This window comes from Pinus tabuliformis, chromosome 3_2 (assembly GCF_031772625.1).
Source record: "Pinus tabuliformis cultivar Carrire ecotype Pingquan chromosome 3_2, CPIR1, whole genome shotgun sequence".
Taxonomy (NCBI): domain Eukaryota; kingdom Viridiplantae; phylum Streptophyta; class Pinopsida; order Pinales; family Pinaceae; genus Pinus; species Pinus tabuliformis.
Window position 1 is genome coordinate 170291266 of NC_142302.1, and position 72089 is coordinate 170363354.

Sequence of the window (72089 nt, forward strand, 5' to 3'; positions counted from 1 at the left end):
CCTTGGCACTCCCTAGTTTCCATGCCCTCATAGATAGCCTTACTTTTTTTGTGACTTAGGAACCCAGCCAATTCATTAGCAAAACAATATTGTGTCCAACCCAAAGTCTCCCTTTCTTAGAAATGGTTTTGTCCACACCTTATCACAACCATAGGCTTGCCTCCTGCAAGTCCTATTCTAAACTTCTCCTAAAACACTTCATCCTTGGGACACCTGGAATTCATTGACACTTGTTGGAAAACATTCTTATTTGTTCATTTCTAAGAATTTTGACCTAGTTCTCCCTTGTGTTCCCTTGACACTCCCTAACACTCCTCAACATCCATTGACACTTTCTGCCATTTGTTATCATGCCTTTTCATTCCTTGGCATGCCTTGACACTCCTTAGCTATCATTCCCTCATAACTACCCTTATATTTTTGAGACTTGGAAACTCAACCAAGTTCTACCTTAACTACAACAACTTAACCAAGTTATAGTTACTACAACTAGACTATGCCTTTTTTACCTAAGAACTGCCTATAACACATCTTAGGCCACTCATGCCCAATCTCAACTCATCCCACTTAACAAGTTACCAAGTCAAGGCTCACATCCAACCATGTCCATAAAACAACTAAGAAACACAATTTACATCTTGACATGCCATAACACCTCGCACGTCTAACAATCCCTTAGCACCATGTGGTGTGTGTTATCATCCCCTGCATTTCTTGGCATGCTTTGCACTCCCTAGCACTCCCTGACATGCCCTTGCACTCTAGCATGCCTTGGAACTACCTAGAATATAACCTTGTCACTCCCTCCTTAGAACACTTGGAACTCATTGACACTCCCTATCACACACTCTTATATGTTCATTTCCATGCATTTTGAACTAGTTCTCCTTTGTGTTTCTATGGCACTCCCTAACATTCGCTGGCACACCCTGACACCTGGCACATATTGGCATGTTTACCTGGTACTCTAGCATTACTTGGAACTACCTAAAATATCTTGTCACTCCCTCCTTAACACACAAAAAACTCACTAACACTCCCTGTCACACACTCTTATTCATTCATTTCCATGTATTTGAAACTATTGATCCTTTTTGTTTCCTTGGCACTCTATAACACTCCCTGGCATGCATTGGCACACCCTAGCACCTGGCACATCTTGGCATGTTGCCCTGGCCTCTAGCATGCCTTAGCACTGCCTACCATACCTTGTTACTCCCTCAACACACCTGTAACTCACTAACACTTCATGTCACAAACACTTATTTGTTCATTTGCATGAATTAATTTGACCTAGTGCTCCCTTGTGTTTCCCTGGAACTCCCTAACACTTCCTAGCACATGTTGACACACCTTGGCACCTAGCACATATTGGCTACATATCGCCCTAGCAATCTAGCATGACTGAGCACAACCTAGCATACCATGTCACTGTCTCCTTAACACATTTGGAACTCACTGACACTCCCTGTCACACACTCTTATTCGTTCATTTCATTGCATTTTGACCTAGTTCTCCCTTATGTTTCCTTGACACTCCCTAACACTCCTTAGCAGGCATTGGCACACCTTGGTGCTTGGCACAACTTGGTATGCTTCCCTAGCACTCTAGCATGCCTTGGCACTGCATTGAATACCTTGTCACTCCCTCCTTAGCACACCTAGAACTCGCCGACACTTCATTTCCATGCATTTGAAACTAGTGTTCCCTTGTGTTTCCTTGACACTTAACCCTAACACTCCCTAGCATGCATTCACGCCACACCTTGACACCTGACACATCTTGGCATGCCTTAGCAGTTGGCTTGTCTTAGCATGCCTAACATGCCTTGGAATTGTCTAGCATGTGTTATTACTTCCTGGCATTCATTGACACACCTTGGCACTCCCTAATTGGCATGCCCTCATAGATAGCTTTACTATTCTTGCGACTTGGGAACCCAACCAAGTCATTGGAAAAACAATGTTGTGCCCAACTCAAAGTCTCCCTTTGTCTAAAAATGATTTGACCAACCCCTTATAATTACAACCATAGGCTTGCCTCCTACAATTCCTATTCTGACCTTCTCCTAACACACTTTGTCCTTGAGACACCTGGAATTCATTAACACTCCTTGACACACACACTTATTTGTCCATTTCCATGTATTTTGACCTAGTTCTTCCTTGTGATGCCCTAACACTCCCTAACATTCCTCAACATGCATTGGCAGTGTTTGACATGTGTTAGATGCCTTTACATTCCTTGGCACACCTTGGCACTCCTTAGCTATAATTCCCTCACAACTACCCTTACTTTTTTTGGGACTTGGGAAGCTAACCAAGTCATGCCTCGACTATAGAAACTTGACCAAGTTATAGTTACTATAACTAAACTATGCCTTATTCACCTAAGAATTGACTATAAATCATCTTAGGATACTCATGTATAATTTCAACTTATCCAACTTACTAAGTTACAAGTTACCATGTCAAGGCTCACATCCAATCGTGGCCATAAAACAACTGAGCAACATAGTTTACATCTTGACATGCCATAGCACCTGGCACATCTAACAATGCCTTGGCACTATGTTTCATGTGTTAGCACCCCCTACATTCCTTGGCATGCTTTGGCACTCCTTAGCACTCCCTGACATGCCCTAGAAATCTACCATGCTTTGGCACTCCCTAACATATAGCCTTGTCACTCCCTCCTTAACACACCTTAAATTCACTAACACTCCCTATGACACACTCTTATTCATTCATTTCCATGCATTTTGAGCTAGTTCTCCCTTGTGTTTCCATGGCACTCCCTAACACTCCCTGACACCTGGGACATCTTGCCATGTCGCACTGGCATTCTAGCATTCCTTGGCACTACCTAGCATACCTTGTCACTCACTCCTTAACACACTTAGAACTCACTAACACTCCTGTCACATACTCTTGTTCATTCATTCCCATGCTTTTGAAACTAGCGCTCCCTTGTGTTTTCATGGCACTCCCTAACACTCCCTGGCATGCATTGGCACACCTTGGCACTTGGCACATCTTGGAATATTGTTGCCCTGGCCTCTAGCATGCCTTATCACTGCAAAGAATATCTTGTCACTCCCTCAGCACACCTGGAACTCGCTGAAACTTCCTGTCACAAAGTCTTATTCATTCATTTCCATGCATTATTTTGACCTATTGGTCCCTTGTGTTTCCATGGCACTCTATAACACTTCCTAGCACACATTGGCACACCCTGGCACATGGCACATGGCACATCTTGGTTGGATCATTCCCTCACACTCTAGCATGCCTTATCACTGCCTAGCATACCATGTGACTCCCTCCTTAACACACTCAGAACTCGCTGCACTCCCTATCACACACTCTTATTCATTCATTTCCATGCATTTTGACCTGGTGCTCACTTTTTCTTCCCTAGCACTCACTAACCCTCCCGAGCACGCATTGGCACACCTTGGAACTTGGTACATCTTGGCATGCTTCCCTAGCACTGTAGCATGCCTTGGCATTGCCTAGCATACCTTGTCACTCCCTCCTTAGCACACTTGGAACTCGCTAACACTCCCTATCACACACGCTTACTCATTCATTTCCATGCAATTGAAACCAGATCCCGCTAACTAGGCTCTGGATATGCTTCTCAGGCTCACATCAACTACTATATCTTCATAATGGAGTCTATTATGTATCTCTCATATTCTCAATCACCAAGAATCCTCTTGTGTGTTGATGTTTCCATATCAACAACAATTATACCTCTGCCAGAACCAATTTCAGCACTCCACTCAAGATCTAATGCAGTTGCTAAATTTGCATCCTTTACAACTACCTTGTCCTTTGGTACAAGCCAAGGACTTCCTGATAAATTAGGTGCCTTTTGAAATCTTGTAAAGCTACCTATCCTTGATGCTCTTCTTTCAATAACTGACATCTCACGTCTCACAGTAGGACTCGGGAACCCAACCAAGTCCTTCCTCGACTACAACAACATGACCAAGTTACAGTTACTACAACTAGACTATGCCTTGTTCACATAAGAACTAACCATAACTCATCTGAGGCTACTCATGTCCAATTTCAACTTATCCCACTTAACAAGTTTCAAGTTACCAAGTTAAGGTTCACGTCATTATTCCAACCTTTGCAACTATCATCTTTCACTTATATCCCATCGAGGAAGTAGCTTTCATCGATGAATGTTTACACAACAAGAACCCTATGAGCCAATCGTTCATATCATTTATGTGGTGCCCAAACACTTTATAATGTGTTTCATAGATACCCAATTTATAACAATGAGTTGCATTCTATTGCTAAATACTGTAAGCAGTGGAAGAATTATATTCTGCCAAAGGAAATGGCCATCCACACCAGTTGTAGGCTTTTTCGTGTTGTAGATAATCCTTAGGAGTTAGTGCCCATGGATTTTATGTCATGTTTTTCATCAGCCGAGCATGGTAATGAATGTGTTTTTTTTGTTGTTGATCGCTTCCTTAGGATGGGAATTTTGACACCCTGTAAGAAGAGTGTCACAACAAAATCCACTCATAATCTCTTCTTCGATCATATTTTGGTTCAGTTTAGGTTTCCAAAGACCATATTTCCTTATAGGGATAGTTGGTTCCTCAGTATTTTCTGGTTTAACCCTTGGTCCATGATGGACATCAAGCTTGACCAAATCCACTGCCTTCCATCCCTAGATTGATAAATAAAATGTAGTCAATATGATTATTGTAGATGTCCTTAGAATATACAATTGTGAGCATCCACATAAGCGTGTTGAAATCCTTCCATATTTTAAATAGAATTTTGACATAACTCTTCATATTTATATTAGCCACAAGCCTTTGCAGGTGTGCTTAAGGTCCCAACAATTGGCACAAATTGATGTAGCTATATTCATGGAATAACACATGAAGATACCTCCCATGATTGGAATGAGGTAAGAAAAGCAACCAATTTTGAGGAATGTATCCAACAAATTCAAAAATGAGTTCATGATATTTTGTAGAAAGTTACCAACTCTAAGTACAAGTAGATATACAATCCATTGGGTTTCGCAAAAGTTTCAGGTTGGTTACAATTTATGGTTGGACTTGCATTAAGAGAAATTAACAAACTCCCATAAGAAGCTCATACCACTTTAATACGATCCTTACACTGTCACCAAGGTTATGGGTGAGAATTATTTTGAGTATAGTCATTGGACGATTTATATTACTTCAAAGCTATATGTTAGGATGATTTATGCTTGATGGGGTGCATGTCTAGAAAGAGTTCCTTTAAGAGAATGAAAAAAATTATCACACCATTACTAACATAAATATTTGTGATATTCTACTTGAATGATATCAGGTAACTACATAAGAGATTTTAAGAATGACATTTTTAGGGTTTGTTTTATATCAAGGTATGTGGATCATTATGTTTTTTCCAAAGCATTTACATATGACTAAAAATTTTAAATAGTGCATCACTCTAATATTATTTCTCTTACATGCTCCTAGGTTATAATTGAAAACATCATAGGTATTAAAACTCATGAAACTCTTATTTTTTTCTCTAAATAACTATAAATCCCAATTGTGCTACTCCTAATATTCAACTTGCACTACTATTAAAACTACTTCCTCTAATTCCTATTGTTCCTCCATAAGTGAGCTAACTACTAGGTGGACTTGAACCATTATTAACAAGCTAGTGTAGTGTTACCTAATTGTATTTAAGAAGCATAAGGGGTGGGGTTGGTACGAGGCCAACTTTGTTAATGTCTAGTTCCATTCCCACTATTATGTTCTCATCCTCCCTAAATAGATGGGATAGACATGTTTGCCTTGGATATGGTTTCCCATCAATTCATTTGATTCTTTATCTCCACAATCTCATTCTACATTGCATCCAACCTGTCACTTTCTAATCACATATCTCTCGTAACCCCACTCCAGTGTGTTCATCAGACCTGATTGAGGTTCCTTGACTACTACTCCTTATTGAGCTATATTTATCACCAAACCTTTGTTTCACAACCATTTGCTAGCTAACTCACCTTTCCCATTAAAATTCTCCAACTCTCTCATCCTCACTTCACTACTCCCTTCCTCACTAATCTCCTTTTACAACTCCTCGTAGATTTCTTCATTTGCTCACATCTAGTTCAACCACCACTAGTTAGTTATCTCTACTTCCTCAAATATTGTTCAACTTGCTCTTTAGCTTTTGTGTCCTCCATGGTAATTTGGTCCTTTGAGCTCTCATCTTTTCCAACCTCATTGTAACACATGCCTTAATGTAAGGTTTTACAACAACATGCTCAGTCGGTTAGTAGGAAACAACTTTTCCTTCACCAACAACATTTTTATCCTTGTAGGGTTTGTGTTCACCAATCTCTCTCAAAAACCCTTCTAAAATTGGTCCTTAGATTTTGAGTACAACTAGTACAATTCTACTACAAACTAGATACAATGCATCCTTCCATTGTCTACTCTCCCCAAAATTCTATTGCTTGATTAACCAAGTGATCACAATGCTCCAAATTTATTGGATTTAAGATTCGACTTACTTGTCTTCTTGTCTCCTCAATGGTGATGTGGGGCTTCATCAAGCATATGCAACCATTCACACAAACTCACTAGAAAACTCTATACATAAAATTTCAAAGATGTCTTCATACATAAATGTCTCCTTGAATTTTCCCATTCTCCAAAAAAATAGTGGGGCTTCCTCACTAGAAAATATTTCATTCTATCATCAAAACAATCTTCCACTTGTGTTGTTCCTTCATTTTTCTAAGGCCTCAAAATCATGGCGTGGTCCCAACAAAATAACCATTTATTGGTTCTAATTGGTAAACTAGGGTCCACTTAAGTGTCCAACAAACATTGTACTAGTTTAGCATTAGCATTATCAATTCTTGAAGCAAGGCCTCACTTGATGAGTGTTAACAAGGCAATGGATAGGTGGGGAGATCTACATAGTAAAGTTATCATGTTGTGATGTAGTTATTTTAAGTAACATTCCATATACATTCATTTAACACTATGCAATCCAACAACAACCATAATTTGTTGTCTGATTATGCTATGACATTAAATTAGATTGTTGTAATTGATACTATTAATGGAGAGAGATTAAAGCATTAATATAAATGTAAATCATAACAACATAACATATATATAAATCATTGTGGAGCTTATCAATCCAAAGTTGAATATAGCTACTTAGAATGTGATTTAGACTCAGCTAGTTGTTAGGATCAACAATTGGTCTTTATTTCTCTTCCCATTGGTGTCATCCTTACCGAAGTTTCACTCTAGAGCTTATAATGGTTTACAACAAACTCAAAGAAAGAGGAGAATATTTTGAGATTATTTTCATTTCTATTGACCAAGATCAAGAGGCTTTTGAAGACTACTACAAAGGTGTGCCATGGCTAGCTCTTCCATTTGGAGATAAAACTAATAAGGATCTCTCGTGGTATTTCTATGTTAGAGGCATTCCATCTTTGATCGTGGTCATTCCAAATGGGAAAACTATGACAAATGATGCCAAAAGTGCAGTTTCCACTCATGGAGCCATGGCTTATCCATTCACTAATGCACATTTTTAAAGGCTGCAAAAGGAGATGAAAGAACTTGTTGTGAATTCTCCCAAGGAAATCAAGTATAGCCAACATGAACACCAACTTTTACTAACACAAAGGCATGTGTTCGTCTGTGATGGATGCAACAAAGATAGTAGTGTGTGGTCCTATTATTATAAGAAAAAAATGTGACTATGATATTCATCTAGAATGTGGTTTGGAAGATCAACATAATCAGGGAAAATAGGAAAAGGGACAGGAAACAAATATTGTTGTGGATGAGAACTGTGAGCTAACATGAGTAATCTATGAAGGAGATGTCTCTTACAACGCTTAAGTTTGATCATGATAAAGGAACTACTCATGTCTCCTCAAAACCTTGCATACGTCTGTGACATCTGGGGAATTCCTTATATGCCAGTATCCAGGGGGTGTCCTCTACATTCTATTAAAGACTATGTATACCAATTTGACTAGAAATAAGGAAGAAACCCTCTATGCAAATTCTAGGAGCACTAAAGCAGAGCAAGGTGTACTGGTATTTTGTTAAGAGGTTAGGCAAAGGAATTTGAACTTTGAACTTTTGCATTAAAAGGTGGAGTGGAAGGACATTATGCGTTTAGGAGATGAATCCCTTATTAGTGCCGATGAAGTTTTATATTGAACTCAAGCTTAGGGCAAACATTCAATATTAAACCAATGAAAAATATCTTAGATTATGAACCAAGATAACCTTTCAGGTTTACTTCCATTTTATGCCATTTTAGTTTGCAATTATAACTTCTTGAATCTTAATGAAAACTTTTCATTGCATGGTATTTTTCTCATTAAATACAATTAATAAATTAGATTTCTCATTTTTAAGGATTGTCAAGTTAACCCAATTATAGGTGGCACGTATCAAACTTGAACTTGCTAAGTATGGCTTGTTACTTATGATAGCTCCCCTTGTCTAGATATTGGATTATGATTATTCCAAGTAGATAAATTTCTTTATGTAGGCTTTACATATGTAACTTTATTATGGTAGGACTAGCATACCTAGGTAGACCTCTAATATTCCCTTGGTTTTGTATTCCAATTGCACATGATGATAACTATAGGACTAACATACCTAGGTAGACCTCTAATATTCCCTTGGCTTTGTATTCCAATTGCACATGATGATAACTAAAATAACCATGGGGGAATACTATACATGAGGAGTAGTATACAAATTTAGGGCACTCATAACCCCCATCTTAGCCAAAGTACTAAATACTCTTCGCAAAATATGTTTGATATCTCCTCCCAATAGTAGTTATTAACTAAAAGGATCCATCAAACACTCTCTTAATTTCACGTTTTTATTCTCAATTAATCTAAATGTATAACTACCTTAAGAAGGATGATGCTAAAAGAAGAGACCACAATTATAGGAAAGACTAGTGGCCAAGTCCTTCACTTACTCTATCTTCATTGCCCATACCTAGCCAATGAGAGCACAAGAACACCTACTTCTCTAGAAGCACTTGTAATACTTGTGTGGGTTTGACTAATCACCCTTTGGTTAGTGTCTTCACACTGACCTAGATTCTAAAGTGATGTCCTTACAATCACAATCCACTAGGTGTATTTGCTCTTAAAAAACTATGCATAGATAGATGTTCCTTTTATGGTCAAGTTCCACCAAAATGGTTCCTCCTACGTACCTAGTACCTCCATTTATTTCATGACAAGACTACCCTACAAACCACCAATTTTTTATCATATCCATGAGGTCAACAACAATTTGTGGTTCAAGATATAGCTAAGTTGGAACAAACTTAGCTCTAGAGCCTATGTTATTTTTCAACCCCTAATGTTTATGGACAAAAAGATATCAATTTTCTAAAGCATGTGGGAGCTAAAATATCACCTTTCCCATGTTAACTCCTTATATTGAACATCATGAAAAATCTCCATATATTATTTATTCTTACTAAACCAAACATTTCATTGGAAATGATCATTAATCATTACCATGACATTACTACTTAGTTTCACTTTTTGACCATACAAAACTTATTTTAATTTCACCATAATTCACATTTGATATCACATGATTGGATTAAAAAATCAACCAAAATCCTTTTAAATAATGTTTAGTGACATAGAGACCCAATTTTTTTTTTTACGATTAATAATTATTTATAATAATGATAAATACTTTCCTATTAACCAAAAGAAAAGACGACTTACACATTTCATTTAATGGAAAGTTTTTTTACGATTAATAATTATTTATAATAATGATAAATACTTTCCTATTAACCAAAATAAAATATGACTTACACATTTCATTTAATGGAATGTTATTCCCCTTTAAAAACAAAGATGCATTTCATCTAATTTCCATTCATGGTTTCACAAGATTTCTGTCTTTCAAATATTAAAATTGTTCATTTCCCTCGTTTATTTCCCTCACGTTCCATTCATGGTTTCACATGATTTATGTCTTTCAAATATTAAAATTGTTAATTTCCCTTGTTTATTTCCCTCACGTTGCAAGGTTTGTCAAGGGAAGGAGGAGAAAGAAGACCACAACCATGCCGTAGAAGGTATGATCTGATACATTTGGTTAAATGCAAGAGATTGGAATCTTGGTTCCTCCAATCGTGGTTATTTCATTCTACATATGGAATTTGCACAAGGTTCCCCAAACTCCCAGGAAATTGCCCATCCCCAAGCTCTCCATCCTTCTTTGAAACTTCAAAATACTTCTAGACAAGCACAACGAGGCTATATGTTCAGGATTCCATGGAGGCTAGTTGTGCCCTAAACTCTGTGCGTTGCTTGGATTGACATTTTAGGCATGGGAGAAGTTGATAAATGATTAAATTAACTATAGTTGATGTTGTTTTTGTGATTGATGATGTCAATTTTAATGGCATGTATAGATTGAAAGATGGCATCATAGATCAAATGACAATGGGATCTCAAAAGCTAAAAGAAAAATTGATAGACTCAACCTAGAAAGTGGAGCAGTTAGGCAAGAGTGTAAGAGTTTGACCAAGATTCAATTAAAGCTATGCAAAACTGTGTTAATAGTGAATTCACCAGGGTTTTTGCTCCCAATGTAGGATCATGCTTGAGATAGAATCACTACAGGAGAGTTCTTAGGAATCCATTCTTGAAATTATCTTAACTTGCTTGTACTCACACCTTAGAGAATTCCAAGATGATGTTCCTTCCATGGAGCACTCTTTAATGCTCCATAGACATAAAATGATGCCACTATTAGGTTCTTTCCTATCCATATCGGTCAAATCTTTTTCATATTCACCCATAACAACATACTTTCCCTCAAGGCCTCAATCAATAATTTTCTTTTTGAGACCCTTGAATTGCTTGTACAACACTTATGAGATTCTTCAAAGAAACCTCAACATTATTAAACAAATATTGTTGAAACCATTTATCTCACATGAAGTAAGAAGTAAATGTTCCATAGACATAAATGAATCTACATATTCTTCATCAAATGCTCTTTCTCAACTATTTGATGTTTACTTTCTGTTCCCCATCTCTCGAGATTAGTCAGGCAAAGGCTTTCCTCCAGAAGCCCTAAAGTTTTCCCTTGTCTCCTACCCTCGCCCGAGCCACATCTCTTCCCACCTGGAAGTCCAGTTGGACGAATATACTTCTCAATGTTCTGATCCATGACCTCCAAACCCCACACCGATAGAATATCCCTAGGTTTGGGGTCTATATCAACAACATCCCATTGGTTGACCATGTTTCCTTCCGCTAATCGCAGTTTGTAAAACCCCCAGTTCCTGGAATGCATTTTTTCCTTCAGTGGGCACGTGCAAACTCTTACTATCGGCAGCGAAACGATGAACAAAACTCAAAAGACTAAACCCTGCCTCCATCCCCACAATTCCATAAAACCCTCATTCCCCTTCTCACCATTCCCAACACTTTTTGTCCTCGTGACAACTCCCCTCTAGGTGCCCTCCTTACCCTGACACTCCACTCCATGCCTCACCAACTATGGTGCGTACGGCCTCCTTGTTGTAGTTTTCGCCATCCCTAAACCTCTAGAGATAACATTTCTATTTTATATTTTAAAACTGTTTTTTTTTTTAAATTATAAAAACTCATCTCATCCATTATAAGGTAATTAGAAAAAAAAACACATTTAAAGGGCTCACATTCCAAATTTTTTTCCATTTTATTTGCAAAATTTGTGAAAAGAGATTGTTTTTCCAAATAGAAAAAGGTGCACAATAAAATTGGGCTTGAAATTAAGAGATATGTCAATTAATTAATTAATTAATGAAAATGGCAAAAAAAACAAAAAACAAAAATTTGCATGATAATGTAGAGTTTGAATTGTTATGATAGCTGGAATTTTTTTTGTGGGTGGGTGGATTCATGCTAAGAGTTATGGAGGGAAGGAAGGAGGATGGCGAAGATGGAGGGAGGGTGAAGAGGAGGAATCAAAGGGAGAAAGAGTTCGAGGTGGCTGTTTTCAGAAATTGATAATAATATTTAACAAGGTGTCTTCATTCTCATGTATTCGATCTGGCATTGTCGCACATTTCATCAATGGCATCTACTCGGAGATCCCGCCATGGTCAGACCCGATCTCACCTTTGTAAATGCAGAAATGTTTCATTGATGGCATCTATTCAGAGATCCTGCCATGGTCAGCACCGACTTATATAAATGCAGAAACACTCTTAGCTGAGGGCAATGAGAAGAATCAAAATGTTTTAGGTATATTTTATTTTTGGCTTTCAATCTCTGCTCTTTTGTGTCTCTCCAATTACCCCAATTGCTAAATATCATTCCCAAGATGGATATTCAACTAAATGTTCGATATATTAAACAAAATGTAGGCAATGAGACTTGCGATGGTTATATTTCAGGTACTATTTCCTTTGTATGTGGTCCCAACCTATATAATCATGCTATTGGATAGTCAAATCTTGGTTAGCAGCCACACATGCCCCATCCTCACCACCATTAGATCGTGACCTCATGTGGGATGCTATATGTTATGCATGTAGGACTGATTTTGGTTGGTAGGTTTCATATATTTCTACATTATCACTGACTATTATTTCTTACTGACAAAAGGCCCATGCACATGAAGTGCAAATGCATTTCCTGAACCTGGATATCGACAGAAGCCTGCTACAAGCTATAGTTATTATGATTTCAATGTTTCTCCATCAAGAATTAGACTTGGAAGGCCAGTCAAGAATGGGAGCTGTAAAACCTTCCTCTCTTCTCTCTAGGTTAAGAGGTGGAAGGGTTGCCTCTCCACTAAGAGTTGGAATTGGAAGGGATCCTTCTCCATCAAGTGTTGGAAGGAGGAGTGCTCCTCTGCAATCATCAAGAATCATATTTGGAAGGACTCCTTCTCCATCAAGGATTATTGGAAGGCTAAATGACAAGAATGCATGCTCATGTCCTGTCTCCTTAAACAATTGGCGCTTAAACCGATGTTGTTACTCAGACCTCAGAATTTCAGGATTATTCCTAATTATTCCTAATAGATTCATAATTCTTATTTATATCTAGTGGCTTGTATTTATATATGTAATTACTGAATCTTTGAAAATGAGCATAATATATAAGGGGCTTGGCTTACAAGGCATGGTTATCCATTGCTATGCTTATTGGTCTATAAAGGTTTGGACGCCAGCCAGATAGTTGGTAGAATTACACTAAAATTCATAAGGATCGCCTCTAAACATTGTCTCAACTTCACTATTAGCCAAAGCTACCAAACTAGACTCATATGATAATGAGGTTGGGTAGAAGACCAAACAGTAAGGATGGCTCATGCTTCAAACGACATTGATCCTAGGAAAAGCAGTTAAAGAAAGGCTCTATGCATGGGAAAGGCCTTGGGGTGGGAAAGGTGATGGAGATCACCTCAGGAAATTTGACACATCTAATACGAGTGTAGCATATGGTTCGAGGAATGGATATGATTGGAGGCATCATCCAATGCATGGTGCTCTAATTGATGCCTATGGAAATTACAAGGGCTAGACATCCTCGTGTGGACTACTTTCACATGTAAAACCACCTAAGGAAATTGATATAATAAGTAGTAGAATGGTGTCTCAAAATTTAGAGGAAGAAGAATACTTGTGCAAGGAAGTAGGATATGAGCCCAAGATTGGAGAATCATGGTACATGAAGTGATAACTCAAGGAAAGATGATTATTTTCCTAGTCACCTAAAGAAGTGTTCAGGCTTAGAGAAAGAAAATAATGGGTTTGGAACCTTCTCTTCCTAACCGTGATTACCAGATGCATGGACCCTTATCTCATATGGATAGACTTATGATGAGTGAGAAGGAGATATGACCTCCTAGAAGGGTAGCCTTATTTTCTCCCTATTGTCATTTTGATCTAATTAGTTCGATGACAAAGTATTACCTGTTTCCTTTTTAATTCATGATTTTTTAGTGATTTCCTTAGAATGTGAAGATGATGGATGTTTGGCATAATGATATTTTTCTTAATGTAGAAGTCTGAAGAACACTAGTCATATTCTCTTTTGCAATCAGGTGATGCCTTGAAATATCATAAATACTTCCACCAAGACATTGTCTTTGATGCAAAGTAGTCAAGGTGCATTAGGACATCGACCTGTAATGGGTCAACCTCCTCATTTGAAACATCAAAATCATAGCCCAAATTCACAAACACTTCAAGTTTATGTTCCTAGCCACAATAATTCATGTTTTGGCTTGGCATATTCATTCAATTTAACTCATTATGTTGATCACCCTGTGGCTTTAGCGAATGACTCTAGGTTAGTAGGTACAGAAATAACATTAGGAATGGTACCAAAATCTCGAGAAATTTCTATATCTTCCCTTGGATCTGATCCCCCGAGCTTTGAATTCCTATCACCTGTGACACCATCAACGAGCAGTATTCCTTTCTCACAAAGGAAACAATCACAAAGACTTGATGCTTTGTCTCCTATAACACAATCTGTACAACCTTCTATGCAAACACTACCACCTCTACCTCCATCCTCCAAAGTTTTTGAATCAGTTACCACACAATATTTCAAAAGGTAGCCAAATTCCAAAAAAGTTACCAATACCTCAAGAAGTACAAACAATACTCCTTACTCCATTTCAACTTATTACTTCATCTCAGGCATTGACACAATCCCAACCTCCACAACAATCATAGTTAAGTTATTGGCATAAAAAACAATGGGATCTATTGTGAGTAGTAGCATGACAAATCCTAATTCAGGCTTAGCATCAAGGTCTGATTTACTTCCTGTAGGGCACAATAGCTTGTCTTCCTCCTAGACCATCACCAGCTTCATTATTTGTAGCATCAACATCACCGACATCACAGTTGACAACTTCAAACACCACATTACCATCTTCGATAGGCAATGTGTCATATCTTTTAAGGTCACTAATGGCATAGGGTGAAATATGTGCAGAAAATTCAGCCGCCTCTTCTTCTAATCCATCTATACCTGTTTATTTGGATGTAATACCAAATCAATTTCAAGATAAAAATGCAACTATGCTTGCATTTTCTAATACATCATCCTTGTTTCCAACCCTATCTTTGAATGCAACACCTCCAAAGTTTGTTCCAGTTGAAGCACTGGTTGTTGCTCAAGATATCATTGGAACTCAATTCAATTCAAATATACTTAAAGTTCGTCATGAGTTTGTTCTTAGTTCATTGTATGAGGATTTTCCAATCAAATCCAATGACAAAGTAGTATGATTTTAGTATGTATATTTTCACTACTAGCCATAATTGTGTTACACTCTTTGCATATGAATTGTGTTAGAATGTAGAAACGTCCCAACATTTCAAGTGGGATACAAAGATATACCCCACTTCAAATATAAGGGAACCTTACAGGCACACAATTCCCTTAGTGAGAAGATTTTATGGTGAAAAGAGTGCCACAAATTTTAGGGAGGTTTGAGTGCCTATTCTACATAGCATACTAGAGGAAGGTACAATTTGCAATTGGTATATTATCCTATCACACACAATAATTGTTGCAGTGGGAAGGGCTAAGTATCTTACATCCGATATAGAGCCAGATTTCTATATGTCATCCTACCTCCTAGATATTATATGTGTTGTCAATCCATTCCCCAGAAAGGAATGGAAATGAGATCCAACTTATTCACTGGTCCAAGTGTATTTCCAAGATCTAAGGGAGCATAAATAGATGTTCCATTACCCCAAGATATGTGATCACTTCTTCAATCATTTTTGTTCACTCATTTTCTGGCAGCCAAGTGCCCAAGGTTTTCCAAAGAAGCTATCCAAGTCCTATAACAAGTCAGAGACTAGTATGTGGACGAGAAGTTGACTTATCATAGTGTAAAGAGAAACCAAGGATCCTCACACCCTCCCTATGAATGTGAAAAATTGACTACTTATCCTGGAATTTGCAGACCATAACACCTTTCATGGTTTTAAAGGCTAGTGTTGGAATTTTCATTGATAAGGGAATGATAAAGAATATCTATTTTTTTATAGGTCTAAGTTCTGATTTTGTAATCTCCACTAATGCAAGCATAAGCATCTACCAAAATATATTTCTTCCACATGGCTCATTACATCCCTCTATATCTTAGGCTACTCCATTATGGGAGTTGGAAAACCTTCCTCTCCGCTCTCTAGGTTAAGAGGTGGAAAGGTTGCCTCTCCACCAAGAGTTGGAATTGGAAGGGATCCTTCTCCATTAAGTGTTGGAAGGAGGAGTGCTCCTCTGCAATCATCAAGAATCAAATTTGGAAGGGCTCCTCCTCCATGAAGGATTGTTGGAAGGCTGAATGATAGGAATGCATTCTCATGCCATGTCTCCTTAAACGATTGGTGCTTAAACTGCTGATGTTACTCGGACCTCAGAATTTCAGGATTATTCTTAATTATTCTTAATCAATCCTAATAGATTCATAATTCTTATTTCTATATAGTGGCTTGTATTTATGTATGTAATTACTGAATCTTTCAAAATTAGCATAACATATAAGGGGCTTGGCTTACCAGGCAGGGGTATCCATTGCTATTCTTATTAGTCTATAAAGGTTTGGACGCCAGCCAGATAGTTGGTAGAATTGCACTAAAATTCATAAGGATTGCCTCTAAACACAGTCTCAACTTCACCATTAGCCAAAGCTACCAAACCAAACTCATAGGCTAACAAGGTTGGGTAGAAGACCAAACAATAAGGATGGCTCATGCTTCAAACGAAGTTGATCCTAGGAAAAGAAGTTAAAGAAAGGCTTTATGCATGGGAAAGGCCTTGGGGTGGGAAAGGTGATGGATATCACCTTAGGAAACTTGACACATCTAATACGAGTGTATCATATGGTTCAAGGAATGGATATGATTGGAGGCATCATCCAATGCATGGTGCTCTAATTGATGCCTATGGAAATTACAGGGGTCAGACATCCTCACGTGGACTACTTTCACATGTTCAACCACCTAAGGAAATTGATATAATAAGTAGTAGAATGGTGTCTAGAAACTAGTGAAATTTAGAGGAAGAACTATACTTGTGTGAGGAATCAGGATATGAGCCCAAGATTTGAGAATCATGGTAGATGAAGTGATAACTTAAGGAAAGATGATTATTTTCCTGGTCACCTAAAGAAGTGGTCAGGCTTAGAGAGATAAAATAATTGGTCTGGAACCTGCTCTTCCTAACTATGATTGGTATATGCATGGACTCTTGTATCATATGGATAGACCTATGATGAGTGAGAAGGAGATACAACCTCCTAGAAGGGTAGCCTTCATTTCTCCCTGCTATCTGTTTTTATCCAATTAGTTCGATGACAAATTATTCACCATTTCCTTTTTTAATTCATGCTTTTTTAGTGATTTCCTTAACATGTAAAGGTGAAGAATGTTGGGCAGAATGAAATTTTTCTTAATGTAGTGAAGAGCACTAGTCATATTCTCTTCTGCAATCAGGTATTGTGTCTTCAAATATCATAGATACTTCCCCTAAGACATTACGTTTGCTGCAAAGTAGTCAAGGTGCATTAGGACATCGACCTGTAATGGTTCGACCTCCTCACCTAAAACATCAAAATCATAGCCCAAACTCAAAAACACTTCAATTTTATGTTCCCGACCACAACAATTCATGTTTTGGCTTGGCATATTCATTCAATTTAACTCATTATGTTGGTCACCCTATGGCTTCAACGAATGACTCTAGGTTAGTAGGTGCAAAAATAACATTAGGAATGGTACCAAAATCTCAGGAAAATTATAGATCTTCCCTTGGCTCTGATCCCCCAAGATTTGAATTCCTGTCACCTGTGACACCATCATCGAGCAACATTCCTTTCTCACAAAGGAAAGAATCACAGAGACTTGCTTCTCTATCTCCTATAACACAATTTGTACAACCTTCTATGCAATGTTGCCACCTCTACCTCCATCTGCACCACCCCTTCAACATCAACAGTTTCAACCACTAAACCATCAACATTAGGCTAATTTCATGAATCCTGGTCAATTACAAGTTAAACTTCCTTCTCTCCATTCATTCCCAAGGTCATTCTTCACAGTCCTTTCAACAATCTCCACTTCAATCGCAACCTATTCAATAAATTCCTCAATAGCTACCACAGTTACAACAAGTATCACAATCTGAAGTTGGTCTAGATTTTTTGAATCAATTACTACACAATCTTTCACAAGGTAGCCAAATTACACAACAGTTACCAATACCTCAAGAAGTACAACCAATTCTCCTTACTCCATTTCAACTTATTACTTCGTCTCAGGCATTGACACAATCCAAACCTCCACAACAATCATAGTTAAGTTATGGGGGGATCCCAAACAATGGGATCTGTTGTGAGTAGTAGCATGAAAAATCCTAATTTAGGCTTAACATAAAGGTCTGCTTTACTTCCTGTAGGGACCAATAACTTGTCTTTCTCCTAGCCCACCACTAGCTTCATTATTTGTAGCATCAACATCACTGACATTATAGTTGACAACTTAAAACACCACATTACCATCTTCGATAGGCAATGTGTCGTCCCTTTTAAGGTCACGAATGGCACAGGGTGCAATATGTGAAGAAACTTCAGTCACCTCTTCTTCTAATCCATCTATACATGTTTCTTTGGATGTAATACCAAATCAATTTCCAGATAAAAATGCAACTATACTTGCATTTTCTAATACGACATCCTTGTTTCCAGCCCCATCTTTGAATGAAACACCTCCAAAGTCTATTCCAACTGCGGCACTGGTTGTTGCTCAAGATATCATTGCAACTCAATTCAATTCAAATATATTTAAAGTTCGTCATGAATTTGTTCTTAGTGCATTGTATGAGGATTTTCCAATCAAAACCAATGACAAAGTAGTATGATTTTAGTATGTATATTTTCACTGCTATCCATAATTGTGTTACACTCTCTGCATATGAACTGTGTTAGAATGTAGAATTTCCCAAACATTTCAAGTTGGATACAAAGATATACCCCACTTCAAATATAAGGGAACCTTACAGACACACAATTGCCTTTGTGAGCAGATTGTATGGTGAAAAGAGTGCCACACATTTCGGGGTGGTCTGAGTTCCTCTCTACATAGAATACTAGAGGAAGGGACAATTTTCAATTGGCATATTATCCTATCACACACAATAATTGTTGCAGTGGAAAGGGCTAAGTATCCTGCACCCGATATAGAGCCAGAGTTCTGTATGTCATCCTACCTCCTAGATATTATACGTGTTGCCAATCCATTCCCCAGAAAGGGATAGAAAGGGGATGCAACTTGTTCACTGGTCCAAGTGTATTTCCAAGATCTAAGGGAGCACAAATAGATGTGCCATTACCCCAAAATATGTGATCACTTCTTCACTCATTTTTATTCACTCATTTTTTGGCAGCCAAGTGCCCAAGGTTTTCTAAAGAAGTTATCCAAGTCCTAGAACACGTCAGAGACTAGTATGTGGATGAGAAATCGACTTATATCATAGTGTAAATAGCAACCAAGGATCCTCACACCCTCCCTATGAATGTGACAAATCGACTACTTATCCTAGAAGTTGCAAACCATAACACCCTTCATGGTTTTAAAGGCTAGTGTTGAAATTTTCATTGATAGGGGAATGATAAAGAATATCTAATTTTTTATAGGTCCAAGTTCCGATTCTGTAATCTTCACTAATGCAAACCTAGGCATCTACTAAAATCTATTTCTTCCACATGGCTCATTACAACCCTCTATATTTTAGGCTACTCCATTATCATCCTCTTAGCTATCCACATCATTTTCTCCTTAGAATGAAAAGGATAAAAGTGATAAGGCTAAATTAATAGTCAAACGTATAAAGAATATGATTCATCCATATGTATGTGTTACTATGTGTAGTAGCACCAATTGTGTATACGCTAACTCGCCACCTATAAACCATGCTACTCTACTAGCCCATGTTGATGCTCATCCTATGCTACCTCTAGAGAATCATGTGATTCCTCCTAATAATAGACTACTTGCATGTCTGGATTTCGAATATCCTATGTAACCATATTCTATCACTACTGACTTTGCATATACAAAGGGAAACATCTCCATACTATTCTCATCATCAAGGGATCCAAATTAAGCTTATGTAGTTAGAGGCTTAGTAGAAGACTATAAAAATAGTATGATTTTAGTATGTATATTTTCACCGGTAGTAATAATTGTGTTACATTCTTTGCATATGAATTGTGTTAGAATTTAGGAATGTCCCAACATTTCAAGTGGGATACGAAGATATACCCCACTTCAAATATAAGGGAACCTTACAGACACACAATTGTCTTAGTGAGTAGATTGTATGGTGAAAAGAGTGCCACACATTTCAGTGAGGTCTGAGTTCCTCTTCTACATAGAATACTAGAGGAAGGGACAATTTGCAATTGGTATATTATCCTATCACACACAATAATTGTTGTAGTGGAAAGGGGTAAGTATCCTGCACCCAATATAGAGCCAGAGTTCTGTATGTCATCCTACCTCCTAGATATTATATGTGCTACCAATCCATTCCCCAGAAAGGGATTGAAATGGGATGAAAATTGTTCACTGGTCCAAGTATATTTCCAAGATCTAAGGGAGAACAAATAGATGTGCCATTACCCCAAGATATGTTATCACTTCTTCAGTCATTTTTGTTCACTCATTTTCTGGCAGCCAAGTGCCCAAGGTTTTCCAAAGAAGCTATCCAAGTCCTAGAACACGTCAGAGACTAGTATGTGGATGCGAAATTGACTTATATCATAGTGTAAAGAGTGACCAAGATTCCTCACACCCTCCCTATGAATGTGCCAAATCGACTACTTATCCTAGAAGTTGCAGACCACAACGCCCTTCATGGTTTTAAAGGCTAGTGTTGGAATTTTCATTGATATGGGAATGATAAAGAATATCTAATTTTTCATAGGTCTAAGTTCCTATTATGTAATCTACACTAATGCAAACCTAGGAATCTACCAAAATCTATTTCTTCCACATCCCTCTATATCTTAGGCTACTCCATTATCATCCTCTTAGCTATCCCCATCATTTTCTCCATAGAATGAAAAGAATAGAATTGATGAGGCTAAATTAATAGTCAGGCGTATAACGTATATGATTCATCTAGATGTATGTGTTACTATGTGTATTAGAACCAATTGTGTATACGCTAAACTCAGCACCTATAAACCATGCTACTCTACTAGCCCATGTTGATGCTCATCCTATGCTACCTCTAGAGAATCATGTGCTTCCTCCTAATCATAAACTACTTGCATGTCTAGCTTTTGAATACTCTATGTAACCATATTATATCACTACTCACTCTGCATATACAAAGGGAAACATATCCATACTATTGTCATCATCAGGGGGTCTAGATGAAGCTGATGTAGTTATAGGCTTAGTAGATGGCTATAAAAATAGTATGATTTTAGTATATATATTTTCATTAATAGCCATAATTGTGTTACACTCTTTGCATATGAATTATGTTAGAATGTAGAAATTTCCCAACATTTCAAGTGGGATATGAAGATATACCCCACTTCAAATATAAGGGAACCTTACAGACACACAATTGCCTTAGTGAGAAGATTGTATGGTGAAAAGAGTGCCACAGATTTCAGGGAGGTTTGAGTTCCTCTTCTACATAGCATACTAGAGGAAGGGACAATTTGCAATTGGTATATTATCCTATCACACACAATAATTGTTGCAGTGGAAAGGGCTAAGTATCCTGCAACCGATATAGAGCCAAAGTTCTGTATGTCATCCTAGCTCCTGGATATTATGTATTGCCAATCCATTCCCCAGAAAGGGACTGAAATGGGATGCAACTTGTTCACTGGTCCAAGTGTATTGCCAAGATCTAAGGTATCACAAATAGATGTGCCATTACCCCAAGATATGTGATCACTTCTTCAATCATTTTTGTTCTCTCATTTTCTGGCAGCCAAGTGCCCAAGGTTTTCCAAAGAAGCTATCCAAGTCCTACAACACGTCAGAGACTAGTGTGTGGATGAGAAGTTGACTTATATCATACTGTAAAGAGAAACCAAGGATCCTCACACCCTCCCTATGAATGTGAAAAATCGACTACTTATCCTAGAAGTTGCAGACCATAACACCCTTCATGGTTTTAAAGGCTAGTGTTGGAATTTTCATTGATAGGGGAATGATAACGAATATCTAATTTTTTATAGGTCTAAATTCTGATTCTGTAATCTCCACTAATGAAAACCTAGGCATCTACCAAAATCTATTTCTTCCATGTGGCTCATTGCATCCCTCTATATCTTAGGCTACTCCATTATCATCCTCTTAGCTATCCACATCATTTTCTCCTTAGAATGAAAATAATAGAATTGATAAGGCTAAATTAATAGTTAGACGTATAAAGGATATGATTCATCTAAATATATGTGTTACTATGTGTAGTAGCACCAATTGTGTATACGCTAACTCACCACCTATAAACCATGCTACTCTACTAGCCCATGCTGATGCTCATCCTATGCTACCTCTAGAGAATCATGTGCTTCCTCCTAATCATAAACTACATGCATGTATGGCTTTTGAATATCCTATGTAACCATATTTTGTCATTATTGAATCTGCATATACAAAGGGAAACATCTCGATATTGTTCTCATCATCAGGGGATCCAAATGAAGCTTATGTAGTTAGAGGTTTAGTAGATGGCTATAAAAAATCCATGGCATTGAAAGTTGGATAATTTACAAGTAAAAATGAAGTATGCTAGAATTTAGAAAAAATATCTCAGATAATGTAAGGATGTGAAGCAAATTAACTTTGCTGTTAAATGTGTACATGGTCCACATGGCAGGTAGAGGGGTCAAATTCAGAAATAAATGAGGATTCATCAAGTCTGGAACCAGAGAGATCTGGTAGATCTATACATGAAAGTCCAAAATGGTGGCCTAAAGATTCTAGAAGACTAAATGTATGTTATTCTTCCACCCTTTTCTAAGATAAACAACACTCAGTGAAAATCTGACTCTATAGGTGATTTCTAGTTAAGATATAACTTTAGTTTAAGCATGTACTTTATAATTTTCTGAGGCAATTGTTAAATTTTATTTGAAGCACGTAAAATATTCTTCTATGATATGTAGCCCAATTGTTGAGATAGTGCACAGATTGAAGTTTACACCTAGTGGTAACCAATGATGTATGTATTTGTAAGATTCTTTTTGCTAGGTTAGTATGATCATGATCATTTACGTGTCTTATAGAAAATTACCTCTCTATATGTGGCACATCAAAGTGTATTTACCTTTTTTCACATTTCTAACCTTGTTGAATCTGACGTAGGTTTTTCACTAATGCTTACAGTAATTTGGAAGAGTGTAGTTTGAGTTGGCTTAGATTTGTGACTCTTGCCTAAGACTTGATCTTTAAACTCGCCACTAGCCAAAGTCTTTGTTGAGTCTGAGTCTAAGTCTGAGTGTGAGAACATTGATTTGGAAACCCTTGATGCTTGTCATTTGTTTGAGTTTTCATTGGGGATTCTATCTTGTTAGCTTCCTTCATTAGAATGGACTTCATCATTTTTTTTAAATAACAATTTTGATTATTGTTATTTGGATTGATGAACATCTCTGGCTTTCTGTGTGATTCTCATTCACATTTACTTGGTTTCTTCATTGATGCTTGGTGTTGTATATTATTTTTTAAATGATAACTTATTACAATTGAATTTCTCTCCTAAGTGTGTCCAATTCTTTGAATAGAATATCACGAAGTTCCATGTAGCCAACCTACAAAAACAAATGTATTATTCTCATAGTGTTCTGAACTATGTGTTTGGCTAAGCTGATGCAATAGGGGGTTCCTATTGTGTCAAAGTCTTTCAAGTACTATTTATTTTGTATGTGGTCCCAACCTCTATAATCATGTTCTTGGATAGTCAAATCTTGGTTGGTGGACCCACATGCCCCATCCTCACCATCTGATCGTGACCTCAATTCAAAAACTCAAAGAAAACTCAAGTTAAAAACTCCCTTGAAATCTTGTGAATATGTTTACTTCTTAAAAAAACTTGAAACCTTGCCAATAAGTATACCACTTGAAAAAACTTGAAATCTTGGCAAATTTAACGTCTCTTGCTGTTTTGAAATATTTTTAATATATTATATCTAAAATAATTGGGTTTTCAAACTTTTGTTGAGTTTCAGGCAAGTCAAAGTTTCCCCTCGTGCTCTGCAGGAAGAATGGAGCACACATCCAAAATTATGTTTTGATAGAAGATCAACCAACTGGACAGTATTGGTTGAATATAAACTTTAGGTGTATTTTAATCCATATTCTTGAAAAGAGCTTCCAAGTTTTTCACTGTCTGTTATCGTAAGGCCACAACCTTCTTCCATTTATATTGAGCAGAAACACAACATCAATACAGGTGTCAGCTAATCAGTTCTACTAAGAACAATCTTCATAATACTATTATTTTAATGGAGCATAACAAAAATATTGAATACTCGTGCAATTAATATATACATACTAATTTTTTTGGCACAATTCTTAGTGATATTTCATTAAACTTGGAGACCATTTGCTATAGAGATGCTAATACCACAATGATACCAAATGAAGCAGAATAACCAAATCATGAGAATGATATACATAGAACAGTGAGTGGAGGGTCGAACCTTCTATTTCCAGGAATTTCAAATTGTCTTAAATTACAGATGGAGAATGAAACCACCTGTAAATGAGCTTAATGAAACCCTTAAAAGAATGAAGCAAACTTCCAGTCCATAAATTGATTTGGAGATATATATGGTAGGCCCATTTACAATGATTACTACAAACCCCTTCAAATGCATCATGATCTTTAGACAAAGAAACTCTTACAACTGAATTTTGATACCCCAACTACACACATACCTTTGTTGTTGCTTCAGTTTTCAATATTTTGACTGAGTAGATTTTTGTACCTTTATAGTGTTGCAAAAACACTCTTACTGACAAATGTTGCTATAGAATAATTATAACAGTGAAACCTCCTTAAATGATGAAAGTCTGTCTCACTTCAAATCCTTACTGCATAACTATGAAGTACTGATGACAACAAATGCCCAGAAGTATGCCACAGTAGAGTGCATTGATTATGTCCCTTACTGCTTGATACTGCTAAAGATTAAGCAAGAAGAGGGCTTAAAAAAATATCTATATTGGTTTGCTGCAAAGGTTGTCTACTTCAGGTATATGTTACTTTTAGTTGCATACATGTTCAATGATATGCTTTATACTAATGCAATAGCACATATTTAGAACTAGAATTTTCATACAATTATTCATAATTGTAAACATACCTTTGTCTATTCAATACGCAACCCTAGAGTCATCTTGGTCTTGCTACTACAGTCTACCTCTGTCAGAATCTTGACAAAGATGACTTATTTAAACTTTCATGCTCACGTAGATCTAAAGGTAATATCCAATCAACTTGTGAGTTGCAGGATGGTATAATGAATCAATTCTCTCTCAAGGAGGCCATAGAGTTATGTTAATGACAAGGTTATCATGCTTCAGTCAGCGAGCAAGTTCAATATGCCACAGGGTTCAGATATGAGCCTTCCAAATAATAATAACCAAGTCTGCATAGTTACTGCAACTTTTACCAACATTGATATGCTATAATTTCACTGCAACAATGATTTTCAAGGAGGCCGAGAGATTGTGTAAAATGGCCATCGAGTGCTGAGTGTTGACTAATCAAACCTTCATATGCTCAGATTATTGATAACCTTGTTTAGGGATACCTCCAACATAACCATAATCTGTCTCTTGAGATCAATATGATCCTTCTTTAACTTTTCTCTTACGCAATCCCTTGGCCTTATTCCTGCAACAAGTCAGATGATTAATCCATCAAGAAAGGAATCATAGTGACTTGACCCTATTGCAGAAAATTTCTATCTTCAAAGCAAAATATCCTTCCAAAACCAGAGGCATTGATAGAGAGAATAGGTGCCGAACAGTTGATACTAATCAATGATCATGGTGATCATGCTCATAATTTGATGGAGGCATTTTAGATTTTGGGACCCTTCTGAAATATGTTTTGGTATAGGATTTGGTACTCTTGATCAATTTCCAGGACTGTAACTTCTTAGGAAAGAATCTCAGCTTCAAAAACATTCCAAATCTTCCTCAAACTTTCAAGACTTTGAAGAGGAAATTCGAATTTCAGATTTAGAGGCCAAATATGACTTATGCCCAAAAACATCACAAAACTCATTCAAGCTGTATATATAAACGAATACATGTTATTTTTCTAATATTTAACCTTAAATTCACTTAAAATGCTAAAATAAATGTATTGGAAAATAATATGTCTAGCCCATATCTAATCATGAAGATGGTCTTAGTGCATGGTTATGGAGCTACGGAATATGGTAAATCCTAAAGGAAAATGAAAGAAATGAGGATGAAATGGATGACATTTTGGAGACCCAACATTTCCCCCAATTGAATATGTTGCATGTCCTCATGCAAATTTTCATTGATTGTCATGAATTAAATTCATCTTATTTTCTGTAACCTTGAGGTGTACAAGATTTATGAACAAGGCATTTTTTGTGACTTTGAGAAACCTCCAAGACTTGCAAAGTTTCCTTCAATTAATTTTTTTCCTCAATATCTTGATGTTGTGGACACTCTCCGTTTTATTAAAGAGATCTAAATAGAAACTCTTATGGTTGGTTCTTGACTGGAAACCATAAGTATTTCAAGTGTTGGTTCTTGTGTGACAACTCTTTTTTTTTTCTCTTCTTGCTGCAACAAAGAATACATGAAAAATGCATTCAAAATGAAGACTGGTTCGTATACATCAATTGATCCTTGCTCATAACATGATTTTTGTCAAAAGATATCCATCTTTGAAAAAAGCTAGCAACAACATTCAATTAGGAGAAGTAGGTTGTTCAACGATGTATAAGGTTATGGAATATGGAAATGAAAATTGGTAATGAATATCCCCCCACCCAACTGAAGGTTCTTTTTCCTTTTGAATATGGGGAAGGAAATGTCACATGGAAAATTTTCCAAATACATATATTTTAGCATTCAAGGAATTCATGATTAAATATTAGAAAACAACATACCTTCACCTCCCTGAAAAGTCAATAAGCTATTCATCTGTGAGATCTTAGTTGTTACTGTTGGATCATGAAATGTGAAGTGAAAGAATCTGATCTACTTCTTCATCTCTTGGTTGTATGAATAGAGGATGAAATCTGAAATTGGAATCTTTGTGTCTTCTTATTACTGAAACTAATGCTACTACTGTTGAACTATGAAACTGAATCTTTATTTATTAGAACATTGATGTAAACTGCTAAAATCATGTAATATTCATTCATATCTACGTCATGGCATAATTATTTTCTATGTGAATAAATTTTGTTGATGTCGAACATAGAAAAAATTGTTGGATTATCAACCATTAATGAATGTCATTAACCAACACAAGACTACTCACCATTAATGTCAATGAAAGTCAAGATGCCCAAGTATATATTACCAGGTACGAATAAATGAGTTGTTTTTTAGTCACTTAGAAGATCCAACAAATAAGGGACATTGATGTATTTCCATTGCTTATTGGCGAGATAACTTGTCATTAATGCATGCAAGCCTCAAGGTTCTAAAAATATTTCTAGTCTCAAGCCCAGATAATGTGTTGAAGTTGATGGGTCAAGGCTTGTTAGAAGGAGGGTCTTAATGAATCCCCCATCATCTAACACGAGCATAAATTAATGATGTAGAGGACCATAGATGAAATATTTGCACTTATGACGCAAGTTTTATTTTTCAAAAGGAAAGAAGACAATGAGTTAACTCAACATGGTAAGTGAGCTAAATGAATATATTCATGGGTTAAAGTGAATGTAAGTGAGGTAGGAAAGTATAGAATTTGCAAAGGGAAAATGGTTTTGAAGTCATGATTTGGTAGTAGGAAGATGGGAGTTTGGACTTCAACAAGGAGGGATTGTAAGCTTAGATAGAGGAAAATGAATGAGTAGAAATGACATGATGAATGTGATCTGACATGGAATTGAACTATTCATGTTCTTTCTGAAAAAGAAATTAGTCTTTCAAAACCATTTGTGTATGGATTGATCTAGTTTTATCATCGTAGAACTTGCAAAAACTTAGCACTAATCTGCAATAAAATGTAATTTTATCAAGAATATAGGTGATCAATCTCTCTTGATCTGATAAATATGCAATTATAATTCACAAATAGTGCTAATAAGACAAATTCAAGGAAGATAAAATAAAAAATCAAATGCACTTTTACATGCTGAGAAGCAGTGCACCTTGGATTGTTTGTTAGTGTTTTGTTGATAAATTCTTTATTTGATATGTGTTTTAAGTGATTCAAAAACCAAATTAAAGCGAATTCATATTAAAAACATATTTTTTAATGATTTTTTTTTTTTTTGAAGTCCAATTGCTAAAAAAAAAAAAAAGAGCCATTTTTTATTGTCTCAAATACTGATGAAAATTATTTCATGACATAAAGCTCATTGACATCTTTCCAACAATGCTTGAATCACCTCAAACATACATAGTATGAGAAAGTTATGTACCTCTGAAGTTTTTGCAAATTGATGAAATTGTTGTGCAGGGTTACCACATGGCAGCACCAGGGAGTGCCTTGTGGAAACATGAGAAAGTGCCACATGGAAGCTCTATATGGTTCCAAATGGAAACATGGATGCTGACATGGCAGGGTGGCATGGCATGTTGCTGACGTGGTAGATGGTGATGTGGTAGTTGATTGTGTATGTGGCTAACGTGGCATTTGACTAGTCAAATTCTAACATGGTGGTGACGGGACAAACAGTGGTGTGGAGGATGACCATGGATGCCATGTGGCGAAACATGGCCAATTCTAGACTACCATGTGGCAACTCGAATTTAACCAAAATGACTATAAATAATCTAAATGACCAACTCAAACTCATGACCTTCCAATGACAAATCGAAGGCATTACTATTATATCAATTACATAACTTGGGAAATAAAATGGTATAAACAAACACTATTTAAATTATATTGGCTTAACAATGTGACAAAAGCCCAAACGTTTAATAATGCGACAAAAATGCAAATGACTCCAAAAATTGATCTCAAGATCTGTGGGAAAAAAAAGACAACTATTTAACCATTCCACCACATGTGTCAAATTGATAAATGCCCTCCGAGACACTTTATTCAATTTAAACTCGTCATCTCGTCAAAATAACTGGATTTGTCAACTTAAAAATCAATGGTTTATGATCGCAATTGGGAGCTCAGTGACAATTCGATTTTATTTGTAGGGTTCCGTTCAAGGCCAAATCCAAAGCAACAAAGGAGTTCGAATTAAACACTGCAGCGTGTACAAATCAACGACCATTCAAAAAAAATTGTGCAACAACTTCTTTATTTATCCTAAGCGAGTATTTTTATTAGTAAATTCTTTTAACGTATGGTTTGGTTTTGTTTTGTTTTATTTTTTAAACCTACTAGGTCGTTTCACATATATATTTATTAGGTAGGTTTTTGTTTTTGTTTTTAATTTATTATTATTATTTAAAAATAAAGACCTGCTTTTAAATTTGAAAAAAATATCTAATTAAGCATTTTTTTAAAATAAAAAAATAAAAATAAATTATTTTAGTAAATTTTGAGACAAAAATAAGTTGGAAATGAAAATTTAAGCAATTTTTTCTCTTTTAGAATCAATAGTAAATTTAGGTCTCTTGGTCTTTTTTTGGATCTATGAATTTTATTGTGAAATTTTAAAGCTAGCTTATCCAAATTTTATTTTTAATCTTCAAGGTTGCAATAATGCACGGGAAAAGAACATACTCAGGAATTTTGTCAATTCTTTATTCATTTGAAACCTGAAATTTGAAAAGCAAAGTAATAAGAATTGATATCAAATCTCAATTTTTTAGCTTCCAAAGCTCTACTTGTTCTCCTCTTTCATAAACATACATTTTCTTGTAAATATTCTTGTCATTGGTTAGTGAACGAGGTGGTTCTTACCGCACCACCGAATGAAAATTTCAAGAGGAAATAAATGAAATCAAATGTCAAAATGAAAACTCAAAAAAAAACATTAACACTACCAAGCTTGGTTTTGTATCCCTATTCTTTCCTACTCTATTTTGAAAAAGGAAAAGTTTTTTGTCAAGTGTAGGAGTATTTCCAATGAAGCCATTTACAGATCAAAATCTCTAATATTTCCCATATCCAACTTTGAAAAATATACCTCAATGTACACTAGGATATAAGAGTTTAGTTGTAAATTTGGATTTGGTGCCACGATTTGTTAAAGAATGGAAGAATGTTGTGGTGTAGTCACTGTTTGAAACCAATCTTCAATATAGTCTTTGTTTTCCGAGAAATGTTTGATTATCATTCTAGATCTCCTATACATAATTAGATTAGTATCGAAACTCTTATAATACCAAAGTTGATTGAAATTCATGCATCCTAAATGACTTTTAACATGATTTTTAACTACGCATCTAGAAATGAATGCTACTAAAATGATATGCATTTACAACAACTCTGATTAGGAAGAACCTCACAATTGTGATGTGCAGGTTATTATCTCTCGTCTTACCACTCCTAAACAAAGTTGTGTAAAATAATGTAAATTCTAGATTGAAAGCTAATGTCTATGGATACTTTCCCAACAACAACGCCAAAAATGTTAGGTAATTTAATTGTGAGCTAAACTACTTAGCATTAAATTATCAATTCAGGTCTATATACTTGTGAAGTACACTTGCGCACTATATGCTATGAAATCAATTTTCAATTTTAATTTTAAAAGAAGAATTATAATAACAAGAAATTAATTCTAAACCTATGCAAATGAATCAAAACAATGCGATGAAGTGGAAACATAATCTTAATCTAAAAAGAAATTGGATTTTAAAGACTGCAAATGCAAGGAAAATCTATGAAATGAAATCTAATCCAAGGACACACACATAATTGTGATGGAAGCAATGAAATGAGTATTCTTGAAGGTAGTACAAGAAAAGACAATATTCTAATCTAATTAAAGCAAAGGCAATATATTCTAGGAAATTAAATAACTGTTAATCTAATGAAAGCAAAGACACTTATGCTAATTAAAGCAATAAATCTAATCTAATGAAACAATTGAACTTAATCTATCAAAGCATGAAATATTAATCTATGAAAACATTTGGAATTTAGTCTATGAAATCATGAAAATATTTCATCTAGGAAAGCAAGTAAATCTAATCTATGAAAGCTTGTAAATTTAAACTATGAAAATGATGCCATTTAACCATGAAAGCATTGAAGGCTGTAAGGTAATTCTTAAATTCAATGTGTGTTCAAATCTTAGAGTAAATTCATAAATTAAAACCTTGATTTTCCCAAGAATGCTTGTGCAAGAAAATTATGCTATGAAATAATTTATGCGACTAAAATGAATGTGCTTGATCTACAAAAGAACATAAATGGAATAAGCAATAAAGCATCTAATCAAAAGGCTTGAAATAAACATTGTAGAAAATGAACATAGAAGAAACTAATCTATCTTTCAAAAAAGAAACATTAAAATACACTCATACTCATCAGGTGGTCATTCTTAAGTGCACGAGAGGTGGAAATTTCATAAAACTATTGAGCAAATACCAAATCTCATCATGAAGGCATAACCATATCAAATGATTGTATTAACTAAATAATGAGTGAACTGTAATAGTATTCATAACATGTAAGCATAGTGTGAATGTTTAGCATTCTAAAACTTAACACATCTTTGAATGGAGAAGACAGTCCCATTTATACAAAACCTAAGCTAGCTAATTAATAAATTTAAATCCAAAAATCTCTCCTAGATGCACAAATATCTCATGTGGTTACAATCATGTGTTAACATCTAGCAAGTAACATCTCTTCATATTCTGTCACAAATCTCTCATAACTTTGATAGGAGGCACTTATGAAAAATTCCATGATTCTTCTCCATGAAATGTGCTTGATCAATGATCCCAAATCTTCCTCAAATCTTCAAGAGTCTGAAGAGGAAATACAAACTTGAGACTTAGAGACCAAAAATAACTTTGTTGGAATCTTCAAATATGCCTACAAACATAATAAAACTCATCCAAATTTTATATATAAGTTAATACATGTTATTTTTCTAATATTTAACCATAAATTCACTCAATATACCAAGTAAATGTATTGGAAAAAATATGTCTGACCCATATTTAATCATGAAGATGGCCATCGTGCATGGTTATGGAGTTGTGGAATATGGTAAGTATTGAAGGAAAATGAAAGAAAAGAGGGTGAGATGGATGAGATTTTGGAGGCCCAACATTCCCCCCAACTAAAGATGTTGCATGTCCTCATGCAACTTTGCATTGATTATCATGGGTTGAGATTATCTTATTTTCTGTAGCTTCTTTTATATAGCCTTGAGGAGTACAAGGTTTGTCAATAAGTTGTTTTTGTGACTTTGAGATACCTCCAAGACTTGCAAAACCTTCGTCAATTATTTTTTTTTCTCAACGTCTTGATGTTGTGGAGAGTCTTATTTTTCTAAAAGAGATATCAATGATAGATCTTGTGGTTGGTTCTTGTGTGGCAACCATAAGTATTTCAAGTGTTGTTTATTGTGTGGTAACTCTTTTTTTTTTTGTTCTTCTTGCTACAACAAATAATACTTGAGAAATGCATTCAAAATGAATACTTATTCATATACATCAAGCAATACTTGCACAATTTGATTTTTTTCATAAGATATCCATCTTTGAAAAAAAATAGCAACAACATCCAATTAGGAGAAGTATGTTGGTCAACAATGTATAAGGTTATGGAATATGGAAATGAAAAATGGTAATGAATATCCCCCTCCCCCCCACCAAATGAAGGTGGTTTTGTCTTTTGAAAATGGGGAAGACAATGCCACATGAGAAATTTTCCAAACACATATCTTTTAACATTCAAGGAATTAATGATTAAAGATTAGAAAACATCATACCTTCACCTACCTAAAAAATAAATAAGCTATGCATCTGTGAGATCTTAGTTGTTACTGCTTGATCATGGAATGTGAAGTGAAAGAATCTGATTTGCTTCTTCGTCTCTTGGTTGTATGAATAATGAATGAAATATGAAATTAGAATATTTATGCATTCTTATTCCTGAAACTAATGTTACTACTATTGAACTATGAAATTGAATCTTGATTTATTGGAACATTGTTATAAGTTTCTAGAATCGTATAATCGTCATTCATATCCGCATCATGGCATAATTCTTTTCTATGTGAATGGATTTTGATGATGTCAAACATAGAAAGAAATTGTTGGATTAACGACCATTAATTAATGTTGTTAACCAACCCAAGGCTACTCACCATTAATGTCAATGAGAGTCAATATGCCTAAGTACATATTACTAGGTATGAATAAATGAGTTGTTGTCGAGTCAATTCGAAGATCCAACAAACAGGGGATATTGATGTATTCGATATTGATGTATTCCCATTTTTTATTGGCGAGAGAACTAGCCATTAAGGCATGCAAGCCTCAAGGTACTAAAAAGAGCTCTAGTCTCAAATCCAGATAATGTGTTGAAGTCAATGGGTCAAAAATTATTAGAAGGAGTTCCTTAATGAATCCCCCATCATCTAGTGTGAACATAAAGTAATGATGTAGAGGACCATAGATGAAAGATTTTCACTTATGAAATAGGTTTTATTTTTCAAAAGGAAAGAATAAAACAAGGTAACTCAAAATTGTAAGCAAGCTAAATGAATTTATTCATGGGTTAAAGTGAATGTAAGTAAGGCACGAAAGTATAGAATTTGCAAAGGGAAAATGGTTTTGAAGTCATGATTTGGTAGTAGGAAGATGGAATTTTGGAATTCAACATGGATCAAATGTAAGCTTAGAGAGAGGAAAATGAATGAGTAGCAATGGTATGAGGAATGTGATCTGCCATGGAATTGAACCCTTCATGTTCTTTTTAAGAAAAAAAATGGTCTTTCAAAATCATTTGTGCATGAATTGACCATCTTTGATCATCCTTGAACCTGTAAAAATTTAGCACTAATCTGCAATAAATGTAAGATTATCGAGGAGAGAGGTTATCAATCTCTCTTCATCTGATATATACACAAAAAGGATCACAAATAATGATAATAGGACAAATTCAAGGAAGATAAAATAAAAAATGAAATGCAATTTTACTCGTCAGGAAGCGGTGCACCTTGGACTACCCGTTGGTATTTCATTGATAAGTTCTTCATTTGATATCTGTTTTAAGTAATTCAAAAACCAAATTAAAACAAATTCATATTTAAAACATATTTTTTTTATGATTTGATGATTTTTCCAAGTCTAATTACTGAAAATTTTAAAAACAAAATGACCATTTTTATTGTCTCAAATTCTCATGAAAATAATTCCATGACATATATCTCCTCGAGATCTTTCCATCGACGCTTGAATCACCTCAAACAGACATTGTATGAGAAAGTTATGATTGTTTGAAGTTTTTGCAAAATAATGAAAATTGGTGTGCAAGGGTGCCACGTGACAGTAGCAGGGAGTGCCACATGGCAACAGGAGAAAGTTCCATGTGGTAGCTCTAGAGGGTACCACATGGCAGCACGAATGCTGACATGGCAGAGTGGTGTTTCATGCTATTGACATAGAAGATGGTGATGTGGTAGATGATGTGGCAGTGGACTAATCAATCGTAGACGTGGTGGTGGTCAGATAGGAAATGATGTAGAGGATGACCAGTGGCGAAATGTGGCCAATCATGAGCTACCACATGGCAGCCTCAATTTGACTAAAATAACCACAAATATTCCAAATGACCATCTTGTGATTTGAACTCATGACCTTCCCATGACAAATAAAATGTCTTCTTTTTTTTTTCTTTTTCTTTTTTTTTTCCAGTAGGAAAAACCCCTCTGTTTTATTATTATGGAATAAAACAGTACATTCTTATGAAGGATAGATTATCCTCATAAACTAAGATATACACAACTTGGTAGACTGCCTTGTGGAAAAGGCTTCTCCGCTAACATTCATTTGTGCAATTATCTAAAAGATACAACATAATGGTACTTCATCCATTTTTGCATTTTACACAGAATCTAAAAAGTGGATCAAATTCTTCACATTTTTGAAGATCACATACTTAATGGACTCTTTTTTTATATGATTTCTATACACAATTAGTTGCAAAATTTATACAAAACTTAAAACAAAAAGAGATAGAAAGAGACATAAATTTAATATAAACATATTTGCTATGAGGTTCTGCATTTTTGATCACGCTTCAGTGATCTATCCCAACACTTTTAGATTTTCTACTTCTGTCTCCTCTGCTCCTATTTTTATGATGATGTGCATGCTTTCTTCTGTGTCCTGTAGTCCCTTTTTCGATAATTCATCCGCTGATTTGTTATGTGCCCTGTTGATGTGCCCAATGGAAGAATTTTGAAAGCAACTCCATATACATTTTATACAACTCAGCCAACCTTGTAGTGAAGTTTGCTGAATGTTGCTCTTTCCATTAACATGGTCTATTATACATTTGGAATCCCCAAAAATTTGTACTTGAGGGATATCTAAGAAACTGATAAACCATAATAGACCCCATAAAGCTACAACTTCTGCTTTCATACTTGTTCCTTCTCCCTCGTACCAGTGACTCCATAATTCCTACTCTTCTGTCAATTTGAAGCAAAATCCACTCCCACATCTACCTCCTTGAGCTACGCACATGGCAGCAGGAGAAAGTTCCATGTGGCAGCTCTAGAGGGTACCACATGGCAGCACGAATGTTGACATGGCAGAGTGGTGTTGCATGCTATTGACGTAGAAGATGGTGATGTGGTAGATGACGTGGCAATTGACTGATCAATCGTTGACGTGGTGGTGGCCGGACAGGAAATGATGTAGAGGATGACCAGTGGTGAAATGTGGTCAATCATGAGCTACCACATGGCAACCTCAATTTGACCTAAAATATCCACAAATATTCCAAATGACCATCTTGTGATTTGAACTCATGACCTTCCCAAGACAAATAAAACGTCTTTCTTTTTTTTTTTTCTTTTTTTTTGCAGCAAGAAAAAACCGTTTGTTTTATTATTATGGAATAAAACAGTACAATTTATTTATTTATTTTATTTTTTATTTTTTATTTTTTATTTATTTATTTTTTACAGCAGGGAAAAACCGTTTGTTTTATTATTATGGAATAAAACAGTACATTCTTATGAAGAATAGATTATCCTCATAAACCTGAGATATACACAACTTGGTAGACTACCTTGGGGAAAAGGCTTCTGCGCTAACATTCATTTGTGCAATTATCTAAAAGATACAACATAATGGTACTTCATCCATTTTTGCATTTTACATAGAATCTAAAAAGTGGATCAGATCCTTCACATTTCTGAAGATCACATACTTAATGGACTCTTTTCTTATATGATTTCTATACAAAATTAGTTGCAAAATTTATACAAAACTTAAAACAAAAAGAGACAGAAATTTAATATAAACATATCTGCTATGAGGTTCTGCATTTTTGATCCCGCTTCAGTGATCTATCCCGACACTTTTAGATTTTCTACTTCTGTCTCCTCTGCTCCTATTTTTATCATGATGTGCATGCCTTCTTCTGTGTCCTGTAGTCCCTTTTTCGATAATTCATCCGTTGATTTGTTATGTGCCCTGTTGATGTGCCCAATGGAAGAATTCTGAAAGCAACTCCATATACATTTTATACGACTCAGCCAACCTTGTAGTGAAGTTTGTTGAATGTTGCTCTTTCCATTAACATGGTCTATTATACGTTTGGAATCCCCAAAAATTTGTACTTGAGGGATATCTAAGAAATTGATAAACCATAATAGACCCTATAAAGCTACAACTTCTGGTTTCATACTTGTTCCTTCTCCCCCGTACCAGTGACTCTAGAATTCCTACTCTTATGTCAATTTTAAGAAAAATCCATTCCCACATCTACCTCCTTAAGCTACTCCGTAAAAAACCCCACCGGGTAGTTTGTGATTAGGACTCTCCCCTTCTCTATCTTCTTCATTTTACTTTTCTTGGTATTCTCATTCTGTTCTAAAACTACCCATTGTTCTATGGCTTCATAGATTGAGTTTCCCCTCCCTCTGTTGTGACCAAAAATCAGATGATTCCGATCTTTCCAGATTTCCCAAAAAATGACCAAAGCAAGCATTCTCCTGCTTTTACTCTGAGTGCTCCACCATTTTAAACACTCCTCAATTGTACTAAATTGGGTGAATGGAATCTGCCTCTTGTTTGTGAAATGTTTCCAAATGCTGACAGATCTATGACAATGTAAAAAATGTGCTCATTGTCCTCAAAATTATTCCTGCATAGATAGCATATCCCAGGGCCATGGTGGTTCTTCTTTTGTAGGTTTGCCCATGTAAGATTTTTGTTCTGCCAAGTTAGCCAGAGGAAGGTTACTATTTTAATTGGAATATTTACTTTCCAAAAACTGAAAAACCAGCAATATTCAACATTAAGAAATTCCTTCATGCAAATTTTAAGGTAACAGTCCGCCACCTCAACTTCTCCTGATATCTTCTTCTTTCCAGCCCATGTCAAATGATCTCCCTTACTGTCATAGCTTATGCCTGCCTCCTTTAATGTTTTTATCAGTTGTAACCAATCTTTCTTATACTGTTCAGTGAAATTCAGTGGAGAAAATTCGCACCATATTGGAATATTCCCTTTCCATTCCCAGATTAATTGATTTAAAACAAAAAACCCTCTTCTATTCAGGTGCATTATCAGATTCACTGTCCCTAACACCCCTCACCTGCTCCTCCAATACAATCTTTTCCTATAATAATATTGTTACCTGTTTCAAAAAACCACATTAAATTTTGCAAGAAAATATTCTTGACCTTTCGAAAGCTGTTCCAGATTTGTGATATCAATTACATAGCTTGTAAAATAAAATGGTAAACAAACATTGTTTAAATTATATTGGCTTAACATTGCGATAAAAACCCAAATGTTTAATAACTCAACAAAAATGCGAATGACTCCAAAAATTGTTGTGGAGATCTGTGGGAAGCAAGACATATGTTTAACCATTCCACCATGTGTTAAATCGTTAAATTCCCTCCGAGGCACTTTATTCAATTTCAACGCGTCGTCTTGTAAAAACAACTTGATCCACAGACTTAAAAATCAATGGTTTATCACTGCAATTGGGAGCTCCGACTTAAAAATCAATGATTTATCACTGCAATTGGGAGCTCGACGACAGTTGGATTTTATTTGCAGGGTTTCGTTCAAAGCCGAGACCAGACCCGAACAACAAAAGAATTCAAATTAAACGTTGTAGCCTGTACAAATCGGCAACCATTCAAAACAAGTTGCGCAACAACTCCTTTATTTATCCTAAGCGAGTTTTTTAATTAGTAATTTTTTTTTATGCATGGAGATATATTTATTATGAGGTTTTTACTATGTATGTTTTTGCTTTTATATTATTTTATTTTGTTTGGTTTGTTTTATGATTTGTTTTTATATTATTTTATTTTATTTGGTTTGTTTTTATTAGATGGTGATTGGATTTATGGTTTTTTTAAGTGTTTTTTATTTTATTTTATTTTATGTTTTAGGTTTTTATTTAATTATTGTTATGTTTGTTTTTAAATGTGTGTTTTTATTTAGTTTTTTTTTTTCATTTTTTAAAGTTTTGTTTTGTTTTTAATATTTTTAATGATTTTTTATTACTTAAAAGTAAATAATTTATTTTAGATTTTTTTGAAAAAATATTTAATTATATTTTTTTAAATAAAGGAAAAAATTATCTTAACAAATTTTGAGACAAAAATAAGTTGGAGATCCAAATTTAAGTAATTTTTTTTCTTTTAGAATCAATAATAAATTTAGATTTTTAGTTTTTTTTTTTTCATATCTATGAATTTTATTGTGAAATTTCAAACCTAACTTATCCAATTTTTTTTTCTAATCTTCCATGTTGCAATAATGTGCAGGAAAAGAGCATACTCAAGAATTTTATCAATTCTTTATTCATTTGAAATGTGAAATTTGAACAGAAAAGTAAGAAGAATTGATCTCAAACCTCAAATTTTTAGCTCCCTATTGGAAATACTAGGAGGGGGTGAACCAATATTTCTTAGCAATTAGTCACTTATTAATCTTTTTTCCAAGCATTAATTAATATTCAACATCAATTCAAAACAAAAATGAGTAGTAGACGGTAGACAAAAGAATTTTTAGGTGGAAATCCCCCTCCAGTAAAAAAACCATCGAACATTTTTCTAATATATTTGTGAGTACATCAAATTCTTTAGCTTCAACTGAAAAAGGGAAGCCCCAACTCCCTAGTAATCTAGAAAAATATTCAATTTTCCAGCTCCAACTGGAAGGATGCTCCAATGACCTAGCAAACTCCAACTTGCCCTAGCACCACCCTACCACCTTAAAGTGTTTTTAGGCTCTAACCTAAAGATGAATTCAACTACTTGCCTAGCACCACCCTACCTCTCTGAAATGATAATGAATCTACTATTGTGGACTAGTTTTGTACCAGGGATAATGGTCCACTTACAAAAATATAACTTCTACAATGTTATGTGGGCTCTCGTACTAGGGAAAATGACCCACTTACAAAGAAATTTGAAATCTCAACAACAAAACCCTAACAAAATCCCTTACAAATATACAATTTCAAAACCCTTTTCTGTCAATGCCCTTCAAATGATAATTAGACAATGAAGCCTTTGCAATTAAATCACAAAACCCCAACTGGAAACATACCTCAACTATAAAGAGACAATGATGAAAATTGAATCTGATTATAAAGATCCTTGAAGCCAAAAATTGAACCCTTTTTGCTTTTGATTGATGATACTAATATACCCTTACTTTAATTGCAGCCCTAACAAAAACCTTGCTGCAGATGCAACATGATAAAATGACTCTCTCTGCCAAGGTAAATCTTATGTATACATTTTTTAATCCAATGTTCTTGAAGTAATGATAAAGTGAAGAAGTCGTGTTAGCTGATGATACCCTTACTGTTGAAGATGCAAGGCATTCCACTGACTCTCCAAAATGTCACAACACAGATCTTTGTTATCTGAAAGAGAATGTCACCATAGGTATTTTCTTACTGCTTGCTACTAATAAAAAACTTCAATATCATATTCATATAAGTCAGCTTTATCTAGTCACAAGGAACAATTTCAATATTGGAGTAGTCATATCATTTAAATAACATCAACCATAATTAGTTTTCACTATATTCTCAAGACTTGCAAGGTGACAATTTAAGTCTTATCAGTTCAAAACGATATGATTGTAGAATTGTTAATAATTAATTTGCATATTTCAGAATTGTTGAAGCGTATCACTAGATCTAGGCATAGTACAACTTCACAAGCCCTTCTTGTGTCATCAACAATCCCTTAAGGATCAACAAAGGTATAAGCTATAAATAGTTTTTTCCATTTGTACAAATACTTTGTTGCTTTAATTGCCTTCACATGTCAACAATTCAGAGAAGGTCTAGTCGGCAAGCAACTTCAGGAGGCCCACCTTTGATGAACTCTCATACTTTGATGGATGCAAGTATTTGAACATGTTTCTCTACTAGCGTATGTAAAAGCTTGCTATATGGGTCGTGAGTGGGAGCTTAGCTTCCATCTAGGTATGCGTCCTTGGATTGCTGTTGCATACTCAGCTCCTATTGCAACTACTACTGCCGTTTTCTTGATCTACCCTATTGGTCAAGGAAGCTTCTCTGACGGTATGCCTCTAGGAATCTCTGGTACTTTCAATTTCATGATTGTATTCCAGGCTGCGCACAATATCCTTATGCATCCATTCCACATGTTGGGTGTAGCTGGCGTATTCGGCGGCTCTCTATTCAGTGCTATGCATGGTTCTTTGGTAACTTCCAGTTTGATCAGGGAAACTACTGAGAATCAGTCCGCAAATGCAGGTTACAAATTTGGTCAGGAGGAAGAAACCTACAATATTGTGGCTGCTCACGGTTATTTCGGCCGATTGATCTTCCAATATGCTAGTTTCAACAACTCCCGTTCTTTACATTTCTTCTTAGCTGCTTGGCCCGTAGCAGGTATCTGGTTTACCGCTCTAGGCATAAGCACTATGGCATTCAACCTAAATGGATTCAATTTCAACCAATCTGTAGTTGACAGTCAAGGCCGTGTAATTAACACTTGGGCTGATATCATTAATCGTGCTAACCTAGACCCTAGGCTGAAGTCAGCCTCACAGATCTATGACAATTTTTGGATAGAGGGCTAGGAAGTTGTGTATGAATATGACTCAATGTAGACAACTCATAGGGCAAGAAGTCATCCTTTGAATAGTCACAGTAGGCTTAAAATTTGATTCACTAGTGAAGGCCATGATCTGCAATAAAAGGTTTGTCCCAATGAACCCCTTTTAATCCCAATGATTATTCCATAACCCAACAACTTTTAGATGTGATAAGCGTGAGAAGAAGTGTTGAATAAGATCAAATTTTAATGCTCATATTGTTTCCCTAAAACCCTTCCCTGGCCCCACTTCAAAATTTAATGATCTGTGATTGTTCTTCCTTCAAATGAGCGAAATTAGGAGATTAGCCTCTATAAAACAAAGCCTTAAATCCACAAAACCTCTAACCTCTAACCCTTTTGTCTAATTTATTCAATTATCCATAGGGGCCAAGACTAATTCAGAGCACAATAGATTCAAAAAGATGTTCATTTCATGCATGCTTAGATGATATATCAAGAGCCAAGATGTTCATTTCATGCATGCTTAGATGATATATCAAGAGCCCTTTTTATAGACTTGGGAGGGGCTTCAAGAGATGAGTGGATGGAGGGAATTAAGGAGGGAAATCCTCTTTTTAAATTTAAATTACATTTAAGATGAAGCCCAAGGATGCAGTCATTACCTTTTAAGAGTTAGGATTTGACTTTTCTTTGAATCCAAAGACCTTTTGAAGATACAAAATAATTTTCAAAGCCCTTCAATAATAATTTGATCCTTAATTTGAGGAAATCCCAACTCACTACAAGGAAAATGCCTTTTAGCAGAGGTTATAATGGAGGTTTTTAGTGTTATAAAATTGGAAAAAAATGTTAAAAAAACATCCGCTAAAACATCTCTTAGGGATAGCAGAGGTTTTAACGAAAATTTATTACGACTGGAAAAATCTATGCAAACAAAGGTTTTAGCGGATGTTTTTTTTTTTTTTTTTTTTTTTCGGTGTGCTTAATGGAACAAGTAGCACTGGTGCACTACATATATAAAAGAACCGAGCGACATAGATAAATAAAAGCACCGAGGCATTGAATGCAAAGAACACCATTGCGGAATATATACCATACCAGTGCCAAGAGATAAAAAATCCCTGGGGCGTTCTTCGAAGGAATGACATCGGGGCATGCAAAAAATAATTATTGTGCTGATGATTCTTTTTAAATTCCCTGGTGCGATAGTTATAAAAAAATACTAGTGCTGTTAGTTTTTATAAAGCACCGAGCTGGAGATAATAGTATGTAGGACCAATGAATTAGTTATATGAAAGCACTGATGCGTTAAGAATTACAATGCATCGGGGCATTAATCTCAAACAAGATCGGTGCTTGAAGTAATTAATGTATCGGTGTTCTCGTTTTCCTAAAAGGCACAGGGCATGGAAAAAGATGTTGTCACGATGCTTTTATATAACACAAGGCACTAGTATTTTTTTATGTTATAGATGCACCAATTTTTTGAATGAGATTTTCTCTTTTTTCAAAAGATCAACCTGTGACAATGCAATTATTGTAACTTTTTAAATTTGTTATTCATGGAAAAATCGCCATATATCTTATAACAATATTCATATAAATTAAATTTCATTAGTGCATTTGTATATGATGTTTGGATTAATTTGTTATATTATTAGATTCACATTTCTTCATTATAATATTTAATCATCCATATATTTAATTAGTGGTGTAACATTTCATAGCGACACTGGATAACACAATAGAATAAATTAAAATGTATTTTATTATATATCAATAAGAGACTCTTTGTCATACAAAATGGATTGTTATTGGTAACCCTTGTCTTTTAATCGAGACACTATATCCATTACATTAAACAAAATGTATGATTTTCATAGAAAATTATTTCAAAAAATACAATAGGTTGCATTGATATCCAAATCGATCATCATTCTTGTTTGGAATTGTTGTTACCGCTTGAGGTATTTCCATCAATTGAGTTATTTGGAGGAATTTTTTGTTGATTGCGTCGATTTTTTTCATCTTCTTGATCTTGCAGTTCCATCTGCAAACATAACAATGTAAACTTTGAAACAGAAGTTGTAAACTCAAAATGAGAACTCTAGCCAAAAAACCCCAAAAAAACATGAAAAACAGTCTGAAAACGAAAAATGTTGATGTTGGAATAATTTATTTATTTTTTTACGAGGTAATTTTTCAACATTTTTAAAAAATGGTAATAAAAACCATTTTTTGTGTGCAAAAAACACCCTGAAAACAAAAAGTGTTGATATTGTAATAATGCCATTTTTTTTTGAGGTAAATTTTCAACCTTTTTTAGCAATGGCATTAAGGATAAAATATCATGACTTTAAAAAACCTTAAAATTCCAATGATTTTCAGACATGATATTAAAGATCAAACATCACATCTTTGAAAAGCCTTAAAATTGCAACAATTTTCAGCCATGGTGTTAAATATAAAATATCATGACTCATAAAACCCTTAAAATTTTGACAATTTTTCAACCATGAAATTAAAACCAAAGGTCATGACTACAAAAAACCTTAACTTTTCAGCATATTTCAACCATGGCATTATGAAAATTTTCTATGACTATTTTTATTTTAAATGAATACATGAATAAAAGAGTCATTATACCAAGAGTAAATTTTTTTTTCAAATGCTAAAAGTATAACATCTTTTAAATTTTAGTCTAAAACAACTTGATACACTGCAAATTTTTTTTAAAATCAACTATCAAATTGACACATAGTGTAGGCGAACTAACCCATTGTAATGAAAGTTTGAAGACCAATCATGAAATTGACATATTGTGGGGTAAGATTCAATCCATTATAGCGAAAACTTTAAAATCAACTATCAAATTGACACATAATGGAAATGGGTTGGTAGTCAATGATCGAGATGAACCCTGTGGGAAAAATAAAATAAAACAAAATAATAAATAAAAATAAAAATTAATAAAAATGAAAAATACAAGAGAAATAAAAATCAAAACATTGAAAAAAAATAAAAATAAAAAAGTTTAAAAAATAATAACAAGTAGATAAAAATATATATTAAAATATAGAAAAAGAAAAACATAACTAAAAAAACAACAAAAATTATGATATTGAGAAAAATAAAAACTAAAACAAACAAAAAATTTTAAAAAATAATAATAAGTAAACAAAAATATATATTAAAATATAAACAAATTAAAAACATGACAAAAAACATAAAAATGTAAAAAAAAAGAATAAAAAAAAAGAATTTATAAATGATAAAAAAATAAAAAAAAAATACAAGAGATACATGATTTAAGAAAAGAAAAAAAAATAACAAAAAAATGATATTAAATAATAATAAAAAATGAAATAATAAAACAGTAAAAACAAATAAAAAACATAAAAAATAATAAAAACTTTAAAAAAGACATTAAAACAAAATTTTTAAAAAATAAACATTAAAAAAACAAATTGAAAACCATTAAAAAAAATAAAAACATAAAATAAAATTAAAATTACAATAAAATAAAAAATAAATAAAAATCTTGCGGCCCAATAGGCCCTGGGCATGGAGGGCAAATTCGTGCAACTCCCTTCTCCCCCACCTCCACGGCCCAATGGGGCTAAGCGGTGGAGACCGATTCTAAGAATCGACCTCCATCCCTAGGCTTGTTGGGCCGTGGGGGGGAGGGGAGGCACTGCATGCATCTCCCTCTCCACCGACCCCCATGGCCCAATGGGCCTGGGGGTGGGAGGGACGATTCCGAGAATCGGTCCTGCCACCCCTGGGCCCGTTGGGCCAAACCATTTTTATTTTTATTTTATTTTTAATTTTATGTTTTTTAAATGTTTTTTTTTTTTTAATTTTTTTTTTTAATGTATTTTGTTTTCCTTTTTTCATTGGTTTTCTTTAAGTTTTTTTAATGTTTTTTATTTTTTTAATTTAAATTATCTAATATTTTTTTGGTTATTTTTTTTTTTTTTTTTTCTTAAATTATGTTTTTTTCAATATTTTCTTATATATTTATTTTTTTTTTGTTTTTTTTTTTTAATATATATATATATATATATATTTTTCCTATATTTTTATAATTTATAAGTTAATTTTTTTTTTTTTTTTTTTGTATTTCTATGTTTGTTGTTTTTTTTTTTGCAAAACGACCCCTTGGCTATGAGCCATCTGTGAATGGATCGGATTACAATGACCACCACCTCCTGGCTGGCAATGGCGAACTCCTTCCTGGCTCTGGCCCCCGCCCTCCCCACAGCAGAGACAAAGGTAGGAGCAGAAGTAAGGTTAGCAGAGATAGAGGCTCTCAAAGTAGCACCACCATCAACTGAAGGGGGGAAGTGTCAAAGCGGAAGTCCTAATTACACGGGGTAAAGCGTTAGAGCGTCTTCCTCTCCTTTTAGTCAAGCCATCCTTCGTCTTCCTAGGTGGTTGAAAATAAGGTACCATGCTTTGTTCCTCTCTCGTGTGTCAAGAAATACATAACTAAAAAAAATTCAACAAAAATAAAAATATTTAAAAAAATAAAAACTAAAACAAACAAAAAAAAATAACGAGTAAACAAAAATATATATTAAAATATAAACAAATTAAAAACATGACAAAAAACATAAAAATGTAAAAAAAAAGAAAGAAAGCAAAATGAACTTATAAATGATAAAAGAATTAAAAAAACATATTTAAAAAAATACAAGAAAATATTTCCAAAAGATACATGATTTAAGAAAAAGAAAAAAAATAACAAAACAAATTATATTAAATAATAAAAAAAACGAAATAAAAAAACATTAAAAACAAATAAAAATCATAAAAAGTAATAAAAACTTAATAAAAGACATTAAAACTGAATTAAAAAAAAAACATTAAAAAAAAAACTAATTGAAAACAATTAAAAAAATAAAAACACAAAACATAAAATAAAATAAAAAAATTACAATAAAATAAAAAATAAATAAAAATCTTGCAGCCCAACGGGCCCAGGCGGTGGAGGGCCAATTCGTGCAGCTCCCTTCTCCCCCACTTCCGTGGCCCAATGGGGCCAAGGGTGGAGACCAATTTTGAGAATCAACCTCCATCCCCTAGGCCCGTTGGGCCATGGGGGGCGAGGGGGGGAGCTACATGCATCTCCCTCTCCACCAACCCCCCGCGGCCCAATGGGCCCAATGGGTGGAGGGACAATTTCGAGAATCGGCTCTGCCACCCCTGACTCGTTGGGCTGAGCCATTTTTATTTTTATTTTATTTTTAATTTTATGTTTTTTAAATGTTTTTTTTTTTTTTTTAATGTATTTTGTTTTTTTTTTTTCAATGTTTTTCTTTAAGTTTTTTTAATGATTTTTATTTTTTTAAAAATGTTTTTTATTTTTTTAGAAAGAAAAGAAATCAGAAACCAGTTGGGAACCAAAAGAAAAACCAAAATGAGATAGAGCAACGAAACCATAACAGGTTTGCTACCCTTCAAACGGATGAGACGAGGGAGACGAGTGGGGAGGCCACTAAGGAGATGGAAAGCATACAGACGAAGGAGACCGAGGGAAATAAGAAAAAGAGACAAGAACTAGCTGAAAATCAAAGAGAGAGAATACCATGAAAATGGTGGAGAAAAATCCAATGGAAATCGACTCCCGGAAAGAGGACCTCAGTGTGGAAGAGCAAGTGATGAAACGACTGCTACAGGAGTGGAGACATCTGGACGAATGCCTCATTCCAGAGGACCAAAAACAACTCTATAAAGAAAACTTTCAGCAATACAAGATAAAACAAGGATCAACAATCATAGCCCAACCAGAGCACTTAGGATCCCATGGCGGACAAGGGCATGAATCAAGAACCTTAGGAAAAGGGGGAAAAGAGGTAGAAGACCTATGAACGTCCATACAGATGGTTGGGGAAAACTCCAGGAGGGTGGTTCCATTATTAGAGGTCTTTCAGTAACCCCCAAAATTGTTGAAATGATTATCACAACTTGGAATATAAGAGGCTTCAATAGCAGAGGCAAACAAATATACCTCAAAGAGAGGTTGTAAAAAGACATGCCTAGTATAATGATCCTCTAGGAAACGAAAATAAGCGAAAGGAAACTGAAAAAGATTTTGGAAAATTTCGAACCCCAGTACCAGGTTATTGGACAGGATGCTAATGGAAGTGCAGGAGGGTTGGAAATCATCTCTAACCCAGGAGAAATATGGTTTGAAGATTGGGTTAGCATCCTGAGAATCCTCTCTAGATGGTTCAGAGTCATTGGATCGAAAGATTGGGTGCTACTCACAAGAGTATACGGACCCCATATCCCAGGAGAAAAAAGGGATTTTCTACAGAACCTAGCAAAAATGATAAGCTTATACCCAGAGGACTTATGGGTGGTGGGAGGTGACTTCAACATGATCACATAACTGGTGGAAAAAAGGGGAGGTATGAGGAGAATAGACACAGATATGGAACTTTTCGGGGACACTATAGCAAAGCAACGATTAGTAGACATCCCAACCATAAATGGGATGCACACTTAGAACAATAGAAGAGGGGATAATCACCAAGTTGCGTCCAGATTGGATAGATTCCTAATCTCAGAACAGATAATTAGCAGAGATATATTCATAGAAGCATCGATTCTCCCTGGAATGGGCTCAAACCACTGGCTGATTTGGCTGGAAGTGGATCTGAAAGCAAGTCCGAAAAATTGACCCTTCAGGTTTGAAGATTTTTGGCTTAGAGATCTAGACATCATTAAAAAGATTGAGCTCCGGTGGACACAGAGCGACCAACAAGGGAGGAACTGTATGCATACGTTCCAATTAAAAATCAAAGAAATTAAAAAGAAGATAAGGAAATGGAAAAAATAGGACTTCGGACACATCATGAAGGATCAACATCAATTGAATCAGAAGATGATGGAAGTTCAAAAAAAATAATACAAGAAGGGAGATTAGAAGAGGCAACAACAGAAGAGGGACAACTAATCAGTGAGCCAAAGGAAAGGCAGAAGCAAGAGGAGATCCTATGGAAACAAAAATTGAGGGTTAATTGGTTAAGAGAAGGGGAGAGGAACACTCGTTTCTTCCATAAGGCCATGATCCAAAACTGCAAGAGCAACAAAATATTCTCACTTAAAGATGAAGAGGGGAACCGCAAAACACAACATGAGGAGATGGAGGGGCTCTTAGTAAACTACTTCAAAGACCTCCTATCAGAACCTCAAGAAGAAAAAACGGAAGCAATTCAAAGAATCTCCCAACATATTCCCCACAAGGTCACCTAAGATCAAAACTTAGCCTTGATGAGAGCAGCGAAACTTGAAGAGGTGGAAGAAATTGTCAAAGGCATGAAAAAAAATAAGGCCCCAGGCCCAGATGGGTTCACAGTAGAATTCTACCAAGCCACTTGGCCTTTCATGGGAAAAGACAATCTTGAAGTCGTGGAAGAATCAAGGAGAAATCAAAAGGTATGCCCTGGTCTTAACTCCACCTTTATTACCCTCATCCCTAATACCTTGAAATCGGAAGACCCATATGGATTCCATCCCATTGCCCTTTGTAATGTCGTTTATAAAATTATAGCTACTCTTATAATCAAGTGACTAAAGCCTCTTCTCCAAATATCATCTCCCCGGAACAAACATGTTTTGTCGAAGGAAGGAAAATTTTAGACAAACTGGTTAACTCCCAAGAAGTTGTCCATTCCCTCAAGGCAAAGAAGCTAGTAGGGATGATGGTGAAGTTGGATCTATCAAAAGCTTATGATCGACTGAGATGGGGGTATCTAAGGAGTGTCCTTGGAGCCTATGTTTTTAGCCCAGATGGATTAATTGGATCAACGTTATGATATCCACCCCTGTCTTCTCTATCTTGTTGAATGAGACTTCTACCTGAACCTTTAATCCTACTCGGGGTCTGCGACAAGGCAACCCTTTGTTTCCATTTATATTCATTATCACTGCAGAGGGCTTGGGCAGATACATTAATAAGGAAGCTCAGGAATCCATGATCAAAGGCTTAAGGATATGGTAGAACGATCTTGCAATAACCCACCAACAATTTGTGGATGACATCATGCTCTTTTTCCAGGTATCACTCAGAGAAGCCTGTAGAATCAAAGAAATCCTGAACACCTTTATGTTGGCATCAGGGACTCAAATAAACAATGAAAGATCATGTACCTTCTTCTTCAATACCCAAGGGAATGTAAACACCTATCTGGCTAGGATACTAGGGTTCAGTACAGGTAACCTCCCCACCAAATACTTGGGTATGCCTCTATCAGAGAATTCCCTAAAACCGGCAGGATGGCAATAGATCCTCCAGAAGATCCAAGGAAGGTTGGGAAGCTGGGCCTTTCGATCCCTCAACCTAGTGGGCAGAACAATCCTCCTTAAAAAAGTACTACAGTCAATACCAATATACCAACTATCAGGAATGGCAACCCCTAAGGGGGCTTGCACCAAAATGGTTGACATATTTAAAAATTTCCTATAGGGCGGGGCTCAACAGAAGAGGAAATGGGCCCTAATATCCTGGCAGGGCTTGAAAAAAAAAATATGGAAGGGGGGCTAGGCCTTAGGGACCCTTACACTTTAAACCAAGTCATGGGAGTTAAATTATGGTGGATATGGCTAGGGGGAGGAAGGGACCTATGGAAACAAATATGGACAAGAAAGTATAACATGCCAGAGAGAACTGAAGAAATTATGTGATACAGAGACCCACCCAAGGGTTTGGCAATATCAAACTTGGCAAGCCAAAATAGAGACCTCATTACTCAACATGTCTTCTGGGAAATCTGAAATGGTAGAACAACAAGATTTTGGTAGGACTCATGGCAGCAAAGAGAAAGACTCATAGACAGGCAAGACCTCCGAGACATATACTGATTTACCAATGATAACAACATCCAGTGTGTAGAAAAATTCTGGACCAAAGAGCAAGGGCTAGGAAACTGGAGAAAATGGAAAAAGAAGGAAGACTGGGGACTGGGTATAGAGATAGAGCAATGGGCAGAATTTGATAAAGAAATGAGAACAAGACAAATCACGATCAAGAATGACCCAGATATTCTGAGATGGGGCCATTCAACAAAAGGAACCTTCACCATCAAAGAAGCATATGAACTAAATGCAAAACAAGGACAAGATGGCCAGGCACTTCTCTGGAAAAATATCTGGAAGGGAGGACGGTGGCCTAAGGTTGCCCATTTCCTATGGATGGTATGTAAAGGGAGGATCCTTACTTGGGACCAACTACAAAAGAAAGGAATTCAAGGACCGTCGTTATGCTGGAAGTGCCAACAGAACGGAGAGGATATAGAGAATATGTTGAACTCATGCTCATTTGCAGTACATAAATGGTGCCAATTGCAAGGACTCTTCGGAAGGATGGATCAGGACTGTCACAACATAAAGGAGACAATCCTCCTATGGCGCAAAAATATCTTCTCAAGTCCAGTTCTGAATTGAGCTTGGGGTCTAGCCTTGGGCTTAAACCTATGGGCCATATGGAAAGAATGAAACCATAGAATATTCAAAAACAAATCCTCAACCCAAGAACATGTATGGGAAGGAATTGTAAGAAACATCAGGGAAACTATTCTAGCAGATCACTGGAGCCTAGAAGACTGGCAAGTCCCTCCCCAAGAAGTAATAATTCTTTGAAGACTTAACCTAACAATGGAAATGGTAGCCCCAAATGCCTAGAAAACGGATAGGACAATTATAGATTCCCTAATGCAGTTCACTACCCCCGGTGAAGGGTTCATAAAACTTAATTTCGATGAGGCTTCAAAAGGGAACCCGAGAACAGCAGGGCTCAGTGGCATATTCCGAGATACCCAAGTGAACACACGGCTCATATATGCAGACTCGTGTGGGTTTGCAAGCAACAATGAGGCAGAATTCGCAGCAGTTGGTCAGGGACTCCGAATCGCTGTAAGAATGGGGTACCTAAATGTGGTGGTGGAAGGTGATTCTAGCCTAGTCACAAATACCATGAGGAAACTCAATAATGGCACGTCATGGGACAAATTGAGCCAAAGTTGGAGGACAGATCGCCTCATCTAGGAAATAGGGGAGCTCACTCACAAGTTTAACTATATAATGGTTAGACATGTAAGAAGGGAAGGGAATAAAGAGGCCGAATTCTTGGCCAATTGAGGTTGCAACCGGAAACATAGTCCATTAGAAAAATTATGGCCACTACAGCCCAAGGATGATAGACTCAAAGCCCTGGAGGACATTCTGGGCCAAGAACGTCAACAAAGCCAGGAAACTTGGAACACAATCAACCAAAGGGTGTGTGCTCGAGGATGAAAGGGACGTCAGACAGTAATGTTAGTTATGAGGATTAATGGAGGGGTACCACCCACTGCCCCCCACACGCTCATTGCGATGGGTGCGGTGACCTCCTGCATGCATAACGACATAGGAGATAGGAAAGGTGGCGAACATGGAAAGGACGAGGTGGGAGGTGATGAATGTAAGGAAGGACAGGGGAAAGGATATAGTAGGTTATATTGGGGAGTTAAGGAAATTCAAGAGGGAGAAAACTGCATTACTACGAACGCTGGTGAGAGCTGGAGCACTGGAGCAAGTAGGCAGAGCTACTGTTGTCGGCATCAGCAGAGCGTATTTAGGTATGTGTATTGGTTTTGCTATCCCATTGCTATGGCATCTCTGTTTGTTTATGGATGGGGGGTTTGGGAGAAGCCAGGGGAGGGGAAATGGGGGGTTAGCCGGGGAGAACACCGCAAGCTTGGGGTGACAGTGGTCTGGCTTAGTGTCTTGGCTTTGAGAGCCTTGAGTGCCAACTGGGCAAGTAGATGGGATGCTTCTCTTGAGAGCGACAGAGTGGCTTCACATGACTATGAGGGTGGAGTGGTAGAAGCAATGCAATGGGGAAGTGTGGACATGAGGGAACGTAGAGGAGGGGCGTAGCTTAACTAGGCAGAGGGGCATGGGAAGGCTCAACCTCGTTGGTGAACCCTTGGTTAGGAAGAGGGGAATGGGAAGATTCACCTGGGTAGGGGCACTCTTGCTTGGCCGCGTGAGGGGTGGGTCAACTGCACTATGTATGAGAGGCATGGGGTTGGGAACAGAGACTAGCACGACAGGGAAAGTCGACCGGCCTCACTTCCTGCTCGGGCTATCACCCAACCGACGTCTGTCTCTGAATGCATTAGGGATAGACCAAAGCATAAGCATAACGGTGATATGTAACACCAGAGGTTAACTCATCGTGCTTTTGAATAGGGAGTGGACAAAGAGGAGATGGTTTGGCTGGCAAGTGGAAGAGGGCGTAGAAGACGGGGGCAGGAGCCTACACGAGAAAATGGCCTGAGCACCTCAGAACCAAGACGAGGTAGGAAACTAGTAGAACACCTCATTAGCGAACCTGCGATGACCTACAGGGAGGGAACAAATGCTGGCATCCGGAAGTTTTTGGAAGATTGGGAGGGGGAAATTAAACAGGAAGGCGAATCTGAAGAGGAGATGGATAATTGGAGGATTGTAATTCTGGATCTTGGGAACACCAGAGGAAGAATAACCCAGTTTAAACAAACCCTTTACCTATACTGGCTTATGAAAAGCCTTATGGGGGAGGCGATGGAGAAAATATCAGTGGGGTTGGCACTGATACTCCAAGACATGCCTAACTATAAAAAAGATTTGCAGACAATCCAATTTCATCTTCACAAGCAGGACATTCGCCTGGACAGAATTCAAAGGCACATCCCTTGCATCATCGAATTAGTTGAGATGTCTGGTGACTCAGCCAAGGACCCGACTTTGGTCGAGTCAGCTTCAGAAGAATAGCAGGAATAGCTAGTTACCTAGGCGTTTTTTGTTTTTACGGGTAGCATTTACTTTTAAATATGCATGCTTATGATAGATAGACATATAGAATCTAATTATGAAATGAATCCTTATCTAGCTTGGTTAAAACGACTGATACTTTACTGTTTTTAGATGGCTTATAACGAGGATAGGTGGCCAACAGACTTGGTTTCCCACTGGGCAAGTTGAGGCCACCTATCTCACATATGTGGTGTAAATTTGATGTTTATAAATAGAAAAATAAGGACTTGCCAAGCTTAACAAAAAAAATGTTTTTTTATTTTTAATTTTAATTTAAATGATCTAATATCTTTTTTTGTTAATTTTTTATTTTTTTCTTAAATTATGTTTTTTTTAATATTTTCTTATATATTTATATAATTTTTGTTTTTTAATATATTTTTATCATTTATAATTTTTTATTTTTATTTTTATTTTTATTTTTTTGTGTTTCTATGTTTTTTTTTTGCCATGTTTTTTAATTTTGTTATATTTTAATATATATTTTTATTTACTTATTATTCCTTTTTTTTTTTTTTTTTTCGGGAATTAGCAACTTGAAAAATAGTTAAATCATCAACATTTAAAAAAATTGCGTAACATAAGAAAACTTAAAGTGTCAAAAATATGTTTTATAAAGAATGTTGATGCTTTTCAAAATCCACATGAAAATTACCAACATTTAAAAAAAAAATATCCACACTTAATGCATGAGAAAATTTAAAGTCTCAAAAATAAGCCTTCTAAAAAAAGTGGTTGATGCCTCATCAACAATTTTCAAAATCAACATGAAAATCATTAACAATTAAAAAAAATGTTCATACTTGATATATAAGAAAATTTAAAGTGTTGAAAATATGCTAAAAATAAGTGTATTTTGAATCCACAGTTTTCAAAATTGGATGATTTTTTGTTACCTAAAAAAAACAAGTACTCAGTACAGTTCCCGTTTGATAGTTTACATTGTTACATAAAATAAAGTATAATGAGTGTATCTACATTGGTGATAATAATGAAAATTGAAATAAACTTAATATACATCAATGTAAATAGAATAGCAATGTACCATAGAAAGAAGTGACTCATAAATAATGCACATGGTTTCAAAACTAAATCTCATGCCTTGTTGCAACAAGTCTTCTATTCGCATAGTCCCATACTTTGTTTTTTGTATGTTTTAAACCCCATTATAAATTATAGATTTAATATAAAAGATTTTTTTGTTCTATTAATTATAAACTCAAAGAAGTAAAACAACATAGATACTTACATATTCTACAGTTAATTTTTGATATCCCAACATATACTCACAACCCTTATTTAACCTAATGTCAATCAATTCTTTCGATGGTTCTTCTTTTTATGTTAACACTTATTTGAAGACATTCAACGATTGTTGTTGTAAAACAACTTAAAATATACAAAAATGAAACCTTGAGTTGTTATAAGGAAATATTAACAATTAGTCACAAACTTTGAAACCAACCATTTTCTTCCTTGTTGTCTTGTTTTATGTGCTAAATGAGTTCTATCTTTTTTTTTTTTTGTAAGAAAATACTTGAAAAATAATATTTAATGCTAAATTATTATTTTATATGTACAAAGTCAATCATGATTACATACATTTGAAGCACATTGTTGTTGAGATGACTCCTCATGTGATGCAATTATGTCAATTTCTTTGACCGTCTCCTTATACATTTTTTAGACATTCCTACTAGTATGTTTTGCATATCAACACGTTGATCATTTGGGATTTTCATATTCTTCTTGAAAAAACTAATAAACTATTTTTATAATAATATATGAAAACTAAATATAACAAAATCGATATTAATAAATTAATGGTTTGTAATAATATATACATATAATTCTAGAAAATTATTTTATACAATTAGGAATATTACCTTTTGAATGATTCTTTTTTATTGTTGTATGTTTTTGCTATTGCAAGTCTAACATGTCTCATTGACCATTGCTCTGGAAATGCTTCCTGTAGTTTAGATATAATTTGGTTCTTAGAATCATTGGATTGATTTTTGTATTGTAAGTGGAAAGTATGTCTATATATTCACTGATGCATTTATACAAAAAGTGCACTGACATTGTTGGGGCGGAAAAAATTTTCAACGCACTAACATGATACAAAAAAATTTATTTTCAAAATCTTGAAACATTGCAATTAATTTTTTTTTAACGAAACAACATGGTTTCTCTTTAAAAGCATCGGTGCTCTAACTATTATAAGAGAACCAAGTTGGTTGAATTTGTTTTTATTTTTTAAAATTGTGAAACAGGTGCGTAGCGGTGATGTTTTTTTTAAATGCATTGGTCCATTTTTGTAGAAGAGAATCGATATGATAACATAATTTTTTTTCGAAATGTCGGAAATCGATGTAGGTATTATTTGAATGCTCCAGTATTGCTAATATTTTAAACGCATCGATGCACTTTGTTCTTATAAGCGCACCGATTTGGTTTAAAAGCTATCTAAAATTTTAATTTCACATAAAATGGCATATTAATCTCAAATTATCCTTTAGAATGATCTCAAATTATCCTTTAGAATGCATCCACATGAATTACAATAGTTCATAGTATACATTTTCCACTTAAAGTCACCTTATTCTTGAAAAATAGTTTGAAAATGATATTGAAATTCAGATGTGGTTAAATGGTTGTCGACATTAATTTTGGATATGCACACCAATTTTTATTTTTGTTTTTTCTCAAATGCAGGGAGAAAATCTCAATAATATTTGCAAATGGCCAATTCTTCAAATTACAGCTCATTTCCTATTACTAATCAAATTCCTTCATGGAGTTCTTCATTTCCATCTCCAATAAGTTCATATTTTATTTATATTTCAATTCTCTAATTGAATTTATTTATTTTTAATCCATGTCAATTTGAATAAAAATATATCCAAATTTGTAGGAACTTGATTCAGAATCAAGTTCAGATGTAGAAAATATTACTCCATATTTTCAAAAACGTCGGAAGCTCTTATCAAGAGAAGCATATTGCAAGCAGTTGGTAGATGAAAATAGATAGCCTCTTCACCCTGCCAATTGGAACATGGCATCTTCTCGCCATAATCTTAGATCAACGATGGTAATAATTGTTTGGTATAATGTAATTTCAACAAACCAATTGCATTGACATGCTTACTAATATCATTGATATTGTACTAATGACGTTCAATATTTTTTGAAATTAGGATTCTAGTGATGATGAGAAACCCACCTACCATCTTCAAGAGCACCCCAATAAAATGTCGACTCAAGAGAAGGCTACATTAAGAGAAATAATCAGAGAGGAAGCATACAAAGAATGGTTGGATCAACCATCTATTCAACTCCTACTACGTCCAGATTTACCAATTAGGAATGACTACAACAATAGTAGTTCTTCATCACAAGTTGGCAATGCAGGAGGAAATCAAATGGAGATTGGTATATATGATTACTTATGGGATACAACTGCCATGGAGGCAATGTTGTTAAATTCATTCTAGAACGATGAGCTACGGGATGATACTCATATCACTGATACCTTATTCGAAAACCTGAAATTTGCTTCCACCACCCCTCTCTTTGGACTTGGTGGTAAGTCAAATTCTACTCAATTTGGGACAACGATGTTGTTGTACAACGTGAAAGCAAATTTTGGAGCGTTGAATGCATGTTTCTCAGAAATATTGAGGCAAATGACTTACATGATTGATCAGATTCCTTATATTTTGTCACACAATCAAATTTAAAAATGGTCGATTTTATAAATGTTAAATATTGATATTGTACAATTACATTCCCCACCAACTACAGGGTATTCAAAGATAAGGTTATTCCAAGCTATAATTTCTTGTTAAGTAGTTACGAAAAGGCAAAGAAGTTGTTGAAAATGTTGGGTGTTGATTACATATCATATCATGTATGTTTGAATGATTGTATTCTATATAGAGAAGAATATGCAGACAAAGAGATATGTCTGAAATGTGGGCATGACAGGTACCATAATTCAAAAAAAATGGGTAAATCACATGGTCCTCCTCATAAGATATTGAGGCACATGCCTATAATCCCAAGGATTCAAAGACTCTTTCGTTGCAAAGAATTAGCTATGTTGTAGGGATGGCATGCCTCACACAGAAGTGAGTTAAGAGTTATGTGAATCCCAACATATTCAATATCCATGAAGCATATAGAGGATACATGGCCTGAAAAATTCAAGGATTAAAGCATAACCACGGGGGCTTCACTGAGAAAACAATACAATATCACGTGTGTTCATATTGGGGCATAAAAAATTCAAAAAATTGAAATTTTTTTATTAAAATTATAATAAAGGGATAGAGGGGTTTTATTTATTATTATTATTATATGTATATATATATATATATATATATATAAAGGTATTTTTTATGCTAAAAATTGGCCAAGCAGAGGCCAAAACAGGCGAGAAGTATCAGGGTCCGTGGATCGGGTCCACGGGAGTGATAATGCACACTCTGTTCAATTGAGCACATCTGTTGTTCGATTGGGAACATTTGGTTAACATTTAATGCATATGTAACATTCAATTCGAGCACCCAGACTATAGGATAGAGTCTTGAATTGGGCGAGACCTTGGCAACCTCTGTTCGCAAGCCAAAAACAGGCGAGACCTCTATTCACAACCTTGTAAGGGGATACCTATGTTCATATTATATGTCTATTGGGTGAGATTTCTGTTGGTAATCAAATGTGGACAAACATTCCAGGTATTTTTACTGGTTTTCATTTTGGGGCTAAAGAAAATTATTCTTGTGCTTTAGATAATGATTAGGGTTTTGTTGTTTTCGACTGAGTATAGCTTTGTTGATGAGAATTTTGCCATATGGTGGAGAAGGTTTTGTTTACTCAATTCCTTTATTAATTCCCGTTGATATTTTATGATTGCAACCTCGATTGGAGCAGAGCAAAAACAATTTCAACTCTATCTTGAGGTCTAAGCATAGGTATATCCTAAAAATTAATGGCATACTTCTGTCCATTGGCTAGTAGTTAATTCAATCTTCAGATTTTGAATGTGAGACTCATCATTCAACTAGGTGTGTTGATGTCAATGGAATTTATTTTCCTGAGAAAGTAAATATTCTAGCAATATGGAATTTTGATCATATGCCCATGTAGGGAAACTAAGTAATGTCACCTTGAACACTGCTTGTATACCTCTTTATATATATCTAACAAGAAAGAAGTCTATTACCTTAGATGGAATAAGTACACAAGAACATAATACAATCAATGCAATAGTGGAAGCCAGGTAATCGTATTGATAAAATAGTATAGTGTCATTGTTTAATTTTGAAGTTCACAATATTTAACATTGAACATGTCTCTTTTGTTGCAGTGAATATCCACTATAAATTTTCTTAGTTGGAGTGGGAGATGGGCCTTGGGACATGATGCGAAAATTTGATGATAATATTCCAGCTCGAGCATTTGACAACTTCCAGGTTATCTGACATGCTTTTTAAAAAAAAATGGAGAGAAATGATGTGGTGTAATTTGTACTTTTGTACTTCCATTTAATTTTCCAGCTTAATTTGTAATTTTTCTTTTGGTTTTGTAGTTTGTGAACTTTACAGAGATTATGTCAAAGAATGTTTCTCAATCTAGGAAGGAGACTGAGTTTTCCCTTGCGTCACTTATGGAAATACCATCTTAGTACAAGGCCACACTGGATCTTCAAATACTGGGGTAGCTTGAATTTTCTTAACATCATGTTCTCCATCTAGATTATAATAGTGAGACTTATTTAGATAAAATATGTCATCAATTTTTATCTTATCAACTAATGCCAAAATATGGGTAGTTATTGTTGTTTTCTCTTTGTAAGAATTGTTGGAATATAATTGACAAATCCCACTATATTCTATTTGTTTAAGATTAGAAAATTTGGATGGATTTTCATACAAAACATTAAAACAGTAATAGCCCTAGTTCAGAACAACCTGCTACAACTAAGAGTGCATAAGAGGATTTTTAAGGTTCATTTCCAGTCGATATGCTACTCTTGAAAACCTCTATAAAACCTCTCCCAAATCAATATATCGAACTTTCTCTGAGTAACCCTAAGGTTCCTATGCACTCTGACCATAGAATCCATCCATTATATTGTGTAATTACATCAAATAATTCTTGCAACTTTGTCCTATAGGCTAAGATCTCACTTTCCTAGTTCTATCTTGCTTTAATTTAACCACTACCAATGGGCTTGCAAAGAAGTGATAGGTGCAGGAACAAAAGTCATCTCCACAGTTGTTTTCAACTATAGTTACATTTACAGATTGTTACAAGATTCCAAAATGGGGAAACCAGTGGAGTGTGTGTCCAAGGACCATTTTTCTTGATTTAACTTAACAATTGCTTCTATTGATCTCTGTATTGATGTGTATGGTTCAATTTCCCCACTATACCCTGCATTTATTCTCTTTCACCATTCTTATGTCTTCAACAATTTGGCTCTGTGGGTTGTGGGGGTATGTTTGTATTCTTGTGGATCCCCACAAATGTGGGTTGTACAAACTTATCATGTTTTGGAGGCATGTTCATGCTTCTTGCAACCTAGAGTTGCAGTCATTCTAGATTTGCACAACTGGGTCTTGTGGTTTCTACCAGATTGTGGCTATGTTGCTTTTTGGTCCTCAGCTGGACATTGACAATCATTCTTGCAGTCTCCTTGCACTCTGCAAATCTTCATAGTGCACACTGCAACTTCGTACGTCCTACAGGTTGCGACTAACTTAACTATCCATGAGCTTTACACCCCTGCGAAATCAACAAATCTGATTTAGATCGAATCTCACCACTTTGAAGTTGATGTTCCTCATCGACATTCAAGTGTTGGGGATTTTCACTGGAACTTGTCTCTTTCTTGGATGCATCTCTTGTCTTTTGCTCAACTACTATCAATTTAATATTCAGACTGGCATTGATTAGGTGCTTCTCTAACATGATTATAATCAAAGAAACCTTCTCCTCCCTCTTGTACGAATTAATCAGATAAGGTTTTTCATCCTCTTACAGTTTATATTGATTGGCACACCTTAAGGTCATTACATATCTGCTCCACATGTAGGGACTATCTACCTTAATCTCACAAATTCCCATGGGAAGTACATCACATTCGAGTTGACTAGTAAACTGGGAAGAACTCATGAACTTGAACTCACACTATTTTGTGACTATCAACTCTATACATTATATGGAATTGTCCTAAGGGATTCAGAGCTGGATGGGCCTTAGATATAATATAAGTCTGTCAATAAAAAACTCTAATATAAAGTTCTTCTGATTTCTTGGATTGAAGATTGTAGCCACTCTAAACCTTTTTATCTACATCTTGACAAGGAACATATTTTCTCTTTAATTTCTTGCAAAAATTATGGGTTTTTAGAATGGTATTGACGACCTTTGGGTCTTGTTACCTTGGCCTAAATGTACATAGATTTTGCATTCTTCACTAAAGGTGTAAAAATCAAATGACTCTTAACTCCTTTTTTCAATGTATTCGTGCAAGTTGTTGTCTCTAACTCATTTTCAGTGGAATTGCGCAACTTATTGATGATTCTAATATGATGTCTTTTTATTCTCTAGAAAGTTGCAACTATATGGTATTCTTGTGGAATTCAACGTTGTAATCATTAACAATTTTCCATGCTTTTGTCCAAGGTTTTCATTCTCTTTCATACCCTCAGGGTAGAACTTTTGCAATTTTTGCTTTAATATTTTTTTCCCAATTGAGGATGGGAAGTCTTACTTGTTTGCTGCAAGTAATTTCTTTTCCACCACAACATGAATTTTCATTGTATGTATTCCTGTGGGATTTGGAGGTTGTCATGAAGTCTAAAGAGTCCAATTCACCAAATGCTTCTTACTTGTCCAGTATACCTTTTCTGGCTAATTTTTACCATTCTTTACATTCATTCTACTAGTAGCAATCCAACATTCAATATGTATTCCCATGGTTGTTTTAGATTTATGCCCCATTTCACTGTAGAAGAACCTTTTCCTTCACTCTTCATGTGCTTTCATCTTCCCATCCTTTTCATCAACCTAGTGTTCTAAAGACTTTACCACAACATAAAATAAGGCAAAATAAACTCATTGTTTAGTTTCTTTACCTCCTCTTTTGGTTTGTTGCTTGGCCATTCTTTTCCTAGTTGAGGAGGTTAATTTTCCCTCACATCCTCTAAGGGAGAGTAGTTAAACAATGTTAGTACTACTTTGGGGAGTAGCTAAGTCACTAGACACGTCGTCGTCCCTCGTACCCTAAATCCTACATGTTAGATGTGACACGTGGGTGACACATGTACGACACGAGTTTGACTCATGTCTTATTTGTAGGACATGAGTTTGAGTCGTGTTGGACATGAGCCCTATTGGTGTCCCAAAATTTAGACATGTATATAGTGAAAAAACATCCTAAAATTGATTTATTGCCTCATTCTCATGCAATTTAGTCACAATTTTGGATTCTCAAAGGTTTTGGAGTGTAGCTAAGGACAATTAAGTAATATTAGAAGGGATTCCAAGTGTTGGGAAGTGGATTTGTCCAGGCCCTACTAATGTTATTAATGGTAATGCTAAATTATTATCCTTCATTTTCATCCTTTTACTTAAATTTTTAACATTACCATTAATTGACTCATGATGTTGGAGAGTTGTTTCAACCTCATTGGATTTCATATGGAGAAAGTAGAATTTTAGATCCCACTCAAAATCTAGTAGACTTAATAGTTTTTTAGGATTTCAGGATTGGGGGGATTAAAATGTTTTTGTTGGAGTTTTTCATGTATGAGGGTATGGAACAAACATTTAATTAAGAGGACCAAGCCCTCTATGTATCTTGATGTTGGTGGTATTGATTGTTGAACTCCTTTGTCATGACCCTAGTAAAAATGCACCCATCACTCAAACAAAATCTCAATTTGACATGCTAAGCTTTTTCTATCTTATTTTAATGCTTAGAGGGTGATATTGATTATGAGGATCCCAATATAGGCAATGATTTTGATGATATATAGTACTAGACTACTAGTTATTTTTTGTAGCATGATTTTTTTGGGACTATACAAGCCATTTAGGGCCTCTTTGTTGATGTATTTTGGTTTAGAGATGGATTGCATTTGCACTCAATGCTATTTTGGTTATATGCATTAGTTGTGTGATTGAATTTATATCATCATCATGTAAATGTTTTATATATTTCATTTTCATATTTTAAGTGTAATTCACTAATTTTTAATCTACATACATACATACATACATACATACATACATACATACATACATACATACATACATATATATATATATATATATATATATATATATATAAAACATGTCCTCCATGTCATGCTTTGGGGGTCATCATGTCACATGTAGGACACTCATATTTTCATGTCCTTCGTGTCTCGTGTCTCCATGGAGTAGTGTACTTTGTTACCTGCTTTCCTAATCCACTATCAATTGGCATTGTCTTACCTATGTTTTGGAGCAATTTCACCTCTTCATCAACCTATGCATATTGCACATCAACACCCATCAACTGCCAATGGTTGCCTTGCATCAACAATTTACCTTGCACCTGAGATGATTTTTAGTCTCAAACCAATAACCTACATTAGATTTTAGATTTTCTCTAGGGTGAAAACTACTTGTTTTCTAATCAATAATGACATCATTGTTGATGGTCACTATTATTGCAAAATCTAGTAGCCTAGTGCAAAGCCTCACTAGGCACTCTAGGTTTAGGACAACAATGAGATTAGCCACCATTGTTACCTTGGTGGCTTCACCCTTTTGTTTTGTTAGATATTATCCCCACAAGGGAGGCTTCCCCAATAAGCTTAGAGGTTAGATGACTAAGGGATTCTAAGCCAAATGGCTCTCTAAGGAGCTTGCAAATTTACCCACCTTAGAAAGGTCTTCAGTAAAGGAAGGTTCGAGGGGAGAGAGAGAGAGAGAGATGATGTATTGAAGGAAACCATTGGTTAGGCCTAAGATGCCGAGATAAGTCCTATAGATCTTCAAGTTATTTTTTTTACTAGCCACCATCAATTTATGGATTGTTGTTAAATTAGGTTTTTAGGAGATTTCACTTTTTACAGCATGCAAAAATTATGATAGCAATAGGAAAATAGCCTATTATAAGTTTGGACAAAAAAATATTAAAGGTTTAATTTGTCAACACTAGGTTTTTAATGGTTGGAAATGCACATAACAAACAAACCCTAGAACTCAACCCTAAAAATAAGGGTGAAAATGCATAAAATGATATATTTTTCCCTTTTAACATAATAGATGCAATGCTTAATTTTATGATAGTAACATATAGGTGAAATCAAGCTATTAAATGCAGATTTAACCAAATCCTAACCCTATTTTACCATAAAATAAAGAAAAATGGAAAGTTTAGGTTGATCGACACACAAGGACTAGTGCCTTCTATCATTTGGGCAATGGAGTCAATAGGACAAGGTTTAAGAGGACCCTTGGAAAAAGAGGGAGGAGAGAGAATTTGTTCTACTACCAAACCCTAGTGACTTTTGATTCAAGGAGTGGATACTTGATGACAAATTTTTCATAATAAGAAACAAGAGTGCATAAATAATATTGCAATTTTTAATATGGCACAAGATAAACCCTAATTTCAACAATTAATGCAAAATGGAAGAAAAATAACTTTAAACTTACACCATTCAAGAAAGCATGACTTCAACAATTCAAAGAAAGTATCTCCATGCAAAACATATCCTCCCCAAGACAATTCACATACTTGGTTAGCCATTGTGTCCAAGTGAAAGAGAGAGAACTAGTGTGCACTCTTTGCAAGAGAAAGAATTGAGTGTCTATGACAATGATCCACTCAATTTGACTCCCCTCTATTTATAGGAGGGTAACCAAGTCGAATTGGACATAAAAGCCCTAAAATTATGACTTTAAGTGTTCACAAGGAAAATAGGTCATAGGCTGACCTATAAGATAGCTCTCATAATGTTGAAACATAATAAAATTCCATCATCATCAAGTGAACATCTCCATCAAGGAAAGTTCCAATGAGTGTCCAAGAGTGCTCCTCACTCTGAGACATCCCATCAATGTGAAAGGGTGCATCATCAAGCCACAACTCCTCAAGCTATATGTCATCATCAAGAGGCCACATGTCATCACTTTGGGGTTTGCAAGGGTGATGTTGCAAACCTAGTGCATGACATCATCTTGAAGGGGTGTACCAACCCTCCCAAAGTCTCTCAAGTCATCATCATCCTCATTTGGGCTTTGGAACAAGACAATGCTCATCAAGAAGGTGCAAGGACAACTTGGGGGCATCCTAGGTCCTGTTAGTGTCAGTATATGCATACTTCCATCAGGGATCAAATCTTCTCTTTACATTTTCATTTTAGGTGTCTCATATTGAATTTTGGATCATTCCATTAGGTCATGTTAAAATGGTCCACTGATGGTTGTATTTTTCTTAGAAAATAAAATTTTCCCTCATGAGGTACATTTGCTGACCCATTTCCATGTTGTGTTCAATTGAGGTTTCAAATATGTTACTTTAGGTGTTAAGGCAGTTGTCTTTCCATTAGGTTTTTGGGTTCATTTCCAAGGTATTTCCATTAGGTCTTAGGGTTCATTTCCAAGGTCAATAGCATGATTTCAAGTGTAAATAAAGGGCAGCAAAGGTATGAGGATGACCAATAAAAAAAGAGTGATTTCCAGTAAGTCATGATGATTGTACAAAGATCTTTTGTCACTAATGTAATTTTCATCTCAAAAACATGTTTTTGAGATGAAAACAAACTATTTTTAGTTAATTTATGTTCTTTTGATGTAATTCAATCCATTTTGTGTAATAAGTGTTCCCAGCTACCCCAAACATTTCTCCTTGCTGCAAGAAAATGAAACCACTAAAGAAATCAGTTCAATCCAAGCATCATCCACCCGAAAAGAGACAAAGAGAGAAAGGTATTAAACAAAGATTTGGAGGAAAGAAGAAAAAGTTCCAAAACATTAGAAAGTGGGTTTTCTTTAAAGAAAAATCAAAATCACCTATATATAAGATGTCAAACTCCTTTTCCAAATTTATCACTTTCATTTGACAAAGAGGAAGAGGATCCTTGAAGGAGAGAGGGGAATTGAGGCCAATTTGTGGCTAAGGAGAAGAGGCAATGCGCATAGGAGACAAGGCACTGCGCGTAGAGCAGTTTGAGGAGGCGTTGCGCAAAGAGGCCGGAGTGTTGTGCATAGGGACGAAGCACTGTGCATAGGGTAGTCTCTCCAGTGAAAATTTGAACGGCGTTGCACACTTGTAGGTGGCGCTGCACATAGGGCTAGCAAGTGCCAAAACACCCTATCAGCCACTCAAAATGTATTGTTTGCCTTCTATAGCTTATAAACAAGTAAGTGTAATCTCTGAGCTATCCTCTTGGCATTCAATTCATCATTTTGAAGTTGGTTTTCTATTTCAAAACTCAAACCCTAGATTGCCTACAAATCCCTCCACCTTTTCCTTAAACCCTAATTCCCTCAAACACATCCCTCCACCTATTCCTTGAAACCCTAATCCCTCCTATAAATCCATCCATATCCCTTTTACCCTAATTCCCTCAAACAAATCCCTCCATATCCCTTATTCCCTAATCCCCAAAGCAAAATCCTAAAACCCTATTTGCTAAACAATCCTTACCAAGAAAAAATACCCTCCTTCTCACTCTCATATCATATATATTTCATCCTACATTACATAAGTTCATCTCCCCTTATATTTCATCTCCCCTTCCCCTATCCCTAATCACCAATACTCACTCCTTCATTACATTCTCTAGGGTTACATAGCTTCAAAATTCGACAAACATGGACAAAGAGGATCGAGATTATGAGGAGGAGGAAAACAGTGGTAGTGAAAGCATGGGAGATGAACCTCAACATCAGAGAAAACCACATAAGGGAGGTAGAATTATCAGAGAGGAACCATCCAACATCAGAGAGTTACAGGCTTCTCATATGACCGTCACTTGCTTCAGGCATCTAGGGTGTTATGAGTTTTGTGAGCAGGTGGAAAGAGTTCAACATCATCCTGAGCTGACTAGGCTTTTTGTAGCCAATCTCTGTGATAACAAGGTAACTCTTGCCGGGGTGACATTTACAGTTTCATCCTCCATCATTGTTGATGCTACAAGGATTCCAAATGTGGGGGAAAAATGGTATAAGGCACAAGATTTGGATGAGCACTACTATGAGCCATACATCAAATCCAGGTACAAAAATGAAAAGAAGAGGACCTTTCCTTTCAAGTTCCTTGAAGACAAGTATGCCCTTATGATGAGGATCATTATGAAGTATTTTACATGTGAGGGAAGATTTTATAGATTGTACACCTATCACATTAGGCTTCTTATGCACTTCACAAGGGTGAAAATGTTGAAAATCCCTTATTTCTTATTCAGGAACATTGAGAAGATGGCCTACATTGTACAGAAAAAACCATACCCCTAGCAGATGAGTAGTATCTATCATTATTCCCTGATTAAGATGATTTTGTTGCATCATATCAACCTCCTAAACATCTCCTGGGATACATTTATTGCCAATGACATCTTCAATGGTCCTCAGATTCCTCCACCAGTGCCTCAAGAAGCAGAAAGGCCTTCCAGCAGTGTTAAAGTAAAGACAGATAAGAAGGTTAAAGAGACTAAAGCTATTGAGGAGCCATAAGCCTACAAGACATATCAGGGAGGGGCTAAAAAGTTGTTTGCAGCAGATAGGCAAGTGTTTACTCCACTTGATGTGGAAGGGGACTTGCCTTGTTCATCAGCTCATAGGCAAATGCTTTCTCCACAAAATGTGGAAGAGGCTTTGCCTTCTTCATCGACACAATAGGTACAATAGGTGCAACAACTACATAAAGGGAAGGAAAATATGCTGGAGGAAAGCCTTAATGGTGAGGAGGAAAGGGATTTTGATTTGATGGAATATGATGAACCATAATAACCACACATCCATCATGGTATTGAGATAGTTGACTTGGAGGCCCAATATGAGGCAACAAACGAAACCATAACCATAAGGGAAAGAGATGCACAAATCCAAGAACTGATGGACAACTTGGCGAGAGCTAAGTATTTCATTTCATACCTTGAGCAAGAGAACAAGCAGCTAAGTGACAAACAAGTCCTCATGGGGCTGGAACTTCTCAAAGAAAAGAGGCAAAGTGACAAGGTCAAGTTAGTAATGCAAGAGGAAGAAACATCGGCTACCTTGACGGCAAAACAAAGAATTGAGAAGGAAATTGAGGAGTATAGAGAAACTTGGCTTGACAGGGTCAATTTTCATTTGGAGAAGCTAATACAAAAGGCCAACAGGGATAATCAAATCATCAGGCACATGGCTCGCCATTACAGGACCCGGAACAATATTTGCAACATAAGGGTCAAGCAAATAAAAAGAAGGCTAAAACAAGCACTCAAAGGCAAAAAGGAGGATGATAGGCTTATATTGCTTACTGAAGCTTCCTTGTCTAACCAAGACACTTGATGGTGGTGTTCTCCACAAATTTTGCGCAAATTTTCAAGAATTTTTTCCTTTTGAAGAATTTGGCAATTTTTGACACATAAATTTTGGCTTGTGGCGCTGTGCTTTTCCTAGGGACATCCAATGAGGGAATGGTCAAAATTTTTGGATTCCTAATGATGATTACATGCACCTTGAGAATTTTCTAAGCTTTTAGAGTAGAAATGGTCAACCAAAAGGTCAAAAAACACCCAAAAAATAACATTTATGCCCTTTTTTGGACACACAGAAGCAATCTTGGGAGAATCAATTTTTGAAAGGTCAAATGAGATTCCAATGAAAAACCTCAAGATGTTCTGGAAAGAATACTTGAATAGATTTCGAATGAGCTATCATGAGCTTAATTTGGACACCAGGAAGGCCTCCAAAATGGCCCTACAAAAAGTGTTGCGCATAGAGCTTGGGCGCTGCGCATAGGGCAATTTTATCCTGAATTTTCACTTCACTGTGCCATGACTGTAGTTTTGAGTTTTCTCTCATGGATGATGTTTTTACTGATGTAAATAGTAACTAGGCATGTAAATAGGATGGATAATAGTTACCAGAAGGTAGATTCATTAGATCAAAAGCTATTTTGAGGACAAATGAATAAGTTTCCTCCCTTTTAGAGGCAAGTTGTTAGGTTGCCTAGATTCTAGTTTCTTGTTCATTTTTTGATGGATTAGTTCCTCATCCTAGGGATTCGACCCCTAAGGATGGGAGGAGGTTGAATCAATGTCTATAACTTCTTCTTATTTCTCATTGTAAAGGGTTGGACTCAATGGGATGCTGAGGCTTTGATAGACAACATTTTGTATCAGTTACAGTAGGAGATTAATGAAAAATTGCAACTATTTCTTTGGGATCCATGTGGTATGATGCTTGGTTCAGTTTTTCTTATGTTTTCATGTGTTAAAATGTATTGTTGATTCCATTTCATCATTTCATGCTCTTTAAGTGGATGTTTTCAAGTTGATAGGTAGAACCCATAATATTTATGCTCTGTTTTGGGAAAATATTCATAGTCTATGTTTTCTTTCAGTTTAGGAAGAATCCATGTTGCTTGCATGCTCTTTCTAGCTCCTCACTTGTCTTGAATCACCTCACCCATCAAACCCTAGAATTTTGAGCCTTGTGCCTACCTTGCCCCATTGAACACCCTGCAATTTTGACCTAACTTCCTTGCCCTAACTGTTTGGCTCCTCTTGATCCAGCAAAACCCTTCAAAATCAAATCAAACCTTGTGCTACTATACCTAGCCTAATATCATTTTCTGGATCTAGTCATCTTGGCTGAGATCCTTACGGAGAGAGCCCTTTCCTCGCCTAGTAGGGCTAGCTACTTGGCTAAGCGTGGTTTGTGGTTACCCTGGCATTGCCTTCCTTTAGCCTGAGGTTCAATCCATGTGATAATAGGTCCTCTCGGAAATATCATCAATTTTGGCAATATCCTAGCCCCTATGCTTAGTGTTTCAATATTTGGAGGTGTAGTAGTTGCCATACATATATGTGAGGGATCATCTATGTGGTACTAACATTGTGGTTGCAAGGTCGTAAGTGTAGTCATGTTGCACTAGACTCCCTCTTCAAGTTATTGTAGAAGTGTCAAGACATCCCTCAAGAGATATCCAATGCATTTGGGAGGAAATAACTAAGACATACCCTTAATATCAAGTGAGATCAACATTATTAGGTAAAGAAACCATGAAAGTATCATAGTGGACCATATTTAATGCTAGGGGCACCAAAATACTTCACACAAACCTTGCCTTCAAATGTCATTCTAGCTGATGATTTGTAAGCAAGTTACCACACTTATGTTTGTGATGGCTATTCATTAGCCCTATTAGGTGTTTCCAACCCTAAGGGGAAGGAAAGTTCCCAGGAAGACACATCAATCCACAGGTGCATGTGATAAAGGTGGACATGGAATGGGAAAGACTTTAGGGACGATGCCATTGCCTTGGTACCAATTGAATGGGGCTGAACATATTGAGTGTAATGATGAGAATATGGAACAATCATGGGGGCTTCAGTTACCCTTTCTTCAACCTATTTTTACCACCCCTCTGGTGTGCCTTTTACTTCAATGATTTTTCTTTTTCTTTCTTGCATTATCTTGGGTAACTTGCTTGCTTGATTCTTTCAAATACCCCTTAAATAGGTAGTGGTTTCTCACTCATCGGGGTTGGGAATTTCATAAGTTCCTTATATTTAGATAGAGCATGATATGCAAGGAATTGGGTGATGGCTAATGAGGGGAGTCGAGCTCAGTCCAGGCCTTTGTCCAAACACTTTACTTGTCCTAGCTATATTTTGATTTTACATTTTCTTTCATTTGTGGCTATAAATTATTTTATCTTTCTTTCAGTTGCATCAACCTCTTCTAGGCCCTTACTTAAAGATGAGGATGAAGGGTGCCAATACCGGTGACAAACGACAATCAACCCAAAAAATGGAAGTGGATACAAAGGATTGTTTTAAAGTGATAAGTTTGAATTACCTTGGGCATGTTGTATCAATCAGTGCCTCCTATTTGTGCCCCTCCTAGATGGTGAAAAGGAAAGGCCTTAGGGAAGGTCACATTGGACTAGGGACAAAGGAATCACCTCTTAGGTGAAGTGTGGGAACAAGGATACAATCAAGAGCGGTCAATCATCTAGCTAAACCTGTGATTCATATTAGAATTCCCTTAGCATTAAATGAAAGAAAATGATTATAAAAATGGTTAGTGTACCTTATAATATATGACCCACCTTCCTTCATGTATGCTAGGTGAGGAAGAAATCATTGACCAAACATATGTGGAGATCTCTGAGGCATAACTATATGTCGATCATACTAGGGTTGCTGGTTGTTAGGTTGTCATTTAGGAGAAAAAAATTCTCCTAGTGGTTATCTGCTTGGGTGGGAAATAGTCACCTTGTTAGAACTTAGACATAATATCTAACAAGATACAAGCCTTTAATTGTTCATTATATTCAACAAACATCAATTTGTTGCATTTTGGATCTAAGTTGATATTTCCTCATATAGAATTAGAACATATGCTACTGGAGCAAAAATATTTCAAGTTGCAACCATGTAGTTTTCTTGTGGACTAAGCTTCCATTGGTGTGACATTCCATCCTACCTTTGGTAGGATTCCTCTTGATCTGGTACACTGCAATGTGCACTCCTTTCACTCAGTACCTGTTTTGAACTTCCCTACATCCCAACAATCATCCTATTTTTTCCTTCTCACAACCCTAATTTGTTGAGGTGTATATGTTGCAGAAACAAGTCTTTGGATACCTTCCTCCTTACAAAATTGACAAATTCATTAGAGTGGAATTAACATTGACTCTCAGACCGAATGATCTTTATAATTTACTTGATTTCTTTTCTTCTGTCTTAATATTCTTAAATTCAACATATGCATCTGACTTAATTTAAGAAAGTAAACCCACATCTTCCTAGAGGAAACATCTACAAAGAGAAAAAATACATTGCACCAAATATTTACAGTCACCTCAATGGACCACAAATGTCATAGTTGACCAGTTCCAACATTGCCTTAGCCCTTCAAGCATTCTCCTCATATAAAGCTAATCTATGTTGCTTTCTAGCTAAACAATCTTTGCAAAGATCCCCCTTTTCATCTACATCTAGCAAACCAAGCACCATAGTTCAACCAAATATAATTTAAAACAATCTTCATGTTGGAAACATTTATTTTCACATCTTATAAATAAAAAAATTCAACTCTCAAAACAAGTGCCCTATTCTTCTAACCATAGTATATCTGCAGTGCTCCATTAGCCTGTTGATATTCCATGATGTTGTCTTCATTTTCTTATGCTTTCTAGGGCATCAAATGAGTTAGAATTTGTCCCTTAAGAAATGAGTGAAATAGTCATGCAAGCTGGGAATATTTGGATTTTTTAAGGCCTACACTGGATCATGAGGTGAGCAAGACCTCTTGTTTACATTTGTTCAGGAAGGTCTTTGAGAAGAACATGTTGGGTCTTTGTTTTGTTTCTAAAAGGATTATGGCCTACTGATGACATGTGCAACCTTGGCAGGTGGCTAAGAATCTAGACATGTCTAGCTAGATGAGGCCTTATTGTTTTGTGAATTATTTCTTCCCACCTGTGTTCAACATTCCTTTAGGAAG

At 35.7% G+C, this 72089-nt stretch overlaps 1 long non-coding RNA gene across 1 annotated transcript; it reads left to right on the plus strand.

The window, feature by feature from the left end:
• Positions 1 to 12010: 12010 nt before the first annotated feature.
• Positions 12011 to 26724, plus strand: LOC149180337 (uncharacterized). Its single transcript, XR_016257447.1, has 3 exons — positions 12011 to 12325; positions 22970 to 23086; positions 25608 to 26724. It is a non-coding gene; the product is annotated as an uncharacterized LOC149180337 (long non-coding RNA).
• Positions 26725 to 72089: the final 45365 nt, after the last annotated feature.